General features: G+C 38.0%; 2 protein-coding genes across 2 annotated transcripts; both read left to right on the plus strand.

The window, feature by feature from the left end:
- The first annotated feature begins 8,945 nt into the window (after positions 1-8,945).
- LOC131989719 (zinc finger protein 883-like) lies at positions 8,946-11,040 on the plus strand. The gene is made up of 3 exons (XM_059355020.1): positions 8,946-9,003; positions 9,313-9,392; positions 9,853-11,040. The coding sequence occupies exons 2-3, from the start codon at positions 9,375-9,377 to the stop codon at positions 10,444-10,446; spliced, it is 612 nt and encodes a 203-aa protein (XP_059211003.1). The 5' UTR covers positions 8,946-9,003; positions 9,313-9,374; the 3' UTR covers positions 10,447-11,040.
- A 4,644-nt stretch (positions 11,041-15,684) lies between these two features.
- Positions 15,685-36,777, plus strand: LOC131989050 (cysteinyl leukotriene receptor 2-like). The gene is made up of 5 exons (XM_059354219.1): positions 15,685-16,064; positions 19,444-19,636; positions 25,758-25,925; positions 26,015-26,182; positions 34,041-36,777. The coding sequence occupies exons 1-5, from the start codon at positions 16,058-16,060 to the stop codon at positions 34,561-34,563; spliced, it is 1,059 nt and encodes a 352-aa protein (XP_059210202.1). The 5' UTR covers positions 15,685-16,057; the 3' UTR covers positions 34,564-36,777.
- The last annotated feature ends 28,704 nt before the right edge of the window (positions 36,778-65,481 follow it).

Genomic DNA, 65,481 nt, shown 5'->3' on the forward strand with positions numbered 1-65,481 from the left:
CAGGAAGTTATTCAAAACAGTTAATCACAGTTTAGTGTAATCAAAACAGCTTTTAAAGCTTAAAAGCTGCTAGAGGAATGTGTTGAAGATTATTACAATTACACAATATTAAACACATAACAGTAAGAGTATACTTTCACAACCCTCTTGGGTCTGAGCCTATTTTTTTAATACTTTTTATTTTGCCCTTTATATACCAAATAAAATGTTTAATATACGTTTTTTCAGCACACCTTCACCTTTATGATCTGACACTTATTCTTTCACTTTAACCTACTTTATTAACACTTTGAGCCCAAAAATCATGAAATCCGAGTTAAAAAAATGTAATTATTTATTGCAATAAAACCCACAAACAGGCTCAATTAACTGTTTTGGAACGTGGAAATGTAAACATAGGTTGCAATTATGAACATTTAAAAGTTGGATTATATACAACCAATTCCCATAAATACATATATTTATTTATATATTTATATGCGTTTTTTTTTTTTTTTCATTTTTAGCTGCAATTTTTCAAAACAAACTGTAATAAAATGACACAGAGAGCGCCACCAGTGCTTTGTGTTCCCAGAGTTCTGAGAGAGTGCAAATGTTACTTATAAAATGTAATCACATGATATACAAATATTTCAATCTGTATATGATAGGGCACGGTTCTTTATTTGTAGAGATCTGGACCTGATCTGGGCCTGATCTGGACCTGAACATTCCACCCAAATTCCAAATAACAATATTTTCATTTAGAGCGTTTATTAACAGAAAACTAGTCAAAATAACAAAAAAAGGTGCAGTGTTTTCTGTCCACAAAAAAAGTTCATAATCATTTTTAAGCAAAACAGTACTAATGTTTTAACTTAGGAAGAGTTCAGAAATCAGTGTTTAGGGGAATAACCCTGATTTCCAATCACAGCCTTTATGTGTCTTGGCATGCTCTCCACCAGTCCTTCACACTGCTGTTGGGTAACCTTATTCCACTCCTGGTGCAAAAATTGGTGCGCGGATATTGTGAGGGTCTTTGTGAAGGGCGAGAGTTTTTTGAGGCAGACAAAAGCCGTTAGAAACCTTGTTAATGTCGCCAAACAGAGCAGTGCAGTGACAGTAGAGTTACTGTGTGTAACGTAGCTGCAGCTATAGTCACCAGCTGTTCAAACTGGAACATTGAGGGTTGTTGTATGGTTGTATGTAGGGTATGTTGTACAAACAGCTTGCTCCACCATGGCATCTCACTGACCCTCTCTCTCTTTCTTGTCTGTCTGTTGCTATAGAAACAGGGAGAAAGAGAGGGACTCAAACATCACCGCTGTCAGCTCTGTGACAAATCCTGATCATTTAAAGGTTCATCTACGAGTTCACATTGGAGAGAAACCGTACAGCTGTGACCAGTCTGGGAACACCTGAGACGACATCGAGGCATTCACACTGGAGAAAAACTATACAGCTGTGACCAGTGTGGAGAAACCTTTTCACAAATTGGTCACCTTAATTCTCATCAATGTGTTCACACTAGAGAGAAACTGTACAGCTGTGACCAATGTGAGAAAACCTGTGTCACCAAAGGTGGCCTAGAAAGCCAAAGACGTGTTCACACTGGAGAGAAACACTACTGGAGTGAACAATGTGGGAAAAGGTTTTCTCATAGTAGTGGCCTTAAATCTCACCAACGTGTTCACGCAACGTCTTGTTAAGCGTTTTAAAGCAGTAACTGTGTCTGACTGTGGCGATTTGATCCAGTGAGGAGGAAGAGGCCATGAATAAACAGAGATACAAAAACAATCTCAGACTGAACAAACCTTTATTCTTGAGCATGCAGCAATCTGTTTCAGTGACTCGTTTATTTGCAATAAAATATTTGCAATGTTTGTCAGCTGATCCTTTATCTCATTTATGGAATTGGTGGTGTCTTGTTGATTTTGTAGCACTGCCTCCATCAGCCTGATCCCGTTTGTGATGTTTAATGATTTTGATAAATGATTTTGGCAGCATTACACACTGGCTGTTCTATCGATTCTGGAAAACGTAAACAACAGTAGAGTTCGGAGGAAGCATGTTGAGGGACCCTTCTGTCATGGTGCAGGTCTCTGATCCGGCTGCGTTAACAGCCACAGTGACATCTTGTTTCAACACTAACTGGTTGCCGTACTCGTGTGTGCAGCTGTTTATTGCCTCAGTTAGCAGATTCTTTACATTTTTAATAAACATATAGCTGCTGATTTCCAGGTCGCATCTCCTATCTACTGTGGATAATATTGTTGTATAAGTGAACACTTCATCACAGCCACCTATAAATAAAAACGAAAGCATGAAAATATAATGTTTGCAAGATCGGTTACAGCTGGATTCGAATTCACTACAGCAAAACTGATTGCTCATAAGCCATCACCTCTACCTCATGAGCTACTCAAGCTCAGTGCTACACTTTGCGGCAAGAATTACATTGCATAAGGAGCCTACTTCAGCGTCCAGGGCAACATTTTGTTTTGGACTGATCTAAAACAACTGGTTACATTGAGCTGCACATCAAAAAATTCCCGAACATATTTATCAAGTTTCTCCCTTTTTCTCTCTCCCACCGCCTCTCTCTCGACTGAGGCTACCGTCATATTTACCTCCTCATTAGCCCGATATGAAACACATTGTGACAAATAAATATGTTTAAACAGTGACCATCTTACTTACACTTTACTGTCAGCACTACCTATCGCCTCTTGTGAAAAAACTTTATATTTCAGCAATGTCATACTCCAGATGGACCAATTAAATTGCTAATCACTAACATTTAGCACAGGAAAGTGAGTATAAAAGCTGGCTTCGAACTTGCCACAGCAAAAATAAAAAGTTGGTGATTGAACTGAATTGACTATATATATATATATATATATATATATATATATATACACAAGATATATATATATATACACACAAGATATATATATATATATATATATATATATATATATATATATATATATATATATATAGGTGCATCTCAATACATTAGAATATGATAGAAAAGTCCATTTCCAGTAGTTCAAGTCAAACAGCACCAACCAAGTATTGAGTCATATAGATGGACATACTTTTCAGTGGCCAACATTTACATATCAAACATACTTTTAAAATGTGTCTTTTGTTATATTAAAACATTTTTGAGACATTAAATTATTGTAGTTTGAAAACATTAATAATGAATTAATTAAGACATAAAATGTTTAATTCTGTGTGTATTGGACCTATATAATTAGTTTTTCCACTTTTTGAACTGAATTACTGACATTAATAAACTTTCTATGATATTCTAATTTATTGAGATGTGCCTGTATAGGAATGATGAAGTCGCTGAAAATTGCAAATGATAATAGTCTTTAAGAGTTTTATGCTAATAAAGTGAAGCAAAGAAACATGAGAGAAGTTTCAGTTCAGGGTATTAATCATCATTTACCAAACTATATATTTCACTTCATGTCGCCATGGTTACTCATTGCATCTAAATAAAACAAGAGGTAAACATTTTTCTCTCCATTCTGTGTTGTGAGGCGAGCTGTTTGTCCCGCCCTCTGGAATCTGGATTGGTTGATTTGGATGATTGACACCTCAATCGAGCCATTAGAGCCAAAAGAACCGAGGGGCGGCAAACCAAAGCTCGGCGAGCAACACCATTGGCTCATCACGATGACGCATATGTAAGCGAGCCAATAGAAGCTTCCTGGAATTATTTTAAAGTGACACAAAGACGTCGGACGAACGGAAGCAGCGTTAAACAGCCACGGTAAGACACTAAATATGATTGTAACGGTACTGTGGTGAGCTGTTGGTGTGCAGCAGGACCTCTGGTTTATCGGGACACGGCTGGGACCGCTGCCAGCGGCTTCATCTCAACTTTTATATGAGCTAATGTTTGTTAGCATGAAGCTAACGGCATGAACTGCGACATGAATCTGTTTCTGTTTATGCACATGTTGATGTTTATCTCACATCTTGTTTATCTTACATGTTGTTGATCTCACATGTTTCTATTTATCTAACATGTTGATGTTTATCTCACATGATGGTGTTTATCTCACATGTTGATGTTTATCTCACATGTTGATGTTTATCTAACATGTTGATGTTTATCTCACATGTTGGTGTTTATCTCACATGTTGGTGTTTATCTCACATGTTGGTGTTTATCTAACATGTTGGTGTTCATCTCACATGTTAATGTTTATCTAACATGTTGATGTTTATCTCACATGTTGGTGTTTATCTCACATGTTGGTGTTTATCTCACATGTTGGTGTTTATCTCACATGTTGATGTTTATCTCACATGTTGATTTTTATCTCACATGTTGATGTTTCAGAGCTTCTCTCTGGACAGTTATTAGTTTGTTCTTTAAAGGGTTTAAGGTGAGCTTAGCTCTGCCAGACTTTAATTTATTAAGCAAGAATACTGTTCAATGGCTCTTTCTGAAGATTTTTGCCTTCCATAACTGATATTCGCAAAGCACCTCCCCCAAACCCTCCTCGTCCAATCATAGCCTTAGCAACCATTACTAAGAGAACAAGGTCCATCCTGCTTTGAGCTCTGAGCAACAAGATGAAACGGTGCGATTACAGGATTTGTAAATCTGACACCAGTTACCTCAGCTCAGAGTTTAGCAGGAGGAGTTGTTTTTTCACCTTTTTCAAAACCATAGACTGTATATAAATAATGGATGTAGTCACCGTAATGTCACCCATTGGTTTGTGGCCCGTTGGAAGCATCGAGTTCATTGTTACACTCGTCGCCATCTTGTGTCGCCATCTTGTTTCACCATCTTGTTTCTGATACGGGGAGCAGACCATATTTGGACTGTGGAGGAGCGAGAGGGATCTGATCACTGACTACAGCCTCTCTACACCTCAGCCTGACTGAGAGAAGCTGCTGCTAATACATGTTAGCATTAACTGGGATGTTAGGTTTGGCTAGCAAAAACAAAATGTATGTTACTTACCTCAGAAAACTGAGCAGCGACTCCTTGGAGTGTCTGTAAGTCCAACCAAACGCTGGACAAGACATTTAATGAACAAAATGTTCAAATAAACTGTCATTAAGTGAAAATACAGTGAAAGGGTCAAAGTTATGAGATCAAACCGCTAAACGTCCTTTTTTATATCTATATAACTTTATTGACACGTTGCCATGGATACGCATTGTTCTGCTTCTCTCCAGATGACGGCTTGCCTTGTTAGTGACCTGTCAATCAAAGGTAGCCACGCCCCAAATCATATGATTCTTTGTCTTCTATTTTCTTCTAAATGGGGCCATTATTTACACTATTAACATCAAATTGTCTTGAAGAAGATTTTTTAGTAGTGATTGAGACTATAGTTAGTGATGGCTGATCGAGGCTTTGTTGAAGCTTCGACACTTTATACAAAACATGGTTCATTACTCGAAGCTTCAATGACACACAGTGCTCCAGTAGGACATCTAGTGGTCAATAAAATTAAGTGCAATCGAGACGTGTCATTGATTGGTTCATGGATTTGTTTTCAACTACACTAGTTGACTGTATGTTTCGAGCTGATACAACAACAATATTGCTGGTAACGGGGCGTCCCGGTGGCTCACACTGGTAGAGCGCGCACCATTAAGGCAGAGTCCTTGCTGCGGTGGACCCGGTTTCGAATCCGGCCTGAGGTCCTTTTTGCCGCATGTCCTCCCCTCTGTCTCCCCCTTTCTATCTATTACTTTCAATAAAGCATGAAAAATGCCAAAAAAATAAGCTTAAAAAACATAATAATATTGCCAGTAATAATAAAGACATTAACTATTGAAGACCATGTTTCTTATTTGACATGTCTGTTACCCTATATAGACTTCACTTTTGTGTTATGAAACATTTAAATAGTGCTGCTACATTCATACATTTTCACATGGGGCTGGTGCAAATACAGATTATATTATGGATTTTGGCAAAGAATGTTTTGGGGTTCATTTGTAAAGAGGTTCATGGGTGGGTGGGGAAAGAGATCAGCGAGGTAGCGGTTCACTTCCACAATAGTGTTGGTGATTCGGTGACGTTCGAAGCACTTTGCTGCTTCGAACGTCACGAGTCACGTGACCAAACCATGCCTCGGCACAGTGCTTCGGGACGTTTGCTTCATGAGCTACCGCGCATGTGTCGGAGCTTCAAGTGTCAGCGGACCATCACTAACTATAGTGTTGTCTTAAAAAAAATTCTGAGGTAATAAATCAAGTGAGAAGTTTTCTCATTTTGCACTGAAATGAATGGACAGAATTTTTTTGCAGCCAAACTTAGCCCCCCTGTTGGAATTTTCGGTAGAATGCAGCTTAAGGCACTTCCTGGTTTGCCTCCCTGCTCAGACCCGGAGGTTTCCGCCTGTCCAAAACTCATAAAACGAGGAGAGTTAATGGCTGTGGATTTAACAGTGTGGGAGAGTCCACTCCAACTTAATATCACAAAGATCAATAGACTCATACATGTCTGCTCCAAGTTAAGCTGCTAGCTAGCTAACATGAGCTAACTAACGATGCTAGCTGTTAGATGAGATAACCCAAACCAGATTTAACAGTTATGGTTCCTGTCGACTATTATTCTTACCACTACTAGATCAGAACTAGTCCAATAAACTGATGTTAATGACACCGTCTGTAAAATTAGCACGCTAAGGTAACTAGTAATGTTGCTAGGAGCTTAAAATAATACAGGGCTATACAGTGATAATAGTTAATTAATAGTTAATAGTGATAATAGTCACTGAATCCCACATCGGCCAGCAATTGGCTAACATTCTATCAAAATTTCAACTGCTAATATAAATGATCACGTTGTTTCCAATTAATGAAGTGGTGAAGTGTTAAACTAAAGTCTAACTTCTTATCTTTCAAACCGTATATTGATTTGACCGTGTACATTTGCCTCAGGTTTACCAGAGTCAGCAAAAGGACGCTAATGCCGGTGAATTAGCCTATCGCTATCGTTTACATGGATCGGTCACTTTCATCTCCTCGTTATAAAACAATGGGGGCTGCTGATTTTTTCAGGGCAAATGTCACCGTTATCAACCATCGTTATCAACACACCCGGTCCGGTTCTGTATTTATTCAGTCCTTCACAATAAGTCACAGAACAGTAAAATACAGATGTAGCTTATAGCACATGCTAACGCTACCTCAGTCTGTGCTATGGATGATTTACCATCTTGGGACCAGTGACATCTTATTTTACATGTTTTCTAGAGTGTAGCCTACAGATGAGGTGTTTTTAACTATAGTTACTTAACAGTGCTAGAGATTTTGTGGATTGTGCTACAAAACTATCAACCTCTGTAGCACCAGTGCGAAAAGCAAAAGAGTTAATGTACAGCCCTGTACTGTATCAGTGTTTACATAACGTCCCAACAGGCCATTATGAACCTATTTTAATCTTTGTAGCATTTTGTGAATGGGCAGTCTACCTCGCAGAGGTATTACTTTAAAAACACAAATCGCCGCCTGTCCGCTACATGGCTGCTGACGGTCCTGGAAGCTTATCAGGGATAGCAACAGTAACTTAGGGGGCGGATCTTTTGCGAAAGGTCAATTTCAAATTTTTACAGTAATAGTAGTTTCCTGTCATGTCAGGAGTACCTGGTTACCTGGTATTCAATAATCTCAAGGAGTTTGCAGATAGCAATTTACTGTTATGATTTTCAAGAAAGGCGATATAATTAGTTTACACCACATAATGGACTTTGCTATCCAATAAACCTTAGCAGGATGTATAAGACAGATTGTTTTACGTGCTTTAGACCTGACCACATTATGTTCAATAAACTTATATAACCCAATTGTTTTGATTTTTAAATATCTTGCATTGAACGTGCAAACAGAATTTCTTTCAACCCGTGCAGCTGTGTGACAAACTGACTAGCATAAACTGCAGTGTAGATGCGCACTAAAATTTGAAGTGCAGATGGTGTGACTGCAGTCTTCGGTGCTAGTTACTATTATTAGCTGGACGCTTGGTTGAAGGATCAGATCTCACAGATCTGATGGTGCAGTTCTACCCTGACAGAATGGGTCGAGCAGAGGTTCCCGAGTGGTGCGCAGCCACTTGGGTTGAAAAATTCCAGGAATTTACGGGAATATTAGCAGTTAATTCAACATTCAAGTTTTTGTTTTTCAGTAAAATAATTGATTATTCATTCATTCATTATCCTTAACCGCTTATCCACACACGGTTAGCGGGGGGCTGGCAGAATTGATTATTGAATAATATAATTAAAACTTGATAAAGTTCTTAGAAATAAATCTGCTTTTAATTGTATTGCTTATGACAAAACAGTGTCTATATGTATGTTTGGATATGAAACAGTTTATTTAAATTACCCCCATTTTCCAGTGACTTCCCATAAAATTCCACAATTCCAATTTTTCAATATTTCGGACATTTCCCTCCGCTTTGCAACCCGAGCATCAACACACCGGTGTGATAATCATACACTATTAATGCAGAATACAACTCTACAAAAAGTCATGAATCCATTTTTCATTTATTATATTTGTATTTTGTGAGCACTAATTTCCCAATATAGAGGCAAATTACCCAAAAAATAACTTTTTAAAAAAACTATCTCACTAACACTGCTTTTTGACCAAAGCAGTTTGAGGGCCGGTTCGGAGCCAGTGCGCGTGCTGGTTCACAGTTAGTTCAACTTGCGAACCAGATCTGAACCTGTTTGCTTTTCCACAGAGAGCCACATCATTACGTCACTGTTTACGTCTCCGCCCTCCCGGCAAGTATAATAACAACGGCAGACTACATCGTCTCTTTGCAAGTGTTGCTCCTGGCTTTGAGCCAACACTGAGTCCAAACGTGACGTGTGAGTTGGTCTTGTTGGTCAGATAGCTCCGCCCCCAGCCTCTGATGTATCGGTTCATGGTTCAAGACCAGCAGAGAGTTGGTGCCACTCTGGAATCAGTTTTTCTGGCTGAGAGCCGGTTCTTTGGCAGTCGGAAAGCAGAAAACTGGTTTGTAATTGGGCACCTCCACTCTCCTGCAGAATATTATGTGTTCTACATACTATTGTTGTTGCTATGAATGTATCTTGATTGATGTGTTCAATAAATGCATGAAATATCAATATCAATGTATCAACCTGTATGTTTCAGGTTTAACACATTGTTTTTGTCTTTATTGGGAATCACATACAGATCAGGTCATATTTTATGACAAATTAATGCAGAAAATTACTTCAAAGGATTCACATATACACTTTCCACTGTGTATATTTATTTATTGATATCCTCATTATGTGTTTCTGTTTGTTGACTTCACAGCTCATCTGTGTCACAAGACACTTCTGACTTCAGAATGTCTGTCTGAAAGAAGAAGAAAAAGAATGAGTCCGCCAAAAAAGGTCAGATATTTTGAATTTTCTCTATTCTGAGGACAGAGGGATTGACGAATTAACTCGAAACAAATAATACTAATGTTTTATATGATGACTGAGGATTGGCTCTTCCAGCTGTCAGTCTTTCTGCTCAATCAGGTTAATCTTCTGTTGTGATAATATAATTATTGTTATTAAATGGCAGTAGCTACTGTGAACGAAACACTCGTTAGGGTCTTGAAGCCACAGATATACAGACAGATGTTTTTGGCTCTGATTGGACGACCAGCGTTTCATGGCTCAGCCAATGAGGGACAGAGGAGGGCGGGTCATAGCATCACTGTTTATTTTTATTCCCACTTTGGAATAAAAGGTCACACTGGAACATTGAGGTTAGACATGCTCTAAATATTATTGATATTTTTAGATAGCTTGCTACACCATGGCATCCCACTAACCCTCTCTCTCTTTCTATCTGTTGCTATAGAAACATCACCACTGTCTGCTCTGTGAGAAATCCTTCACAACAGCTGGAAATTTAAGGGTTCATGTACGAGCTCACACTGGAGAGAAACCGTACAGCTGTGACCAATGCGGGAAGGCTTTCAACACAGCAGAGAGCCTGAGACGACATCAACGCATTCATACTGGAGAAAAACCGTACGGCTGTAAACAATGTGGGATCGCGTTTGCCACGGCACAGAGCCTGAGACGACATGAACGCATTCACACTGGAGAGAAACCATACAGCTGTAAACAATGTGGGAATGCTTTCACAACGGTACATTACCTGAGAGAACATCAACGCATTCACACTGGTGAGAAACCGTACAGCTGCGACCAATGTGAGAAAACCTTTGTCACCAAAAGTGCCCTACAATGCCATCGACGCGTTCACACTGGAGAGAAACCGTACTGGTGTGAACTATGTGGGAATATGTTTTCTCATAGTAGTGCCCTTAAATCTCACCAGCGAGTTCACACTGGAGAGAAACCGTACTGGTGTGATCAATGTGGGAAAATGTTTTCTCGGAGTGATTCCCTTAAATCTCACCAACGTGTTCACACAACGTCTTCTTAAGCATTTTAAAGCCGAGCCAGCTGTTTCTTCATGCCTCCTCTCCATGTGCTGTGTTGTTATATTCTCTCTGAAACTAAAGACTGACCAACAGTAACTGTCTGACTGCGGCGGTTTGATCCAGTAAGGAGGAAGAGGCCATGAATAGAGATACAAAAACAAATTCAGACTGAACAAACCTTTATCTGTCATTCTCAGCATCAATAGGTCAGGTCAGTCAGATATCTACCTCAAGTGACAAGGATTCCTGCAGCCTACTCCTCAGACTGTTCTGTGCATCAAAAGTTGGATTAGTGAACACAAAGCTCACTGCACAGACGTACAGCTTATTAGGAAAATCCCAGGCCTATACATCTTCCTTGTCCTCCAAGGCAATAAGGGGCCATTCTTCCCCCAACAACCATCTTTATGGTTGTATAACTCTTTCTATTAAGCCACGTGGTTTTGGCCTTCTTGACTCTCTCCCACACACACATACACACTTTTCCTCTCTCACACCCTTACACTGTAGACAATCTAACATTAGACTATGTAGATCTCTATACTCCATACATTATGCATTTTGTTTATTTAGAATAAATACATTTTTGGAATATACATGCTGTCCATTTAATTTTGTACACTACGAATAATATGTCAACCTCTTCTATGAAAAGAACTCCAAATTCCTTCAGCTGCTGCTAAATATGATAATGGTAATTTAATTATAATTAGTCTTTAGCCTCTCATAGATAATCTAGTGCATATTTGAGCAGTCTAGTTGCTATTCTTTCTGGAGCTGGTATAACCTGATCCAGTTGTAAAAAAAATAAATAAATAAAAATCAGCCAGATCTGTCTTTTATTGCATTTTCACAAATATAATAAAGCTTTCACGAATCAGAAACTGCCTTTTAAAGTCTTTATCCTTTCTGGAATAATGTAGTCCAGGTTTGAGCAGTACAGGTGCACACGTTTAGATGTTGGTCTAACATAGTCCACATAAGAAAGAAACTGTGAAGTCTGCATTTACTGTTTTAAAAATAAAATAGAACATAGCTTTCACAAATCAAAAAACATTTTTAAAGAGTAATTAGTCTCTCTGTGATAATCTTGTTCAGATTTGAGCAGTCTAGGTACTCTGGTTTTTCTTTCTGGACCTGGTCTAACATGGTTCAGGTATGGAAAAAGCATATTAATCTGCCTTTATTGCATTTCCACAAATAGAATATAACTTTGACAAATCAGAAACTGTGTTTTAAGTTAATCATTATTCAGTGTTCCAGATTGATGGTTTAGTAACTTTATGAGACTGATTTAGGTGGATTGGCTATATTTTTCTCTGTTTTACAGAGTGGTGCACCAACTCGAGGTGACTCAGAGTAAATCAAGTTATATTATTTATTGTAATTAATTATTTATGATAATTATGTATTATTCTGATAACACCTTTTACAACATAAATGATGCCCCATGTGAGGCATCCATACACTTGAATATTAACTTTGAAGCGCGCAGATGTTTTTTGTAACTTTATTACACCTGAGAGGAAACATGACTCATGTAAAATGATGTTTCTGTAACTTCATCAGCACTCTATTTAAAGAAAGGTGTGTGTGTGTGTGTGTGTGTGTGTGTGTGTGTGTGTGTGTGTATATGTGTGTATCTCTGTGGGTGTGTGTGTCTGTGTGTGTCTCAGTGTGTGTATCTGTGTGTGTGTGTGTGTGTCTCAGTGTGTGTGTGTGTCTGTGTGTGTATGTGTGTGTTCATATGGGATTGTTTATCAGAAAGCAGAAGGGAGAGGTGCCCAGCCACCATGGCATGCGTAAAAACACATAACATGAGGTGATGGTACTACATCACCACATTACATTCATTTCTACCCGCGGGATGTCTCTTCTTCTCCATCACTCACTCTGTTTTGGATGTTTTATCAGAGTGATTGTTAATGAGTGATCCGACTGACACTCCCCTCCGGCCTGTCGGCACACGGAGCATGTCATTTCCACCCTCCTCTGCTCCTTGTTGACAGTTAAAGTGTGTAATTTTAGTCTAAACTGTTTTCACAGCAGCAGGTTTATTGTTCTCAGCCTTCATTCCTCACTTCATTCTCATGTGATGCGTCTTTACGCTGCCATGGTGGCTGGTTTATGGAATCTTTATTCATCTTTGAAGTGTGTGTGTGTCTGTCTTTGTGTGCTTGCACTTGTGGCACCGGACGGACCCAGTGAGGCATGGACCAGTATTACCCCCCTCCCCCGGGTCCGTATTTTTTTCATACTTGGCCCTAATACGCTGTCCTAATATATACAGAAGCAAATAGTAATAAATAAACTAGAAAATTTCCTCTGGGGGAAATTTTGAAAGGGCCACGGGGGCTACTGCCGGTGTGTGTACACTATGATGAGATTCTTCAGAGATTTCAAACAATTAATACTAGTAATGTTATGATACTATTCCTCTTCAAGTATTTATTTATACAGCAACCTATGCCCTTTAACCTCAAAATGTGTGTGTGTGAAACATTTGTATCTGGAGGAGTGTGCGCGCTTACGCGCGCATATGTGTGTGTGTGTGTGTGTGTGCGTGCGTGTATCTTTAACTGTTATTACATTAAATGACCAGTGTGTGTGTGTGCGTGCTTGGAACTTTAACTGTTATTACATTAAATGACCAGTGTGTGTGTGTGTGTGTGTGTGTGTGCGTGCGTGCGTGTATCTGTAACTGTAATCACATCAAAACATCAAAGCGTGGGGTCGACCAATCAGAGCAGAGCAATCAACGGAATTAACAGCTGTGGAATCTTCTGGCAGAGTGAAAGCAGCCAGAGGTGGGCAGAGTGAAATTTCTGGCCTCGAACAGAAAGCATTTTTGGCAAAACCATAATACCTATCATTGATCCGACTTCACTTTGAGCGTCCTGAGTTCTTCCTGAACCTCTACATATGTTTTTTTTTTAAGAAAAATGAAAAAATAGCTTTGTTAGAGCGATCTAAAAAAACAGTTAAATCTCACTTTTTCCGAAATCTTCCTGCGTTTTTAATATGGGACCCAATGAGGCTGTTGGTGGTTTTGGTGGCGCATCTTTGCGTCGTACGCCCAAATTATAACTCTGACAGCTTTACCAGAGGATTGTGAGTGAGAAGACAAATTTTCCTACATTTCTATGTATAAATTATTTCTGTAGAGCGGAATTTGCGGCCTGGAGTGCAGTTTTCAAATTTATTTTTTGACAGTTTTACCTCTCCCTCTACACTCTGAGCGATGACATCACACACTCTGACACGAACATTCCGTGCAATACACACCCATTATAATCTCAGAATTTCTCCAAAAATGATCATGGTCATTGAACAGGGATTGATAAAAAACTATATGACCTATCGAAACGCAAAGTAATACACCAATACACAAGACTTGTGTCTACTGTTTAAAGTTTAAATGGAGTCTCTAGGTGAAATTATGCCGGAGAAGTAGACGTCTGAAAATCTTCAATTAATGTTCTTTTTTGCTCATTTTCTTTCGGCCGTCCCATTCATTTCAATGCAAAATTTTGGGCAGTTTTTCGTGACTTACGTCGCGAAAAATTCATATTCCGTAGAGAAAAGTAATAGCACACCGATCCCGATCAAACCGCACGTTTTGATATATAATTTGTCGAAATTATATAGCGGGACGAAATTGCGTCCGGAAGAGGAATAAGAAGAAATCCACAGTATAACAGTAGTGCTCGGTGCGATTGCCCCGAGGCCCTAATAATATAAAGGCATTCCCGTGCCCCTGAGCTGGACACAGTTCACAGTATAAATACACAATGCAGGTTGGTATTCATGTGCAGGTGTTTGTTAAACAGAGAAAACACTTATTATTACTATTATTATTATTATTATTAGTTCATGTCTCCAGCTGTTAAAGCGACTGACAGCTGATTATTATTATTATTATTATTATTAGTGCATGTCTCTAGCTGTTAAAGCGACTGACAGCTGATTATTATTATTATTAGTGCATGTCTCCAGCTGTTAAAGCGACTGACAGCTGATTATTATTATTATTTTTATCATTATTATTATTATTATTATTATTAGTGCACATCTCCAGCTGTGATCTGATGCCGCCGTCATTAGAAACGGACGCCGCTTCACGTGACGCTTCTGGAGGGAAGGACGTCCCATGTCTCTTAAATCGTTTCCTCTCACCTCGCTTCGTTTCCTTGCATCTCTCCATGCATCCCGGTGGGCGGGACTAAGACGCAAGGAAACGACGCAAGTGCAGAAAGCAGGGATGCAAAACAAGGGACATGAGACGGAGCCATGGTCTGCTCTGCGTATCGGAAACAAAATGGCGACACAAGATGGCGACAAGTGTAACGGTGACTACGTCCATTATTTATATACAGTCTAGAGCAGTGGTTCTCAACCTTTTTGGGTCGCAACCCCACAATTTGACATGCATGTTGTCTGTGATCCCCCCTTGTCTCTTCACTTTTACTGGTTTCAAGCTTTCGTTTGCCAGCACTTCAGAGCAAATGACACACTCTGGATATTCTGTGTTGTTTTTTGTCATGCATGAAAAGCCATGCTTCGAGAAGTTGGGCTGATATTTAAGGGGCCTAGCCGGTGTCGGCCCCACTGCCATCCTTTCTCAGGTTTCTCAGGTGGAGGTCCCGTTAGTTTTTCTGCTGCTAGACCTTTGACCCCTGCTGCTGCTGCTGCTACAGCCATCGCTCCATTTTTCCAGCATCAGGTATAGCTAGCTGCTAGCAAACTGCAGCTGCGGTAAGGCAACAACACGGCAGTTTTTTTTTCTTTTGTTTGTTTATTTTTTTCCGCTGTGCTCACTGAACAGAATGTCACAGTTCAGATCATACAAACTCAGTTGATATGACAAATTTTGGACAAATAATGAAGCAGACAACAACTAAAACATCTCCCTGTCTGAAATTATGTCATTTAATATTAATTTTATGCATTTATATTTTTTCCAAAATGATTTGGCGACTCCCAGAAATCATCTCGCAACCCCAATTAGGGTCGGGACACCAAGGTTGAGAATGGCTGATCTAAAAACTCTTTGTCTGAAAAAAAATTCTTAAATTTACAAGAAAAAAAAAAAATTGAATTTTTGATGAAAACATCACCAATTCAAGGGGGAAAAAAATCACAAATTTAAGAGGAAAAATTAAAAAATTATGAGAAAAAAATCACAAATAAAAAATTATCTCTACAAACACTACACAGGTGTGAGCCTGTACCGTCATGTAGAATTGTACTTGTTGTAACAGTCATGATGTTCTTTATGCACACACACTATGAGGAAATGTTTTAAAGGGACATTCCCAGTGACATTCTGGCAGGGTGTGAACGTCCAGCTGCTGCACAAAGGACTGTGTGTGTGTGTGTGTCTGTGTGCGCGCGCGTCCGTCCGTCCGTCCGTGTCTCTCTCTCTTTCTGTGTGTGTGTGTGTGTGTGTGTGTGTGCGTGCGCGTGTGTGCGCGCACGCGCGCACGCGCGCGCGCGTTCCCTGGAACTCCTGCACTGAACACGCCCACAAACTGTCTCACAGGAGGATTTGAATACTGACAGACGCAGAGAGAGGGAGTGAGGGACGCTGTGGAGACATGAAGCTGTGACAGGATGAGCGGTGAGTCCAAACATCTGCTGTTTTAGATCTAAACTTTTAGAGGAAACCTTTTGTTTTGTTTAGGGCTGGGCAATACGGACCAAAAGTCATATCCCGATATATTTAGGCTGAATATCCATATACGATGTCCTGATATTTTTATCTCGAAGTGAGAGCAAATGTTCAGTCAAAGTCAAATATGACATGTCACATGTAGTTTATTGAAGATGTGCATTTAAGTGAACATAAATACTGTATAACAACAGGAGAACCTTTTTCTTTTTTTATATCAAAGCTCCATAAAGTGCACATTTAAATAAAAAATATCTTAAATAAAAATAACCTATGAAACAAAATAGGCCAATCTTTTTCTGAAATAAATATATTTATATAAGAAAAGAATAACGAACATTACAAAATAACTTCATATGACAAACCCTAGTAAGGGCAGCATTTATATATAAAGAAAGAAAAATGATTGAACTATATCGATATATGCGATATGGTCTAATTCCATATCACATTCAAAAATATATCAATATATCGCCCAGCCCTAGGTTGGTTCTGTATTTCATTGTCAAAATGTTTTAACTCTATGGAGTCTTGAGCTATTCTTCCCATTTTTGAATCCTTTTCATCCTGTCTGTATACACCACTTAAACAATGTTTAAATGCCATGTTGGTATATATTTTTCACCTATATGACCTAATAATAAATTATTTTTTTATTCTGACTTACTTGATCAACATTTAGAACCAAAAAGAAACAAAGAAAAACCAACATAAATGTGATCTTGTGATTGTGTGTGATCCTGTCATCCAACTCTGGTTTTTATTTTAGTGGGACTCGATTTTATTTGTGTCTTGTGTGTTTAGTGTAACAATTTTGGTCATTTTGTGTATTTTTTTGTCATTTTGTGTATTTTTTTGTGTCTTTTTTTTAGTTAATTTGTGCCTTTTTTGGTCATTTTGTGTCTTTGTGTGTCTCATTTTGGTTATTTTGTCTTTTTTAGTCATTAAGTCCAGCATAAAATGTGATTTTAAATATTTTTTTTTACTTTCAAAACACTATCATGCTCAATGAAGAATTTTAAATGTTGCAAATGTGAACAAAGGTTGCACATACAACATATTAGAGGGTTCCATCCAGTTCTATCATTTTATACTAAATATATTTGAGCTTGTCTCCAGTTTTACTTGGTATATCGTCATCAAACTGAAACTGGCCTCATGGAGTTTACAGCCAGAACTTTAGAGGTAAATTTACAGTAGGGCTCCACGCTGCTTTGTTTTCCAGTATGGATGTCATGAAGAAGTCATGCTTTGGTGCTTTTGGTGACTCCAGAGGGTTAAACTCAGAAAGTCAGAAAATACTCAAACAGCTTAACTACTCTTTGATAAACACAGTGGATAATATGTGATAAAAGTCAGAAAAATAGCTACAAAGAAACGCAAACTGCCAACAAAAGTTCAAAAACAGACGACAGAGAAACTGAATGACACGTCCACTTTATAAGGACACTAAATAACCACTATCATGGTGTTGACTTTATTCTCTGTGTGTCAAAGTTGATTATAAACATTATAAACACTGTACACTGTTTACGTAAACAGAGCGGAGGAAACTGTGACCGTTGACTTTTATGTCAGTCAACACAAGAATAATAAATACATAAATAATATATGTAAATGTGTCAGACACGCTCCTTCTCACTGTAAATGCACCAAAAGTAATTAATTAATTAATTAATTGGTAAAATTGCTATTGATGTTTCTTCTTTTTGTATTTACTTCTGCATTTATTCCCCTATTTTTATCCTTTATTATTTTCCTTATATATTTTATTAATGCATTTTTATTCATTTTAAATGTACTGATTTATTCTCACTTTTAATGTATATTTATCTGTAATTAAGTCATAACTTTACTCCATTACTCACTCTGAATGAAAAAGAAAAAAATAGATCAAGAAATTAAAAAAAATAAAAAAAATTACAGATATGAATACATTTAAATAGAGTAAAGAAATATATTTAAAAATTGAAAATGAATGCAAAAGGAAAATAATGACATGAACAAATAAATACATTTTAAAATTAGTTTATATTTTTTTATTATTTAAAAAATGCAGTTTTAAAAAAAGAAATGGAAATAAATTAATGGAAATAAAAGGTCAGATCATAAATAAGGTAAAATAAATTATGATCAAATCCAAAAGGAAAATAATGAAATAAAAAAGATAAATTCATTTTAAAATGAGTATATGAATGTAAAAAAATGTGATTTAAAAAAATGTGTAATTAATAACTTGAATAAAAACAGAAAAGTAAAACATATATGGTAATAAATAAGGTAAAATAAATGCCAAGAATAATTAAACGCAAAGGGAAAATAATAAACAAATAAATACATTTTAAAATGAGTATATTCATGTAAAAAATATAAAATGTGATTTTTAAAAATACATATAAATACATATATGGAATAAAAAACAGATGGGAAAAATAGGGCAATTTATGAACATTTTTATCAGAAAATGAATGGCTTTTTTCAGTTTTATGTTATTTTTGGTGCATTAAATTGCATAATAACTTATTTATGAAGAGCTCAGACACACACACACACACACTCACACACACTTTCACACACAGGTGCGGCTGTTTAAATTTCACAGCGGCTTTTGTTTAAACTTGTCGAGCCTGGTTAACATACTGTGTGTATGTGTGCGTGTGTGTGTGTGTGTGGTATGTGGTGTGTAAACACACACAGTTTCCTTGTCTTGTGGTTTTCTCGTTGGTTTAGATTCCAGTTGCATAGTTTCAGTTTGTTTAACAGTTACACTGTAAAAAAACATAAGTTCTTTAAAACACTGTAAAAAATCAGTAAAAAGTGGCCAAACAACCATAAAATACAGATAATAAACATTAAATATCTATTAATTTCACTTTAAAATGACAGTGTGTCTTTTAACCTTTCGTTTTCTGTTTCTTTTTTATTTTAAAGTTTTTACATTAAATTTAAAGTTTTACTGTCAGAAAACAGAAATTTTCCCTATTTATACATTCAGCAATATGACTTTTTATTTCTTATGTTTTTACAGAGAATTCACTGTAACTTAACATCTATAATGTCACATATTAATTTACAGATTCCAGCTTTTATGTTATGGTTAATATTTGTAATAAAAGTAATTTCCTTGTTATGGCATTCGCACTTAATGTAGAAAAAAACAAGAAAATCTCAAAATAACTTTTTTTTTTTGCGTCATAGACTCAGATCAAATATTATTATGTATTCTTTCTTGTGGTAAAGTACGTTACTGTTGAAAAGTCTCCCATGATGCAACGTTGTGGGGACGTTGAGCATTAATAAATGATATGTATTTATTTGTGTTTTGTAGAAAATTTGTCAACAACTGTCGCTGCCCTCAGCAGCAACAGCTCGGGCACCATGGAGCTGCTGGCGGCCTGTTTCCACGTGGACGACGCCTTCAAGTACCGAGCCTACACCTTCACCTACCTGCTGCTGTTCCCCGTGGCCTTCCTCTGCAACATTGCAGCACTCGCAGTCTTTTTCCTGCAGAGCAGCCGCAGGTAACGAGCCGCTCCGCTGACCTGTCCTGTCCTGTTAGTAGACTGACGATAATCCCTGCAGTGTCTGTACTGTCTGCAGCGTCTCAAATCAATCAAATCAATCAAAATCAAATCAAAATGACTTCATTTATCCCTGAGGGTAAATTCAGTTAGTCTGGTAGAATCTCTTTTAGAATGAGACAGCCTGATGGCTGTAGGAGAGAAGGATCTTTTGTATCTCTCCGTCCTGCAACGGAGAGAGAGGAGCCGTCCACTGCTGTTTTTTTGGTCCATAAAGGTTTTGTGTAGCAGATGATCTGGGTATTTCAGGATGGACTGGAACATGTTGACAGGTCATCTCTCCACCACCTCCTCCAGTGTGTCCAACCTGGCTCCAACCCCAGAACCAGCTCTCTAGACCAGTCTGTCCAACCGCCTTCATCTCTGTGTGTGATGCTGCCTCCCCAGCAGACTGCAGCATAAAACAACACACTACCACCACAGACTGATAAAACATCTGCAGCATCTTACTACAGATGTCAAGAGGTCTGAGCTTCCTTAAGAAAGGAGGCGGCTCTGCCCCTTTTTGTAGAGAGCGTCTGTGTTTAGGGACCAGTCCAACTTATTATCCAGGTATATACCTAGATACTTAGAACTTGGCACCACCTCCATGTCCACCCAACAGGTGTTCACTGGCTGAAGAGGGAGCTTGAACCTGTGGAAATCTATGATCATTTCCTTAGTCTTTGAGGTGTTCAGTAGGAGATAGTTCTTGTGACTCCAGTCACTGAAGGCTTTTATCAGATCCCTATATTCTGATTCCTGTCCATTCCTGATACAAGCCACAATAGCAGTGTCGTCGGAGTACTTCTGGATGTGGCAGGACTCAGAGTTGTATTTGAAGTCCCCTGTTTACAGTGTGAACAGGAACGGAGCCAGAACAGTCCCTTGTGGAGCCCCTGTGCTGCTCATTAATGTCCCACAAACACAGTTCCCCAACCTGACATACTGTGGTCTTCCTGTCAGGTAATCTGTGATCCAGGAGATGAAGGAAAGATCCACTCCCATCTCTGTCAGCTTGTTTTTGAGTATGTTGGGTTGGATGGTGTTGAATGCCCTTGAAAAATCAAAGAACATGATTCTCACATAAGCACCAGTTTCCTCCAGATGAGCAAGGGCACGATGAAGCATGTAGAGGACAGCATTTTTCACTCCCATGTGTTGTTTGTATGCAAACTGCAGGGGGTCGAGTTTGTCTTTGACTTCAGCTCTCAGTAGGCGTAGAATCAGCCGCTCCAAGGTCTTCATGATGTGAGAAGTGAGGGCTACTGATCTGTAGTCATTAAGTTCAGCTGGACATTTTATTTTTGGTACCGGCACAACACAGGAAATCTTCCACAGTGCCGGAACACGCCCCAACTGTAGACTGAGGTTGAAGATCTTGTGGAGAGGTTGACACAGTTGGGCAGCACAGTCTTTGAGCAGCCTTGGACACACAGCATCTGGACCAGCAGCCTTCCCAGAGCAAAGTCTTCCCAGTTCCAACTTCACCCCCATCTCTGTGACAGACAAGGGTGTAGGCTCAGGTGTAAGAGGAGGTGTTGATGCTGCTTTGGAGATGTACACATGTTTAAGAGGAGGAGGAGGAGGAGGAGGAGGAGGAGCAGGAGCAGCAGGAGCAGCATTGGCATTGGGTGAGGCCGCTGTATTGAATCTATTGAAGAACTGGTTGAGTTCATCAGCTCTTTCTACATCAGCCGCCACTGGCTGCCTTTTCTTGTTGTTGTAACCAGAGATGGTGTTGATTCCTCTCCACATTTCACGGATGTTGCTATTCTGTAGATTTCTCTCCAGGTTCTTCTTGTATTCCACCTTTGCCATCTTTAATCTCTTCTTCAACTTATGTTGTACTTCTTTGAGCCGTGCTTTGTCACCATCTCTAAAAGCTACCTTCTTCTCATTGAGGATTGCCTTTAAATCACTAGTAATCCAAGGTTTGTTATTGTGGAAAATAGCGTACAGTCCTAGTGGGTTTGACCGTGTATCTACAGAAGTTGATGTTGTCTCCTGATACGATCAAGAATGCATCTGGGTGTTTAGTCTGTATCTTAGCAACGAGGTCATCATTCGAACTTCACATGGAACTTCAGCAGTTGCCTTGGGTGGAATGTACACAAGTATTGTTATGATATGACTGAACTCTCTTGGTACATAATATGGTCTCATACTAACTGCCAATAATTCAATGTCTGGACAGCACATCTTCTCCTTGACAGTAACATGTGAAGGACTACACCATCTCTGGTTCACAAATAAAGCCAAGCCCCCACCTTTCTTCTTGCCACTAGCTTTAGCATCTCTGTCTGATCTTATGAGAGTGAAGCCAGGTAGATCCACATTGGAGTCTGAGATGTTTTGATTCAACCACGTTTCAGTAAAACACAAGAGATTACACTCACGGTATACTTTCTGAGTCTTCACCAGTATCTCCAGTTCATCAGTCTTGTTGGGCAGAGAGTTGACATTCCCCATGATGACTGATGGCAGAAAAGGCTTATATCTCCATTTCTGAGCCTTCACTTTTGCACCAGCACGGAAACCACGAAAACACCCCTTCAACCCAGCAATTAAAAATATCAATGTCCTAATTCATAAATTATTACCTATATATATTTTAAATAATATTTTTGTAACATTTAAGGCATCTTAATGTATTATGTCTATTTATTTATTTATTTAGTAGCTTTATAGAACTTCCCCTTCAGATGAGACTGACTTTATGACCCCAAACGGCTGTTTGGCTCATTTGTTTATCTGCTGCAGAAACATCAGACTCACCCACAGAACAATAAGCTGCTTATGATCTATGCAAACATGGTTTCATAACGTGAGCACAAGCAGCTCACTGTGAAGAGTCATACAAGCTGAAATACTTTTCAGTTTTATTTATAAACACAGACTGCAAGAACAAGTAATAATAATAATAATAATAATAATGATATTAATAATAGATCATTTATTTAAAAAATAATATTATGAAAATAAAGTAGGTCATCACAATTTTATGAAAAGAGTAGAAGAATAAATAATAATAATAATAATAATAATAATAATAATAATAATAATAATAATATAAAACAGTAATAATAAGTAAAGTCTTTTTTTTTTTTTACAAAATATTGATATTTTTTTTATTTAATAAGAAGTTACTGTAAATAAAACAACAGAAAGTTTCCTTGATTTTACATTTTTAGTATTTTTACAGCGAATCACTGTAATTTAACCTTCAGACCATCAAACAATTAAAAAATACTGTAAAATGTCCCATTATATAAATTTACAGATTTCAGCTAAAAGTTTTTTACTTGGATCCCTAAAACAGGGCTAAGAAACGGCCCTGGTTGCCAGACTGGATGGAGGTTCGAAATGAAATTCGAGCGTGCAAGGCAGTATGGGTATACCCAGGCGAGGTCATTAAATCTAAAGTTTTACATTTAGAAAAAGAAAGTTTCGCAAATAATGTGTATTTTTTGTATTTTTACACAGAATGCAATTAATGTGTGTGTGTGTGTGTGTGTGTGTGTGTGTATATATATATATATATATATATTTATATATGTTTCCATTTGACTATTTTACAGATTTCAACTTTTATTTTATGGTTTTTATTTTGTAATAAAAATAATCAACAATTGTTTTTGTTTTTTTCCTTTGCACTTAATTTAGAAAAAAGTTAATTTATTTTTTACAGTGTAGATGATAAACTATGTAAGTGGAAAATACTGAAAAAAATAGACCATTAGAAATATAAAAATGAGAAAAAAATAATAAATACATTTAAATAAAATGAAAAACAATACATTAATTAGTTTCAGTTGTCATTAAAATGTCTTCAAGTTTTTGAGATAATGGATATTTGGATTATATGGATAATTATATCTTTTTAACATGCTGCCTATTTTTCTTAAGCATAGATTTGATTTGATTTAATTTAATTTAATTTAATTTAATTTAATTTAATTTAATTTAATTTAATTTAATTTAATTTAATTTATCAAACAATTAAACTGTGATTGTTTCAGCGCAATGGCTCAGATTCAGATTACATTATGAGTCCCAAAAGGACAATTCATTTTTATAGTCAGCCTGTCCATAGTGCAAAAATATATATTAAAAAACAGTAGAAGAAATAAATAATACATTGATATCAACAACAATCATCAATGATGCCATTCAGACACTTCTTGTCTTTCACAGAAAGACAACCAAACCAGCATATAAAAGAGCAAGTTAAAAGACTCTCAATAAAACTTTGATAAAAGGTACATAAAAAAGCAGGGATGGGCAACTGGAGGCCCGGGGGCCGCATATTGCCCTCACCCTCACTTGAAGTGGCCCTCAGTACAACTACATGCATTTGAGCATGAAATCTTAAAAGTGCAGTGTAAAAATGCACAAAATTACTTCTTGCAATTAATGTTGGTCTGCTGTTATTGCAATAAAAAAAGGAAATCACAGTTAGTGTTTATTTTTTATTTGCTTCAAACCTTTTGTATTCCTATTTATACTGTTAAACATGCATTTGAGCATGAAATACGTTAAGTTACTGCACTGTTAACAAATTTAAAATTGCAGTTTCATCATATCTGGTTAAGTGCATAGTCCTATATGTGGCCCTGTGGTAGTGTTGATGAAACTTTGTGGCTCCCTCCAGCATTTAAGTTGCCCATCCCTGGTGTAAAGGATAAAAAGCAGTGGAGAGAGGACACAGCCCTGGGGAGCACCTGTGTTAGAGGATATGACATAGGACTTGTGCCCATTCACAAAAACCTGCTGTAGTCTGTCTGTTAAAAAGTTTAAGATCATCAATAAAATCTGGTTGGGAAGCATAAATAAGAGGCTAGCCTTTCAATGAAAATATGCGGCTGCATCTTATTAAAAGCAGAGCTAAAATCGGCAGATAAATGTCTTTCATGGGATTTGGGGATTGTTTCCATACAGACGGTATCTGACCACTGTCTGCACACATTTGAAAAAGAGTTGTGAAGATTTCCCTAAGCTGATTAGCGCAATAGCGCAGTGTGCATCCACGTATAGCATCAGGGCCAGCAGCCTTTCCTAATTTTTTGTTTTTTTTAAATGTTTGTGACCTGTTTCTTCGATATATCCATGTCATTTTGGGGTGTCAGTGACTCTCTTAAATTAGAGACGTCGTCTGACACGGGCCTTTCAAATCTGGAGAAGAACAGGTTGAAAGCATCTGGCAAGTCAGCATCGTCCACACTAGTCACCCTGGTGAGTTGTCTGTTGACTGGTGGGCGTGTTAATAGCTGCCAGAGATTTTATTCCTTGCCAGGCTGCCTTTAGGTTCCAACCATTGTATTGATTTTCAATTTTTACTTCTGTACTGTATTTTTGCCTTCCTGATTTCATTTTTTAACTGCTTTCTTGCACTATGCACTATAAAAAAAAGTCTGTGGATTCTATAGTGAAAAACTGCTAAACCATGACTGTAAAAGACGTAAAATGATAAATGAGTTAACAATGAAACACTGTAAATGTATATATCAGCCAAAACAGTATTTTTTACAGTTTTGTTTTTTGAAAAAAAAATCCTTTTTCTAACCGTTAAATGTACTAAACACCATATCTCTAACAAAAATATACTGTAATATTTAATGGTAAAATCTCTAATTTATGCAGCATTTATAAAGTATTTTCTTGTCAATTATATGAAAGAACAGAGTTTCTTTTGATGGAAAAACCTTTTATTTATATGGTAAAATATGGAATAAAATGGCAATCTTGAACGTGAAATCAACAGTGCCAATATATTTTTACTGTAATGTTTTTTAAAAATTCTACCATATTTATTACGGTAAAGTTCTGGCAACAATAGCTGCCAGGTTTTTAACATAAAAAAAACAACAGATTTTTTTACAGTGTGGCTTGTTGTTTGGGTAAATAACCACTTTTTTTGTTGGGATGAGTTCAACACAGAAAGAAATCTAAGCAGACACTGTGTTCGTTAGTTCATTGATGTCATCACAAGCATTGTAAAAACATTGCCAGTCCATGCTTTTATTTAGAACAAAAAAAATGTGACGTATTTATTTCATAAAGGCCATCTTTGACCCTGCAGAAGCTCCGCCTCTTGTGTCGTCATGATGAACCTCGCCCTGTCAGACAGCAGCTTCTCCCTCACCCTCCCACTGCGATTGGCTTATTACTTCAGGGGCGGGGTTTGGGACTTCCCTGATTGGCTGTGCCGCCTTTGTGTCTTTGGCTTCTACGTCAACCTGTACACCAGGTAACACACACAGAGACACAAAAAACACATACACACACAGACACACACACACTGACTCACGTTTCCATGACGACCCTCCTCCTCCTTAGCATCCTCTTCCTGACTCTACTAAGCGTGCTCCGTTGGCTCGCCGTGGCCCAGCCGCTGCGTCACCGCACTCTGGCTACGCCCACTCGCACCCTATTGGCTTGTCTGGGGGTGTGGCTGTTTGTGGGCGCGTCCTCCGGCCCCTTCCTGTCCAATGGGGTGACCAACAGGTGAGACACTTTAACCCTTTATTGTTATTGCATTTTATGTAACAACTTATTTATTATATGTTAAAAAAGTTTAAAATGTACAAGAAAAGGCCAAAATTATCCAAAAACACCTTTTTCCTTTTCCCCTTTTCTTTTTTTCCCATTTAAAAAAAATATTTATTAAATTATTTTCAAATGTTTCAAATCTTTTCGGCTGTGGATCAGTTGGTAGAGCAGTCACACACTAATTGGAAGGTTGGTGGTTCGATCCCTGACCATGGCAGCCTACTTGTCGAAGTATCCTTAGTGTATCCCTCGGTGTGTGAATGAATTCCCAATGGTGGCAGGTGGCACCAGTGGGTGATTCTCCTGAATATGGTACAGCTCAGAGCAAAAATCCAAGAGCATTGAATACATATTTTCTTTCACCCTTTATAACATATACAATCTAAAGTCACTGTTTAATATGAATGTATAATCTATTTTACATTTTTTAATGTATTTTCGGACATTTTTAGAGACACTGGCCCTCATTTATCAAACGAGCGTAGAAACGAGCGCAGATCTGAGCGTATATTTCATCTTACAACAGGGTTCACGTGTGATTAATCAAACGATCGTATCTCTCCAATCACAGCGTGAGGATGATCGGCTGTTGATAAATGTGGCGGCTCGAAACAAGCGTCATTTAAATACCACGCCCTAATATATATATAATATATAAATATGATATGTACCTGATTCAGAAGGCTCGCCTCCAGAGTTTATGACACTGAAGTTCAGTGAATTTTATTTTACATTTGGAGCACGGGCTTAGAAGTTTTCAAAGCTTTTTGGTTGAAGGAGGTAAACAATGTTTTAAAGTAAGTTTTAATCCAAAAGAAGAGGAATTTCTCAGAGGCAGAAAGTGAAACGCTGACGTCCAACAGCTGCAACACAACAAACTGGTTTTGTTTGGCAGCATAAAAAGTGAAAAGGAAGGAAATCAATGGTGCTGTCAGCAGAGTAGCAGACTATTAAACTCCTGGTGAGGTTGGAATATTTCATTTATACATTGTGATATATAAAGCCTAATAGCCTATATAATATCCAAATATTGTTATTATTATGATGGAGAGATATTATTCACCTCTTTACATTTAGTAATAACTCTGTGTCCCAGTCAGAGGAGCGTGTGGCAGCGCTGATTGGAAATGTTTCTAATGGGTCAGAACCGCTGGTGAAGGAGACGCTGATTCTCTGGTGTCCAGCAGGATAATAATAATAATAATAATAATAATAATAATGATAACGGTTAATAACAGAAGTCAACAACATTTAATATCCTCGGCTGGCATTCTGTTTAAAGAATTTCCCGGTCACAGGGTGTATTTATTTTAAATTATGTTTTAATGATTAATGATGTGCGCCTAAAATAAGGTTTTGCTTTGTCACCATTAAAAAAAAAAAACACCAGAGTTTTATCAGCTCCAGGCATCGATACAATAGTCTAAGATCAATTTTCAGACTCAGACGTGTCGACTTCACGCTGACTCAAACCTGCGTACACGAGCTGAGAGCAGACTGAGATCTGATCGTACCCTCCGCTCACCCTGCAACCCTGCCGAGGCTTGCGTAGCAATTATCGTACGCCCACTTTACACTCACTTTCTGTCGTACGCTCGTTTGATAAATGATAAATGAGGACCACCGTGAGCAAAATTCATTCAGGTTTGTTTTTGTGTTGTTTTTATTTGGCAAGCACTTAAATATGCTCAAGGGAAGCGGGTATCTTTTAATGTTTTATAAAAATGTACACATATTTTAATTCAAACAATTCTATCATTACAGTAACATCTAACCATTTTTTCTCATCAATTTTCATTCAGATTTTGTTCTTTATACATTGTTAAAAACCATTATATGTGATTATATTCTGTTAAATTATACATTTTTAAATAAATGTATATTTATTTTCATAAAGTTTGTTAAATATTTATTGTATATAAGTGTGGGGGAAACCATGACATTTTTATCTGGATGCATTATGGTTATGATTATGGCTTTATTGTTCATTCATATAAAAGTGAAATATATTTAGTTTAATAAAGTATGTGCTTATAATTTTGATAGACATAACTTAGACTGGCTTCATTAGAATCACCCCAGTGTGCCCTGGTAGCCACTAACACCAGTATGAATGTGTGTGTGAACGGGTGAATGAGCAGTCTGTGGTATACAGCGTTTTGGATAAAAGCGCAATATAAGTGCACTCCATTTACCATTTTCTTCATATTTTTAGGTCTGTAGTTATTATTTTGTATTTTTTATTACTTTTCTATTAATACACATACATATTATTTGCTGTTTTATTTTCTGTCTGCCTTATACTGTATATTTTAGACTCATATATTCATACTAATTTATGCAATTCATATAATATGATGATAATGTTTGGTGTCTTGTCTTATAAATAGTTTATATATAATTTTAAAACAATTATTTTTACTTTATCTTTTATTTTAATATATGATTTAAATAATAAATATGAATGATGAACTTTATAAATACATAAACAAAGTGCAGAATTCGTTATATATATATATATATAATTTTTTTAACATTTTTTTTTATTATTTTTTTTTTTTTTATTAATTCTTCTTTTCGAATGGAAAAAAATAAACAACATAAACTAAAACGGCGTAGGCTAGATGCTGAAACCAGAAGTTCACATACACTATATAAAAAGACACATATGCTTTTTTTTTCTCACTGTCTGACATGAAATCAGACAATCACTTTTCCTGTTTTAGGTCCGTTAGGATTACCAAAATTAATTGTATTTGCCAAATGCCAGAATAATGAGAGAAGGATTTTTTTAGACAATTTTTTATTACTTTCTTCAAAGTCAGAAGTTTACATACACTAACATTATTATGCCTTGAAACAATTTGGGAAAGCCCAGATGATGCTGCCATGTCTTTGGAAGCTTCTGATAGGTTTATTGACAACATTAGAGTTAATTCGAGACACACCTGTGGATGTATTTTAAGGCACACCTAAAACACACTGCTTTTTTGTGTAACCTTATTGGAAAATTCGAAAGAAACCAACAAAAATATCAGGGAGATAATTGTGGGTGTAATCAGGCTTTTTTGTTTCTTTTGGAGTAATGGCTTCTTCCTGGCAGAGTGGCCAGGAAGAAGCCATTACTCCAAAAGAAACATAAAAATGACAGATTACAGTTTGCAAATGCACACAGGGACAAAGACCTTAATTTTTGGTCTGACAAAACTGTAATCTGTCTTTTTTATGTTTCTTTTGGAGTAATGTCTTCTTCCTGGCAGAGTGGCCTTTCAGCCCATGTTGGTACAGTACTCGTTTCACTCTGGATAATGACACACTCTTACCAGCTACCAGCAATCTGATAAAGAGTTGGTTTGTTGGCTGCCAGTAGTCAGCGTTACAAACTATTCTAATAGCTCTTTTCTGCACAATATATATAGGCTCTGTGTTTGTTTTGTAAGTGCTTCCCCATACCTCGACACAATAGGTCAAGTAGGGGAGTATAAAAGAGCAATACAATGTATATAATGAGACCAGACTGACCAGGTGCTTAGCTCTGAGTAGCACTGCAATTGATTTTGATACCTTTAACTTAATGTAGCTTATGTGTGCCTTCCAATTTAATTTATCATCAATTATAACTCCTAGAAATGTAATAGTAGTTACTTGTTCAATTTCTGTGTTATTTATCCTCAGTTTCTTATTTGTGTTGATTTGGCGATTACCAAAAATAATAAATTTAGTCTTACTTAGATTCAATGTTAATTTGTTCTCATCAAACCACGCCTTTAACATTGAAAGTTCTCTTTCCACTGTATCCAGGAGTTGCTGCAAGTTTTCCCCACAACAAAATAAATTTGTGTCATCTGCAAATATAATGGACTTCAAATTTTTGCAGACTTCACCTTTATTATTTATATACAAAATAAACAGAAAAGGGCCTAACACTGACCCCTGGGGGACCCCACAAGTAATGTTCTGTATTTTTTATCTTGTTCCTTGTAGTTCTACATATTGCTTTCTGTCCTGTAAATAGCTCAATATCCAATCGTATGCTGTTCCTCTAATTCCATATCTTGTCAACTTTCTCATCAACAATTCATGGTCTACGGTATCAAAAGCTTTCTTCAGATCAAGAAACACACCTATTGCATATTCTTTCTTTTCTATTGCTGATGTTATCTTGTCTACAAAATCTACCAATGCATGTGTAGTTGTCCTGTTGGTTCTGAATCCGTATTGCTGTTCATACAGTATGTCATGTTTTGTTATAAAATCCTCTAATCTTTTAATGAATATTTTTTCTAATATTTTTGACAGTTGTGGTAGCAATGAGACAGGTCTATAGTTTGATAATACATTTTTTTCTCCTGTCTTGTAAATAGGCACAACTTTCGCTAATTTAATTTTTTAGGAAATTCACCAGTTACACCGGTTACAGATGTGTGTGAGGGGTTTTGCTATACATTCAATTATATCTTTTACCAGGGACATACTGAGTCCATCACAATCTACTGATTTCTTACTTCTTAGTTTTTTAACAATATCAATAATCTCGATTTCATCTGTTCCCTTTATAAATATAGCTTCTTTAATATTTATGCATTTACTCTCTACATTCTGTCTGTTTCCAGTGTTAACTATATCTTTAGCTAGATCAGGACCTACATTTACAAAAAAATTATTGAATTCATCTGCAGCCATATTCATATCATTAATCTCTATATTATTTCCATTTAAAAATTTGTTTGGATAGTCTGACTTCCCTTTCCTTTTCTTAATGATATTATTAAGCAGATTCCATGTAGTTTTTATATTGTTTTTATTAGCCTCTAATAGTCTACTATAATACTCTTTTTTACAATTCCTCATAATTATAGTCAATTTATTTTTGTATTTCTTATAGTTATATTCTGTTTCCATAGATCTTTTCCTTAAGAATTTTTTGTACAGAGTATTTTTCTTCTTGCATGCATTCAGTATTCCTTTGGTCATCCATGGTTTATGTACTTCATTTTGTTTTATAACTTTTTTAACAAGAGGGCAATGTTTTTCATACATGGGTATTAGGATGGTCTGAAATGCTTCATAAGCTTCATTTGTATTTTCCACATAAACAGATTTCCATTCCTGTTTCCATAGTTCTTCTTTTAGACTATTCATTGACTTCTGTGTTATTTGTCTTGTTATTTGAAAAGTTTTACCATCTTTATTGTTCATATTACTGCAGCTGTGGATTATTGCAAACACAGGAAGATGGTCACTAATATCACTAATTAAAAGTCCACTTTCTATTTTCCTATCAATCACATTGGTTAATATGTTGTCAATGAGTGTAGCACTATGAGTAGTTATTCTGCTTGGGCGTGTAATAGCAGGATATAAGTCTGAACTATAGATGGAATTAATGTACTCTTTAGTTGTGTTATGCTCTCCTGGATTTAACAAATCGATGTTAAAATCCCCACAAATAAAGAACAACTTTGTATTATTAAAGTTAGACAGTTCAGATAACCTTTCTCTAAAGATGTCGATACAGGAACCAGGTTTTCTATGAATACAACTTACTACTATATTTTTCGAGTTACCCATATTTATTTCTACTGTGACACACTCCATTATATTATCTATGGCAAATGACATATTACTGACCACATGACTCCTGTACGATTTATTTATATATAAAGCAACCCTCCACCTCTTGTTGCTGGTCTGTTTATAAAGTAACCATCATATCCCTTAATCTGCACCATATCAGTCAGACCCTCGTTCAACCAGGTTTCTGATACAGCTACGTATAATAGTGAACTTGTTGCCCAACTGCTCGAAACAAAATACGATCTTTGAGAGATTTGTATCCAAGCTCCTGCTGTTGAAGTGGATCATTGATATTGTTCCAATTGTCTTTACATGTCGTTTCATGAATTGCTCTTCTGTGTAATATTTACAGTCATGGTGGTTATTGCTGTAGAAATTATTTTCTGGGTCAATGTCGTTTTCAATGTCCTGTGATTTGTAGTCGGTATAACTATAAGTTTTTTAATTAAATTGTTCGTAATCTGGTAAATAGTCCGTCATGGAGGTTAATCGGTTTGGTCTTTAATTGTCTTCCGTGATTCACTCATTGTGGGATTCCCCTCAGCTGGTCTCGAAACGATCCAGTTCTCTGACGTCACGGATGACGTGTACTTTCGCTTCCTCTGGTGTTGATCCATTCTGTTTTATGTAAATCATACAATTTGTTGTCCATGTTGCTTGAATCATTTTGAGTTTTTTCAGGACACGAGCTTTTCTAGCGATGTCTGCATTCGTTTTAGTTAAGTGTTCATTGATATACACATCCGTTCCTCTAAGTTTCCTTCCTTGTTTTAGGAGTGCTTGTTTTTTCTTTCGGTTTGTAAAGCAGAGGACAATCGCCGGCGGTGTAGTTTTGTTCTTACTGGATAATGTGTAGCAAGCTTCAATATCGTCGCAGTCGAGAGTAAGTCCTGTACTGCCCAGAAAGTTTACTACCTGTTGCTCCAGTGATTCCCTTTCGGCTTCAGTCTCCTCCGTTCCCCGGCTGTCAGGCCTTCCCTCAGCTGGAGCCGCCACACCGGCATATGATCTGTGCTTTGTTCTCAGACCACTGATGATTCGGTCGTTCTTCCGGGAATACTGCTCAAGATCGTCCACTCGTTTTTCCAGAAAAGTAATTCTTCTGTCCTTTTCCGTGTTCAGCTGCTTTAATGCCTGGATTTCGGCTTCAAGGTTCATAATTGACCTTTGTTGCACTGCAGTCGTAGTCATCTCTGCCGAGAGAAAGTCAAGAGACTTTTTTTATCTCCTCAAGCTCCTCAGGGGATACGTGACTCTTCTTAGGCGCCATGATGCGCCATGATTACTTTATCTTCCTTATGAAATACCTTTTTTTCATGCGCTTCCTGAATTTCTTCACCTTCTCATTTCTACTTATGATTTAGATAATTTATGTAGATATTTTAAACTTTACTTTACTTTTTTATTATTATTATTTTATATCTTCCATTTGAATTACCTTTTCCATTTGTTTGATGCATTTTTTATTTATTTATTTTCAAAATTATTTATATACATTTAAAACATTATAGGAACCAAAAGATAAGATGATGATGATGTGCAGAATTATTTTTAAATTAATTAAATTACATTAAATGTACATTTTTACTCTCAGAAAAAGAAAGTTTAGTGTATTATTAGTGTATTTTTTGTATTGTATTTTTAACTGTAATTTACCATTTATACATACTATTTACAGATTTCCACTTTTATTTTATGGTTAATATTTTTTTACAAAAATCATTAACAATATTTTTATACATTTGCACTTAATGTAGGAAAAAAACAATTTTTAATAAAGTAAATTGATTTTTTTTACAGTGTAGATGATAAACTATATATAAGTGAAGAATACAGAAAAAAATAGACCATAACAAATAATAAAAATGTGGAGAAAAAAAATCATTTTAATAAAAATTTATAAAATTACAAATTAATTTTAAACTACTTACATGTATATATTTCAAACTTTACAGGAACTTTAAAGATAAATACATGAGCGTGCTGAAGTGTTTATTTTTCCTTTTTAAAACACTTTATATTTATTATTATTTTATTGTTATTTTTATTTTAATTTATCTTCCATTTAATATACCTTTTCATGTGTTTGATGCATTTTTATATGCTTTTTAATTATTTATGTACATTTAAAACATTAAACATTAAAGGAAATAAAAGATAAATAAAATGATGTGCTGAATTATTTTTGAATGAATTGAATAATTTAAACTTTTCCTAATCTTTTCCTCCCGGTCAGGAAGGGGTTACCTCGCTGCTTCGAGCCGTCTAGCCCCTCCTCTTGGGGGCGTGTCCTGATCCTGAACTATGTGGCATTGGCGCTCGGCTTCCTGCTTCCGTTCCTCACCCTCATCTTCTGCTACAGCCGCATCATCCGCCACCTGACCACCGGCTTTGGGGGTGACTGCAGCAGTCCGGCCGGCCGAGCGCGCCTTCGCAACCGACGGCGCTCGGTGTACCTGGTCACCATGGTGACGGTGACCTTCCTGATCTGCTTCCTGCCCTACCACGTGATCCGCTCGCTGCACCTGCACGCCGTGTGTGACCGCTGGCGGTGCGCCATCACGGTGGCGCTGCAGAGGGCCGTTGTGGTGACGCTGTGTCTGGCGGCGTGCAACAGCGTGGTCAACCCGCTGCTGTACTACTACGCCACCAGGACGTTCAGAGACAACATGAGGGACGCTCAGTCATCTCTGATGCACAGCAGAGGGGGGTCCATCAGGCTCGGACTGGCTCTGCTGATGAGAAGGAACACCACCTGAGATCCGGATCAGACTTCGGGCAAAAACTCTGATCGCACTTTCAAAAGTCTTCATGTTGATAGAAAACAAGCATCATTTCATTGGCGTCCCAGCGCATTTTATTAATTCATGTTAAAATAAATATTTAAAGCATTCTTCAGGAAAAAGGGACTCCCTTTTTGAATGACCCCCTGAAAGGCCGTCGTTCAGGGGGTCCATTTAGGGCATTTTGGAGCCTCAAACCTTATTTTGAGCCTTAAAATTAAAATTAAACAGTTGCTGAGTTTACATTAGCCTGCCAGCATTATGAATAGGTAATAATGAGCATTTCTTAATATGATCTTGTCAGAATACAGTGAGGAGCCAAGTGCAAACGAGAGGCTGGACACCAAAGAAATATCTTATGAGGTATGGAATCCAAAGCTAGCCTATCTAGAAAAAACTCAAAACTAGACTTAACACTAGCAAAAATTAGAGGTTAAGTTGCCGCGCCGGAGACTTTCATAAGCTATGATGCATATTTTAGTTGACTAAAATGTCCAAACGTTTGTTTTATGCTGTAAATAAGCTAAACAAAATTACAATTAAAGAATACAAATTGTTTTTTGGCCTACACCATTGATAAACGAAAATTGAAATGTAAAGAAATAACCGTTCAATTTCGTATAAATGTTTTGGTCACAGTTACAGGGAGCCACTGGAGACGGTCTGAAGAGCCCCATGGCTCCAGAGCCGCAGGTTGCCTACCCTGATCTAGGGGAGTCAAGGGATGGTTTGGTAGTCCAGGGGTTGTTGGGGAGTCTAGAGATTGTTGGCTGGTCTAGAGATTGTTGGAGAGTCCTGAGATTGTTGGGGAATCTAGAGATTGTTGGGGTGTCTAGAGATTGTTGGGGTGTCTAGAGATTGTTGGGGTGTCTAGAGATTGTTGGGGAGTCTAGAAATTGTTGGTGAGTTTAGAGATTGTTGGCGAGTCCAGAGATTGTTGGCGAGTCCAGAGAGTAGGGATTGTTGGCGAGTTTAGAGATTGCTGGCAAGTCTAGAGATTGTTGGCGAGTTTACAGATTGTTGGGGAGTCTAGAGATTGTTATCAAGTTTAGAGATTGTTGTGGAGTCCTGAGATTGTTGGGGAGTCCAGAGATTGTTGGGGTGTCTAGAGATTGTTGGCGAGTCTAGAGATTGTTGGGGTGTCTAGAGATTGTTGGGGTGTCTAGAGATTGTTGGTGAGTCTAGAGATTATTGAGGAGTCTAGAGATTGTTGGAGAGTCCTGAGATTGTTGGGGTGTCTAGAGATTGTTGGCGAGTCTAGAGATTGTTGGGGAGTCCAGAGATTGTTGGGCAGTCTAGAGATTATTGGGGAGTCTAGAGATTGTTGGGGAGTCCTGAGATTGTTAAGGGTATTGCTTGGTTTCAATTGATTGTTGTGAGGAGTCCAGGGTTGTCAGGCAGTACAAAAATTGTCATGGGGTCTAGTGGTTTCTGAGGAGTTCAGGAATGGTTGGGGATTCTGGGGTTGTTGAGAAGAGTCCATGGATTTCTGAGGATGGTCCAGTGGTTGTTAAGGATTCCAGGCATTTTTGTTGAGTCAAGTGGTTGTTTAGGATTGTTGAGGTCCATCTAGGGGACACATGCAGGCTGACTTTAAGTGAGCTTTCAATCTGGTCACATTCTCTTTTTTCTGTTCATGTTCAGACTCAAATTGACAGTGAATGTAGGTATTAGCACCACGTGTATCTCTGTTGTTAAAATGTTAATTTGTCCGCCACTGACGAAAAATGCACTATATCCTCCTGTTTGTTTAAATCTTTACAGTGAGCAGCTAATTAAACTATATTTGTGGGGGGTTTTTAAGGATTGTTATCAGACTAACATGTTGTTGGTTTGTGAATCTGTAAGTTATTGTTTTACTGAGTGTAAACATGTTTCAAGTGAAGAATCTGAAGTGTTTCTGTTTATTTCGTTACAAATGTGATGACAAGTTTCCATCACGTAGACAGGAAACATCTCCTTGTGTTTCTTGAGAAGTTTATAATCCCACGGGTGCTTTTCTTTCGGCTGAAGAGGAGGCGTATTTATCAAAACGTTGCCCTCTGACTCACAGGAAACCAGCTGCCAAATATTTACCCTTTAGTTAACAATTTAACTTAAGGGAACATTCGTTAAACTAGGAATAAGCATAAACTAACCTTGGATTAATAAGTAGTAAACATTTACAGATAATGTCCTGGATATGTTGTAAAACCAAACGGCCTCAAGGCTGGTTTAATAATAATCTGATCCTTCTGCAGGAGCTGTGCCTGGCGGACTGATATAAAGAGATTTATCTGTGATTTAATGTGAATAAATGGATCTATAAGAACCCACACCCATTTATCCTTGAAAGAAAATGATGGGGGATATACCACAGACCAAGTGACCACATAGAACACATTTATGATAAACGTCAAAGATCTGTAATGTGACATATATGCAACATTGGGCGTTTATGATATTTATTTTTAGGATATTTCTTATTTTAATATAAATAAATAATAAACACCTTTTCTGCTTACAGAAACACAAATTTGCCTTTTTCTCTGCATCTCCACAACGTATATTAAAATTGCGACATTAATATTGCTGTTTAACAACAAATTATTTTTCAGATTTGTTTTTAAGTAACAAAATAATGATAAATCAATAATAAATAAAAACAATAGGGTTCGATGCAATACAGGACACCCTATTAACGTATTATAATTGTTAAATGGGTTTAAACTTAGGCTAGTAACAAAAAAAAAGCTTTTTGAAATTAGCTACTTTTTTTAGATTTCTGTTTCCAGTCACACCCACATTTTGGAGAAGTCACTTCTTGTCAAGACTCACATGACCACCACACCAGGGTGTTGAGTATACGTCGCTTAGGGATTTAATGAGTTAAGGTCAAGCATAAAGCTGAATATGGGAGATTCTAGAAGATTTAAAGTGTTTGTTACACCCGTGTCACCGTGGGTTCTTATGATGGTTTTCTCCATGGAGTCTGGTGGAGTTACAGGTTGGATTTAATTCATTAGGATTTTTTAAGGATTGTGGAAGAGTTTAAGGAGTTTTAAGAAGCTGAAACACAAAACAAATAACACAAAAAGTTCAACATTTAGATCATTTAACGATAATGTGGCGGCACTAGGGGTTATTTACTAAGTTATGTATCAGAAGAACTTCTTGTCTTTTATACTACCGACAACGCCACCTTGGATTAGGGCCCAAGGACCCGTACTAAAGGTCAATTACCAACTTTTACAAAAGCACACAGGTTCGTTCAATCAGGGAGGGCAGGAAACAGAGTTCAATGATCATGTAAAAAATCTTTAATTATTTAAAATAGATTGACAGGTCACTTACAAGGCAAGCCGTTATCAGGAGAGAAGCAGAACAATGCGTATCCCTGGCAATGTGTCAATAAAGTTATATATAACGTTATAGAGATATAAAAAAGGACGTTTAGCGGTTTGGTCTCATAACTCTGAGCCTGATGTGTAGAGAGGCTGTAGTCAGTGATCAGATCCCTCTCTCTCCTCCACAGTACAGATATGGTCTGCTCCCCGTTTCCGGAAACAAGATGGCAACGAGTGTAACGCGGAACTCAATGCCTCAAACGGGCCACAAACCAACAAGACATCACTACGTCCACTATTAATACAGACTATGGGCTTGCCTCAAGATTTTACGACATCGGAGGACGCAATATGGCCAAAAATAGGATTTTTTTTTCCTTTTTCTTTTTTTTTAAACTCAACTTTATTAGCAAAGTGCACCGTCACAAATACCAACAGGAGGAAATAGACATTTTACAGAACAGGACAGAAGTTTATGAAATAAAAGTACTTATAGTTATAAACTCAAACAAGTTCAGTGAATATTTTACATTTGGAGCACAGACTTAAAGTTTTCACAGCTTTTTGGTTGCAGCCAGGAGGTAAACAATGTTTTAAAGTAAGTTTTCTGTTTTTTATTTTTTTATTGATGTGTTTACAAAAACAATGAGGGACATACCCATATCAGGGTACATTGGTGTCCACATTAAACATGTTTGTATAAACATTTGTATACTTTTAAGAACAAACAACGGTAACATAAATTGAAACCAAATAAACTATACAATATTTAGATATTTAGATATTTAGATATAGTGTGTGTGTGCATTGTGTGCTGCATTCCAATTCAGAAGGAGGTGGCATTTAGCAATTACTGAGGTAAAAGCTATCACTTCCAATTTTTTAGTAGAATATAGGGTATAGTCTTCCAGAAGACCGAAAATGCCAATGTGTGGTGAAGTGTGAATAGTTCTTGAGAATACTGCCCTACAAAACCTAACTGCAGAAACAACATTTTTGGACAAAATTGAGTTATAACTAAAAAATGAACTCCCTTTATCTTGTTTTAGATTTCATATTTGCTTTATTTCAGAGAAATAATGATATAAAAAAACACAAAATCCAGTAGTAGAAGCAGTAATTGCACTTACCACGGTCTGCTTTGGATATATATATACTAATTTAAACATAAAAATAATAGAAATTATACGTTTATTTGAAAGGGAAATTATTATCTAGATAGTGATCAAGTAAAAAAGTGAGATAAAATGATTAAAATATAGCATTTCTTTATAACTTCTTTAAGTTTAAAATATGCAAATCTTTGAATGGAGCTGTTAAACACTTTTAAATACACTTATAAAAATCAATTTGAAAATGTTTATTCACTACAAACAAAATATAAAAGCTGAAAGAAGACAACAGCATTAAAGTTGCACTCTGGTTTTGCACTATTAGAATATTTTACAGCAAGACTTTTACAGCAACTTTTTCTCGTAACTTCAACTTTTTTCTTGTTATTTTGACTTTTTTTCCGTGACTTCAACTTTTTTCTCGTTATTTTGACTATTTTCTCATTATTTTGATTTTTTCTCGTTATTTTGACTTTTTTTCGTGACTTAGATTTTTTTCTTCTCATTTTGACTTTTTTCTCGTTACTTCGACTTTTTTTTCTCATTTTGACTTTTTTGTGATATAAATTTTTTTTCCATTTTGAATTATGTCTCGCGACTTTGACTTTTTTTTTTTCATTTTGCCTTTTTTCTCTTGACTTCAACTTTTTTATTATGATGTTATTTTGACTATTTTCTCGTTATTTTGACTTTTTTTGTGCAGTAACTACGTTTTTGGGGTTAACGGTCAAATAAATCATCATGATTTTTGAACAGTGCATGTAGAAATAGGTGTCATATCACTAACTTTACCTGTAACAGAACAGAAAACTTACTTTAAACCATTTTGCTGGCCAGTTAAAACACGTTAAAAAACGTTAAAGCAGTTTTTCTCAGTTGGACCTTTTGGATAGCATGCAGTTAGACTTTATAGGGCAGTATACCTGAGACATGGTGTTGAAGTAAATTTGCCAAAAGTTTGTCAGAGCTGGACAAAAGAAAACATATGGGTAAGATTACAGGGTGAGCCTCCACATCTGTCACAGACATCGACCATATTTGGGAAAATCTGTGCTAACCTTGTCTTCAAATAATGGCATCTAAATACAACTCTAAACTGTATCAGGTCAGACGGGCAAAAATAGAGATTTTGTGAGTGATTTTCTGTGCGGATTCCCACCAATTTTCATCAAAGACCAGTCCCAGCTCACGCTCCCAAGTCTCCCTTGTGTTGGTGGGTGTTTAAAAGTATGTTTTAATCCCTAAGGAAGAGGAATTTCTCAAAGGGCTGTTGATAAATGTGGCGGCTCGAAACAATCATCATTTAACCCTTGGGACCACTCGGGACATTTTCAGCCATATTTGTCATTTTTCACTTTTGTTTTGTCAATAATTTTGGCTGTGAAACTGCAAATAGCATGGTTTTTGGAAGCCATTTTGATTTGTATGGCCATTTTTCAACATTTCAAAGAAGCTCATTCAGTAGTCAGCTCTCCATAGACCAATCATAGTCAAGGCAAGCCAGCTAGATTTAAAATCTAAATATAAGAACATATGACTTATTAAGGAAAAGCATTAAAAAATGGGACTGCTGCATGATTTAACACTCCTGTTATGTTTGTTTTTTCAGGAACAGCAATAACCCAGGGCGTGTTTTATTATCCAAAAGTGTCAGAAACAAAAAAATCCTGATACCCATTGTTTATATTTTATTAATAACTCCATTACTAACCATTAAAATCAATATTTAGTGCAATGGTGTTCTTTACCTCACACAGATCATGGTTCAATGAGGACAATTCAGTCTTTTTTCATAAAAAAAAAAGCATGTTAAACCTTTTTTTATGTACATTGGAAATACCTACACAAAAACATACAATGGTTTTACATGACATTGAATAATTTACTATTTATTTTAGATTTTTTTAAACTTTGAAATGTTTCAATTTGACCCAGAACATAAGAGGAGGGTTAGGGGGACTGATCACACATGATTTATATTAAATGTGTAAATTTCAGATGCAGATGAATCCCAGGATGCCACCTCAAGTCACATGGTCGACCAGAATGAAGCTCAACGTAGTGAATTCTCCTCTCTTCTCCACTGTAAGCAAATATCCTGCTCATTAAATATCATTATTCCCTCCCTTAATGATTTATTATTTTTTTAGTCTCATGATGTTTAATGAGGATAATACATTCAAAGTGGTTAACTTGACCTCGACTGTATTCTCACTGCTCTGTAGGGGATGCTTCTGTCTATGAAACAATCAAAGGCTCTGAAGACTATGAAAATGGTAAAGTATTTACACTGACAAGATTTATTTTTAAAAAGTCAGTGGACTGCTCACGAATGATTGACATAAAATGTGTATATTTCAGATGCAGGTGAATCCAAGGATGCCAACTAAAAAAGATTGTAAAGGAAAGTAAATATTCACAATACATACAGTAATGAGATTAAATAATTAAATATTCATCTAATACGTCCTGTGTGCTTATTCAAGGTTTCTAGATGGAAGTAGTTTCCAAGTTAAAGAGTAACTAAACCTCCAAACCATCTTTTGTTTGCTGAAAATCAATATTTATGGGTATTTAGTGTTGTTGATTGATTGATTCAGGACCAAATCTTGACATTTTATGTCAAACTATTTGAATTCTGCATGTTGTGTTATAAACATACAAAGTGACTGCCCTCTATTGGTTGAAATCCGGCTATTGCAATTGAATTTACCTTTTGGCTGATCTGGAGGAAGGTGACGTTTACTGAGATAGCTTCGTCACCAACAGCTCATTTAGCACATCAATGGATATTCCCATTGTATGTTAGCATTGAGCTAACAGACTAGTTGTTGATTGTAACATTGCTAATTAAGAGTTATTTCAGTATCATGTTATGCTCTAAAGATTTAATATGCTTATGTAACGTATAGAATGTAATTTAAATGCTGTGTGTGTGGAGGAATACTTGTACTTGTAACATAGTGAGGACCAGGGTATGTTTATAACATTGTGAGGACATGTTTGCAAAGTGAGGACCTTTTGGCACTCCTCACATCTTCAAACCCAGTTGAGGGTTAAGAGTTACTATTAGGTTTAGGCTAGGTTTAGGGTTAGGGTTGGCATTTAGTTGTGATTGTTTGGTGGTTAGAGTACGGGGCTGCAGGATGTATTATGTCAAGGGTGAAGGGTCCTCACAAAGACAGAAGTACAAGGATGTGTGTGTGGCATTTTCTGAATTTCCAGAGTAGAGGCCCTTAAGTCAGAACACTGGGGTTTAGTTACTCCTTAAATTTAGCATTGAATAAGAATAAGATTTGGATCCAGTGTGCTTTCTGTTGGTTATTTACATATCATATCGGCCTGTAAAATAATATTACTAAAGCAGATTTTAAAAGATCAAATACGTCACAGACAGTCCTAGATTTGCATAAGTTCTCTCAGTATGTGTATGTGAACAAGACATAACAGAAGTATAATTAATGATAAAGATATTTTCCACAAAATAAATGAAAAAGTTTTATGATGTTTTGGCCATAAGTGACTAAAAATCATTCATTTATTTTTGCCCTTTATCTTGTTATTCTAAGAGGGAAGCAGCATGCACCAGAGTAGGGCGCTATTTAGATCTGTTGTGATCTGATGTGAAGATCTGAACTACAAGTACGGAAACATACAACAGTCATGTTTAATGTTTGTACTGAAATGCGATGAATTATTACACTGGAGGTAATTATGGGCCAGCTTGCAGTTCAGTAAAACTCGATTAGTCACCTTGGGTAGATATTTTAAATGGCCACTAGGTGTCACCAAAGCTACAAATTGTAATTTCTTGCATATATTTTGGGTCTTTGGTAGCCTGGGTATACCCATACTGCCTTGCGCGCTCAAATTTAATTTCGAACCTCCAGGCAGTCTGGCAACCAGGGCCGTTTCTTAGCCCTGTTTTAGGGATCCAATCACAGAACGGGGAGGGACGGCAAGACGATGTAGTTTTGTAGTTTTCTTACGGATCCAACATGGCTGCAGCAGAGGCGAAACTCTCTTTAGCTGTAGATGGTATTTTAAATAGTTTAGAATGAGGTCACCGGCGTTACGGTAGCGCCGCTAGTAGCGGCGCTACTAGCCCCGCTACTAGCCCCGCTACTAGCCCCGCTACCGTAACTCCGATGATCTCGGTACAAGCCGCGGGACAGCGGAGCCACAGAGAGACCTGCAGCAGCTTGTTTATTGCCCATAAAATCAGTGGATGTGTGTGGCTGAATGACATGAGGGGGAATAAGGCGTGAAAATAAATAATCTTGCAGAAAGCGAGAACTGGAGAAGCAAAGCAGCAAGCAACACTCTCTCACAGACACACACACAACAAACATCAATTTCTGTCGCTCTACATACGTCATCTGGTATAACTGATACGATTGGGTAAGAGCTTTTGATAGACATTCTAATTGCCCAATAAACGGCTCTGGAGGATCGTAAACCACGCCTCCTCTACAGAGAAATGAACGGCTGGTTTCCAGACTAATCTCATTTGTGATTAGTCTGGTGTTGGCCAGGCTAGGTCTTTGGGCCATTTGGGGTATTTTTTCTTTGTTTTTCAATTGCAATATGTGATTTTTGCATGTTATATGTCAAAAGTTTCCTATATATGTTAATCTCACATATTAAATTTTACATTTTTATATATATTTTTACTGCCAACTCAAATTATGGCTGTATATGAAGATGTGTTGTTTTTTTTACTGTGTAAAAAGTGTGTGTTACATAGTAAAATAAAAAAACAACATTTATTTTGTTTTATTCCGTTTTACAGAATAGATCTTTCTTGAGGTCTCAGAGCTATTTTGACAAAGAAAAGTTGTTGACAGCATTTTTATAAAATTATTATTAATATTACTGTTGCACCTGTTGTCCAAATGTCCAACAAACTCCATCCATTTAAAACAACTAGTCTCATTATAGAAGTAAACAGAGTCTATATCTTTTTCAATATTAAATTAGAACGATCCAGGGTGATCATTAACTGTAAAATATGTTAAAGAATGTGCTATCTAATATGTCGTATCACTGCAGATGTACATGCTTTGCTCTGTTTTAAAAATATATATTGATAGCTATGGTATGAAGTTTTGATTTTATGTTTTGGGTTTTTATATTGTATTTTTATTTAGCATTTTATCCATCAATAAACTTTTTTTCAGCAATAAGGCGTCGTTGTTTTTAATTGCTTTTGTGGCAAATTAAAACTGTCAATTGGTTTGTTGATTATGTAGAGTAACTGAGACATTTGCTATTGAATGACATGTTGCTGTTCCATTTATTAAAATTTAATTAATCATTATTGTTGTTAAGGGAGAAATCTCAGAGACAGAACAAGCACCATGGGCTCTCTTCTGTTATAGTTTCCTAGACAAACTCACTTGTGTGTAATTCACATTCACTTCAAATACGTGATTTTTTAAATAAAAAACAAGAAAATATTGCTGTTATATTAAGTCAACTTTTTAATGATACATTTTGAATACAAACCAACGAATTATAAACAGTTGTTGCTCACACAAGTGTACATGAGCTTTTTCCGAACCCTTTTCATGCGTTTCTATAAAAGAGCCATGAAGAGCTCTGCCGTCATTACGCCTTAGGACATTCACAATATTCAACGGCATTCAAAACAATGATGGTGGAAGAACTTCAAGTTGTGTTGTTTCTGTTTGAAATAATTCCTATAGTACTTGGACCTGCAGTGCTAAAAAAAAAAAGAGTAAAGATAGCAACTGAACAGAGTCAATTTTTAAAAAATCCAACCTCCTGGCTTTGCCTTCAATCATCTTATGAAGCTTCCTATTGAGAAATATACACTGGTCGACTTTGTATTCTATAACAAAAATTGTGCTTTAATTACTTCATGTGATGTTGTACTTTTATTTTGTAATGGTTTGCTTGTCTTGTTTGTGCACTTCCTGTTTTATTTTGTAGTTTTGGTTTTGTATGTTGTGTCTGGTTTCCTGCTTTTCCCCACACACACCTGTGTCTCATTTCTGATCAGGCTTCCCCTTGTTCTATTTCATTCTTACTGACCGCCAGAGGCGGTGCTTTAAGACCTGGATATTCCATCTCACGCATGCGCAGGTCGAGTAGTTATACCAACAAAGTCACCTGTGACCCCTGGATGGAACATCTATAAGTTCCGGTGTCACCAGAGGATCTGTTCCTTCTATCTTCTCACAATTGCGGATTGTATGATTGCAGGTCATACACAATTCTAATAATCTATAATCGGCTCGTCGCTGGTAGCTTCGTAACCCAAAGGGTTGGTGCTTCGGACGTTATTCATCCACCAGAGGCTGCGACTTGCTGTTTTGGAACGTCAACAGCTCCACGCTGTAGCCGGCGGCAATGCCGCTGTGCCAACTTGCATGTCCACTTACTGTCAGCACTCGGCTAGGTGTGGTGAGTGCTGCATGTTTGATCATTGCTCTGCCGACGGGTGTTTTCGCCTCGTTGTGGGTGTGCGTGGGCAAGTAAGTACGTGCGATCATAGCCTGTTTGCTATCCTTCGGGTGCACGGTTGCTAGCGCTACTCTCCCCACTGTGTGCGGTTCTCTGTCGCACCGTGGCTTTGAGGCTCTCACCTTAGTCTGGTTGCGGAGTTATCCATTTCTGAACCTTGTCTAGTGTCTTCGCCAGACTGCTTTGTGTTACATTTTTGTCATACAGTGCCGGTTGTACGGCAGCTATGTGCTGTTCTCTCTCGCACCATAGCTTGTTGCTCTCGCTTTAGCCCGGTTGCGTATTTATTCATTTCTGAACCTTATCAAGTGTTTTTGCCAGACAGCTTTGTGTTACATTTTTTGCTGTACAGCGCCAGTTGTATGGCAGCTGTGAGCATCATATCACTGGTGCTCCTGTAAGCACAATGTACTCGCTGTTGTTCTTAATAGTGTGTGGTTAACAGTATGTTGAGCCCCCATCACCTTGTGTCCTGTATGGCCCCCTCCAAGCAGAGGATGGCCAGCACCTGAGGGGTGTCGGATAACCCCTGCATGAATTGCGGGTTTATGCCTCATGCACTGAGGCTTGCTAGGCTAGCCAAAGTGAAAGGCAGTCAGGAGCTGCTCCCTTCAGGTTTACGCCCTTGTGGCATCAGACGTCATGGCCCCCCACCTACGAAGGCACGTAAAGTTGACAGCTTAACGCAGCTGAGCTCCCTTTATCTGGAGGAAGATACGTTGTCCACGGCTGCATCTTGTAACCTGTTCACCGAGGGGGATGAATGAGGTGTGGATGAGGTTGCTTCCCATACCTCTCAGGCTTTCTCACAGGACTCTGTGCACAGGACTCTAGAAACATAGCAAGAGTAAGTGCCGTGGGTTAAGTTCGAGTCCATTAGGACACAAGTGCTTCATAGGTCGCAAGAGCGGTCAGTGTGATACTTGTCATAGTCGTCAGTGTAGATCAAGAGTGAAGGCAGTAAAGAGTAGGGTCTTCAGTCTCTAGATCAGCTGTCAGCGCGAGGCAGGAGAAGAGAGAGAAGAGACCTTTTTTTTTCAAGGTTCTCCCTTTCCACAGGCGTGGTCCTGCAGTCTGTAGCACAGGCAACTGGTTTGTGACAACGGACTTGAAAGACACGTGTTTTCATGTTTCCATTGCCATGCATCACAGGCGGTTCCTCTGCTTCGCTTGTGTCCCAGCTCAGGGTTCTTCTGTTTAGGCTTTCCCGGGCCCCATGTATATTCACACGATGTGTGGCAGCAGCCTTGTCACCGTTGCAGGCCAGTGGAATGAACATCATGCCATACTTGGACGACTGGTTGTTATTTTCCCAACTCAGGAGCAGGCAGTCAGAGACATGGCTGTTCTCCTCAGTCATGTGAACCGGCTTGGCCTCACCATCAACTACGCCAAGAGCAACCTTACCCCAGGCCAGGTCGTGTGGTACCTGGGGCTGATACTCGACTCTTGAGCAATGCTAGCCTGCCTCTCCACGAAGCGTGTGGCTACCATTCTGTAGCTTCTAAGGCATTTCCGACGTGACACGTTCCTGAAATACAGCCTCTTCCTTTGACTGATAGGTATGCTGACTTAAGCATCCATGGTGGTTCCGTGGTTCCGTGGTTCCGTGGTGCCTGGCGGAGACTGGAGCATATGAATGATCTGGAACTCCTTGCAGTGTTCCTGACACTGGCATTTTCTCCCAGTGTTGAGAGACCGGCACATTCTCATTTGGACAGGCAACACCTCTACAGTTTACCAGATAAACCACCAGGGCGGCACCAGATCAAGGCAGTGCCTGCGTTTGTTGCAAAGATTCCTCACATGGGGGTTCCCCCACTTTCTGAGTCTCAGGGCTCTCTATGTTCCTGGTGTAAGGAACAATGCAGCAGACCTGTCGCCGGAGGCTGCCCTCAGGAGAGTGGAGACTTCATCTGGAGGTGGTAGGCATGATTTGGGACAGGTATGGCAGGGCAGCGGTGGATCTCTTTGCCTCCAAAGAGACGACCCACTGTTGCCTTTGGTTCTCCTTGATGGAGAGGACCAGCCCCCTAGGTCTAGGCATTTAAGTAGACAAATGTTTTTACAATGTGTTTGGCTTCACTTTTGAGCGAATACAGCAGAGTACACACTTGCACTTCTTTGTCCTCTTTGTCGAGTTTGGTCGCTTTTCTGTACCTGTGGAACCTCAATGGAAACTTTGCCATGGTTAGCTTCTGACACCATGTAACAGTCATCGAACAGTCCGAGTTCTTGTTTTAATGCTTTTAATGGCGGCTCCACCAGCATCACATACACAGATCCAGAAACCTTGCTACTTGCCGTGCACACTCTCGCTGCGCATGCTCACGCTGCAGTCTTCTTTTTAACTGGGCATTACAATAACAGTATGAAATGTATATGATGTACCTGTTATTGGAGTTCCTGTGTTATGTAACAGAGTACATTAAATGATTACTAATAGTGGGGCGGATTAGCTGAACAATCGTTCACTTTGTGATAAAAGCATGAAATTTGGTAGATGTGTTGGTGAATATGTTTCAAACAAATCTGGATATTGGGCCACCTCAAAAGCGCCCCCTAGTGGCCGTGGCAGGCATTTGTTATACAAATAAATCAATGATGAATAAAAACTGCCCTTTTAATAATACCAACTGGTGATGAATTGTATATTGTTGGAAAGCCTGATTAGTCACCTTTACAACGAGGTACAGCTTGTAAGGATCGTGCATTCATGGAATGAGCAACGGGGCTAAACGTGTGGGTAGCACCCCCCAAAAATGTGCATCCCCTGTGGGGCGGATTAGCTTAATAAATCACAAGAATTGTTTATTTTGTGATAGAAGCACACAATTTGGTGGATGTGTTGGTGGATATGTTTCAAACAAATCTGTATATTAGGCCATCGCAAATTCGCCCCCTAGTGGCCATAGCAGTCATTTTCTTCGTTAAAATTACTAAAAATATTGGCGGTCCGTAGCGTAGTGGGTTACACGGGCGCCCCATGTATAGAGGCTACAGTCCTCGCTGCGGTGGAGCCGGGTTCGAATCCGGCCTGAGCTCCCTTTACCGCATGTCCTCCCCTCTGTCACCCCCTTTCTATCTGTCTCTCTCTTTCAATAAAGCATGTAAAATGCCAAAAAAATTATCTTTAAAATTACTAAAAATATTTAAATTATTTCTTAAAATATTAAAAAAATTTAAACTAAATATACAAACGTAAATTAAAAAATGTAAATACACATATTAAATTAACAAAAATCCAGTTAGACACTCTTTCAGTTATTTTTCCTGCCCCACCACAATCGGGCTAGCCATCGAGCTAGCTAGCAAATGAGCTAGCTAGCATTTGCTTCCTGGGACAAGCAGTGCAGTGGACTGTCCATCAAGGTATGTCTAAATATTTTATTTCACCTGTTATAATTATGAATAAAATATGCTATGAACATCATAAAGGCTAAAGAGAAAAACAATCATCATGGGCCTTGGCGGAAAAGTAAACTAGCAAGATAGCAAAAATAGGTACTTAAGCTAGCTAGTTAGCTTGGAACATGTATCAGTGGCTGTTGGGTGTGAAAGCTTAATAAGACACTGTTAAATTATGTCCTGTGGAATGTGGACATCCCTCTCTGCACACACACACACACACACACACAGGCACACACACACTATATGTCATATGTCTCCTTTGCCCATGTGGTTCTTTTTTTCTTTTTTTAAATATATTTTATAACTCCATCACAGTTAGTCAGGCGGCTTAGGACCAGATTTGAGAAGAAAGGGGACACGCCGGACAAAAGCACCAAAATGTTTCCACATGCTCTCTATCACCAAAGGTTTCAACTTTTGGTAGGAGCCACTTCATCAAGATTGCTGATCGGAGATGGCAGCCATATAAAGTCTATGAGAACCAATATATCTTCCAAGCCACTTAGAAGGTCAATCTTGGTGTCAAAATCTACATTTTCTGGGTCAAAGAATCATTTAAAGCTATTGAGAATATCACTAGATGACTCACTGTAAATAATTTGTTGATCAAGATCTGACATGAGATGAAAGCATACCCTTGATTTTTTTGAGCAGTGTACATGGCAGCTAATCCGTACTCTCCCATGAACATTGATTCCAAACATTTTCAACTCAGGATTCCCTGCTGCAGCACTTGAAGCGAGTTGCCCAGTCTGAGTGAAAATGAACATATCTATTTGATCAAATAATCATCTAGTGATATTCTCAATAGCTTTAAATGATTCTTTGACCCAGAAAATGTATATTTTGACACCAAGATTGACCTTCTAAGTGGATTGGAAGATATAGCATTTCTCATAGACTTTATATGGCTGCCATCACCGCAATCTTGATGAAGTGGCTCCTACTTAAAATTTAAACCTATAATGATAGAGAGTATGTGGAAAAAATGTGGTGCTCTTGTCCGGCGTGTCCCCTTTATTTGGCTAAGCCGCCTGACTAAGTCACACACCTCAGTACAAGGATTTTGCCAGAAAGAGTAACCTGCTACAAGTAACCCTAGTAGAATTTTTAAAATGTATGATTTTTTTCTCTGTCTAAATGTGTTTTGTTTTTATTGTTGCAGGTCATACAATATTGAAAATTATTTTTTCTTTTTAAGGAGCAACAGAAGAATACAAGCCAAAGAGGAGGCCGTAGCCTGTGAATGGGAATATCAAGACCTAATAAAATGTTATACAAAGTTAATGTTCTTTTCTATGAGACTGTAATAAAGCTTTTGTCACTTTAACATGTCTCTAAATTATATTTGTGGTGCTGAAAACATGAAACAGCAGCTGTAGGGTAGGCAAAGCATTCCTCGCCAGTAACCACCGGCGGCCATTTTTAAAAATGGCCGCTTTTAAATGGCCATTTTTTAAAATGGCCGCCACAGCCATCAGAATTTTTTTTGCAATGGCCCAATATCCAGATTCATTAAACATGTATTCAGCAATGAGTGTACCAAATTTGATGCTTTTATCACAAAATGAACGATTGTTCAGCTAATCCGCCCCACTACACAGGGGATGCACATTTTTGGGGGGTGCTACCCACACGTTTAGCCCCGTTGCTCATTCCATGAATGCACGATCCTTACAAGCTGTACCTCGTTGTAAAGGTGACTAATCAGGCTTTCCAACAATATACAATTCATCACCAGTTGGTATTATTAAAAGGGCAGTTTTTATTCATCATTGATTTATTTTTATAACAAATGCCTGTCACGGCCACTAGGGGGCGCTTTTGAGGTGGCCCAATATCCAGATTTGTTTGAAACATATTCACCAACACATCTACCAAATTTCATGCTTTTATCACAAAGTGAACGATTGTTGTAAAATATTGAGCTAATCCGCCCCACTATAAGTGAATATATTACCTCTAGATATCTTTATTTGTTATGTTTAATACAAGTTGCTTTGAAGAATTTGTGTATTTTGTGTGTTTGTAGTTTTTTAGTAAGTAAGTGTGTTGTAGGCTATGTGTTTTAGGTTGGTAACATACTTCAGTACGTTAGTATGGGTATATTAAAGTGTAAAGTGGAAGATGATGGGAGTAGAAATAATGTGAGTCAATGTTTGATAAGTAGGCTAGCTTAGTTGTATTGCATGAAATGATGCGTGATGAAGTTATTAGGAGGTGGATAAACAGTGAGACATGTAATCAAGTTAGTTTTACATGTATATGATCAGATGGATAGAGTCGACAACCAATTGTCCCTCATCACAAATATTACCGCTACCACCAGATCCTGCAGATTCTTGCTGCATAACATCAGGAGAATCTCACTCAGAAGGCATCTCAGGTCCTGGTCCAGGTCCTGGTCATCTCACGCCTGGACTATTGCAACTCCCTCATGACAGGTCTGTCTGCCAAAGCCATCCGACCTCTGCAACTCATCCAGAATGCAGCTGCTTGATTGGTCTTCAATCAACACCCCTCCTCCCTCCCTCCACTGGTTACCAGTGGCTGATACACTTCAAGACTCTAGTTCTGGCGTACTTCACTGCTAATGGTTCAGGTCCAGCTTACATCCAAGTCCTAGTCAAACTCTACACCCCTGCTCGTCCTCTCCGCTCTGCATCAGCCAAACAGCTGGAGACCCCCACCCTGCGTGGGACGACTCGCCTCAAAACCGCTTCCAGTCTTTTCTCTGTCCTCGCACCCAAATGGTTGAACTAGCTCCCCACCGACATCAGGACCTCAGACAGCTTAGACATCTTCTGCCACAGGCTGAAGACCTACCTCTTCAACAATACCTCAGTTAAGTCATGGTCACCTAAAAAACCTAAAAAAAGAAAATAAAAATGCTCTTCTTCTTTAACGTATATCACTCCTGTAGCGATTAAAGTTGTCTCTTAAAGATCTGTACTTACTATATCCCTGTGTTCTGAGGCTAGAACCATCAGGTTTAATGCACTTATTGTAAGTCGCTTTGGACAAAAGCGTCAGCTAAATGACATGTAATGTAATATAATGTAATTTTAGGCTTTAAATAATTTTATTTACTTGATCACTATCTAGATAATAATTCCCCTATCAAATAAACTTATAGTTTAAAAGTTTATAAGTTTAGCTTTAGTTTTGAGTTGGATTTTGTAGTTACTGCAATTTTTAAATTATTTTTTCTCTGAAACAAAGCAAAATTGAAATCTAAAACTTTGTCACAAGATAAAACAGACATCAAGGAGTTCATTTTTTAGTTATAACTCAATTTCAGCCTAAAAATGCAGTTGATGCCAAGCCTTGGAGAAATGATCATACAGCCACTTTGCACTCACTTTCTATCGCACGCTTGTTTGATAAATGAGGGCCATTATATGTAATTTTCTGCAGCTTTGGGTCACTCAGTTTGGTCATGTCATGGAGAAGCTCGGCTTCATTGGAGATAAAGCAGGTAAACAATTCGACAACACGTGTTTGGTCGTTTTTAGATATTTTTACCCCTTGGAGTTTGGGGCTATTTTGTTGTTTTTGACTCCTTTTTATTCTGCCTGTATAAACCACTTAAAAATCTTTAGCACGACGTGTTGGTATCATTGTTTTCAGCACAACCTCACCCATATGACCTGATTATTATTTTTTTCATTTGACTAACTGGATCAACATTTTGAACACACATAAAAACACACGAAAAACAAAAAAATGACAAAAAACACACGAAAAACAAAAAAATGACAAAAAACACAAAAACACATAAAAACACAAAAATGTTTTTAAAAAACCCACATAATAACACATAAAAATACACCAAAAACACACACACAAAACACACATAAAAATACATCAAATATGCAAAAAAAAAAAAAAACACACAAAATAAATAAAAAAAACACCAAAAACATAGATTTTTTTACAAAAAACACACAAAAAAATATACAAAAATCACACACAAAATCAGATTGCATTAAAAATGCTGAATGCACACGACAAAATTAGACAAATATCTGCAAAAAAAAAAGTAAAATCATGTTACTGCACTTTGTCGAGGTGTTTTTGTTACCTTTGCTGGAAAAGGGTTGATGCATTAAATTGGACATGGAGACTTGTGGAAAAGCCAAAAATTTAGAGAAAAGCTAACAGCAGGGCTCCATGCTGCTGAAGTTTTTTTGTTGTGACGTCATGAAGAAGTTGTGCTCCTGCACTTTCGTGGACTCCAGAGGGTTGAAAAGGAAAAGTTACTTTTAACAGAAGAGCCAGAGATCTGAGTGCAGTTCCTCTCTGCGGCCTGTAGGGGTTGCACAAGTACTACAGTTTATACTTTATACTCAGTTATTAAAGTTCAGGACTTTAATGTCAAATTGTTATATCAGTTATTTATAATACATGTATGCTCATGGACGGAAGCTGCCAAAGTAAAATAAATAAAAATAAAATTTACTTTATTACACACATGAACAGACACTGAACGTACCAAAAATAATGTTCAACAATATTTAGGACTTATTTTATCAAATGTGACCTTAATGTTTATATTTTTAATTAAATTCGCTTTTTTTTGCCCATTTATCCATCAGCTTAAATAAAAATAACTTGACATATAAATTATATTTATTATATATTGAAATATATGCCATTGAATGTACCAACATTATAAAAGTGAAAATGGGAATTCATTGTTAAAATATTACATTGAAATTTAAATTAATGAATTAATTTCCACATACGTCCTATCAAATCAAATCAATTTTATTTATATAGCCCAAAATCACAAATCACAGATTTGCCTCAAAGGGCTTCACAGACTGTACATGGTACGTCACCCTCTGTCCTTAGACCCTCACATTGGCCAGGGAAAAACTCCTTAAAAAACCCTTTTAGCAGGGGAAAAAGAAGAAGAAACCTCAGGGAGAGCGACAGAGGAGGGATCCATCTCCCAGGACGCACAGATGTGCAATAGATGTCGTTGTACAGGGCAGATCAGCAGTGAGTGTAGAGTGGACCAGGAGAGGAGCATTCCCATCTGGGGCCAAACCAGATCCACGGTAGTGAGACCAGCAGGAGTGATGCCGAGCAGGACCACAGCTCAACTCCCTGTGGAAGAGAGAGCAGAGAAAAGTGCGAGTACACTGGGAAAATAAAAGCTTGTGTCATGTATTATTTGGACATCACAGAGAGAGAAAGAGGGCCCCGGTGTATCGTGTCCCCCGACACATTGGGCCTATAGCGGCATAACTAGGTGCTGGTCCAAGGCAGGCCTCAGCCAGCCCTAACTATAGGCTTTGTCAAAGAGTAAAGTTTTAAGTTTTCTCTTGAATAAAGAGAGGGTGTCTGCCTCCCGTACTGAGACTAGGAGATGATTCCACAAGAGAGGAGCTTGATAACTGAACTGCTTGTTCAGTTATGTGCAGTGCACTGCTTGATAACTTTAGGAACCACAAGTAACATAGAATTTTGGGAACGTAGTGCTCTAGAAGGATAATATGGCACTATGAGGTCTTTAAGATATGATGGTGCCTGACCATTTAGAGCTTTGTAAGTGAGAAGAAGGATTTTAAACTCAATTCTGGATTTTACAGGGAGCCAGTGCAGCGAAGCTAGAACAGGAGAAATATGATCTCTTTTCTTGGTCCGTGTTAGTACACGAGCCGCAGCATTTTGGACTAACTGAAGAGTTTTAAGGGATTTATTGGAGCAGCCTGACAGTAAGGAATTACGGTAATCTAACCTTGAAGTAACAAAAGCATGAACTAATTTTTCTGCATCCTTTTGAGACAGGATGTGTCAAATTTTTGTAATATTACGTAGGTGAAAAAATGCAGTCCTTGAAGTTTGTTTTATATGGGAGTTAAATGACAGATCCTGATCAAAGATAACTCCAAGATTCCTTATGGTGGTATTGGAGGCCAGGGTAATGCCATCGATGCTAATTAAGTCTTTACATAATGAGTTTCGGAGGTGTTCGGGTCCCAGCACAATCACTTCCGTTTTTTCAGAGTTTAACATTAGGAAGTTGTGGACCATCCAGGTTTTTATGTCTTGAAGGCATGCATTAAGTTTGGCTAGCTGATCAGTTTCACCTGGCTTGATTGATATATATAACTGAGTGTCATCAGCATAACAATGAAAGTTAATTGAATGTTTTCTAATTATATTACCTAGAGGGAGCATATAAAGGGTGAATAAAATTGGTCCAAGCACAGAACCCTGTGGAACACCGTGGTTAACATCAGTGCGCACGGAGGATTCATTGTTCACATGAACAAACTGGAAACGGTCTAATAAGTATGATTTAAACCAGCCCAGTGCTATTCCTCTAATGCCAATTACATGTTCCAGTCTCTGTAATAGGATACGATGGTCAATTGTATCAAATGCAGCACTCAGATCTAGTAAGACAAGGACAGAGACAAGTCCTTTGTCCCAAGAAATTAAAAGGTAATTTGTAATTTTTACCAATGCTGTTTCTGTGCTATGATGAGTTCTAAATCCTGACTGGAAGTCCTCATATAAACTATTGTGTTGTAGAAAATCACAAAGCTGATTTGCGACTGCTTTCTCCAGGATCTTAGAGAGGAAGGGGAGGTTAGATTTTGGTCTATAGTTTGCTAAAATGCCAGGATCTAAATTAACCTTTTTGAGAAGAGGTTTAATTATAGCTACTTTAAATGATTGTGGCACATAGCCTGTTAATAATGACAGGTTGATTGCATCTAAGACAGAAGTGCCCGTTAAAGGTAGAACCTCTTAAAGCAGCCTTGTTGGTATGGGGTCTAAGAGACAGGTTGACGGTCTAGATGAAGAAATCATTGAGGTTAGTTGTTGGAAAGTGATGGGAACGAAGTGATCTAAATATTTATCAGGGTTTGTACCCGTTTCTAAGGCTCCAGGGTTTAAAGATGCCTCAGTACCAGTTAATGGCAGGAGGTAGTGAATTTTATTTCTAATTGTTATAATTTTCTCATTGAAAAAGCTCATAAAATCATTACTAGTGAGGGTTATAGGAATACATGGTTCAATAGAGCTGTGACTCTCTGTCAGCCTGGCTACAGTGCTGAAAAGAAATCTTGGGTTGATCTTATTCTTATATTTGCAGTGAATCTGCAGTACTGTCGACAAAATTATCAATTAGGGAGGGACTGAAGATAACATAGTCCTCTATTATGTTGGAGAACGACAAAGAGTTAAAGACAGGTGGAATCACTTCCTTGAACTTAGCTACAGCACTATCAGATAGACATCTAGTGTAGAAACTCTTGCTTATTAGCGAGTAGTCCAGTAACAGGACTTCAAAAGTTATTAAGTAATGGGGCGTCCCGGTGGCTCACACTGGTAGAGCGATTACCATGTCGGCTGAGTCCTTGCTGCGGCAGAGCCGGGTTCGAATCCGGCCTGAGCTCCCTTTGCCGCATGTCTTCCCCTCTATCACCCCCTTTCAACCTATCACTTTCAATAAAGCAAAAAAAAAATGCCCAAAAAAATAATCTTTAAAAAAAAAAAAAAGTTATTAAATAATGGTCTGATAACACAGGATTCTCTGGGAAAACTATTAAATGTTCAATTTCAATCCCATACGTCAGCGCAAGATCGAGGGTGTGGTTAAAAGAGTTAGTGGCTTCATGAACTTTCTGATTAAAGCCAATCGAATCTAGTAAAGAGATAAAAGCAGTCCTATGTTGGCTTCATTTTCTTTATATGTTTTTTTAAAGCATAAAATAAAAACGTTCGTGGAAATAAACGGGAGGAAAATGCAGAGAATCCTTAAATCCTTTGCTCCTGTGACTTGTGGAGCCGTGTGACCGCCGGGGGGTGCTGCAGCCATCAACTGACAATAAATAAATAAAGAATAAAAGAATAAATGAATAAACGACTCGGTGAATAAATAAATATGCCATAAAATGTATTTACTTACATAATTTTATTTTTTATAAATTCTACTAAAGCTATTTATTTACTTTGGCAGTCACTGTTACACTATTTAAATTGTAATAATAATAAATATATTGCATTTTAATAATAAAATAAACATATTAAAATAAATTAAATAAATAAAATCATAATCAGCTAAAAAATCTTTTGAAAATCAATTACATCATACAACTAAATTAAGACCTAAATAAATCAATAAAACTATTTTTAAAATGTATTCATGTATTATTTTCCTAAAAACATATTTAATTGTTATAATATTTTGTATATATAAAGTAAATAATAGAGAAAACTGGAAAAAATTTCCTCTGGGGAAATTCTGAAAGGGCCACGGGGACTACTGCTGGTGTGTGTACACTATGATGAGATTCTTCAGAAATTTCAAACAATTTGTACTAGTAATGTTAAAATACCATATAATAAATAAACAAGGAGCACACCCACAAAAAAAAAACATTCCTTTGCAAGTATTTATTTATACAGCAACCTATGCCCTTTAACCTCAAAATGTGTCTGTGTGTGTGTGTGTGTGTGTGTGTGTGTGTGTGTGTGTGTGTTACGTGTATCTGGAGGAGTGTGCGCGCTTACGTGCGCAGTTGTGTGTGTATCGAAATTTGTGCTGCTGATTAATGTCCCAGAAACACAGTTCCCCAACCTGATTTACTGTGGTCTTCCTGTCAGGTAATCTGTGATCCAGGAGATGAAGGAAATATCCACTCCCATCTCTGTCAGCTTGTTTTTGAGTATGTTGGGTTGGATGGCGTTGAATGTGCTTGAAAAATCAAAGAACATGATTCTCACATAAGCAACAGTTTCCTCCAGATGAGCAAGGGCACGGTGAAGCATGTAGAGGACAGCATTGGACAGCATTGTTCACTCCCATGTGTTGTTTGTATGCAAACTTCAGGGGGTCGAGTTTGTCTTTGACTTCAGCTCTCAGTAGGCGTAGAATCAGCCGCTCCAAGGTCTTCATGATGTGAGAAGTGAGGGCTATTGGTCTGTAGTCATTAAGTTCAGCTGGACATTTTATTTTTTGTACAACACAGGAAATCTTCCACAGTGCCGGAACACGCCCCAACTGTAGACTGAGGTTGAAGATCTTGTGGAGAGGTTGACACAGTTGGGCAGCACAGTCCTTGAGCAGCATTGGACACACAACATCTGGACCAGCAGCCTTCCCAGAGCAAAGTCTTCCCAGTTCCAACTTCACCCCCATCTCTGTGACAGACAAGGGTGTAGGCTCAGGTGTAAGAGGAGGTGTTGATGCTGCTTTGGAGATGTACACATGTTTAAGAGGAGGAGGAGGAGGAGGAGCAGCATTGGCATTGGGTGAGGCCGCTGTATTGAATCTATTGAAGAACTGGTTGAGTTCATCAGCTCTTTCTACATCACCCGCCACTGGCTGTCTTTTCTTGTTGTTATAGCCAGAGATGGTGTTGATTCCTCTCCACATTTCACGGATGTTGCTGTTCTATAGATTTCTCTCCAGGTTCTTCTTGTATTCCACCTTTGCCATCTTTAATCTCTTCTTCAACTTATATTGTACTAATTTGAGCCGTGCTTTGTCACCATCTCTAAAAGCTACCTTCTTCTCATTGAGGATTGCCTTTAAATCACTAGTAATCCAAGGTTTGTTATTGTGGAAATAGCGTACAGTCCTAGTGGGTTTGACCGTGTATCTACAGAAGTTGATGTAATCAGTAAAGCAGTCAACCTGTCTGTCAATGTCCATACTGTTCTCCTCTGTTTCCAGCAACACATTCCAGTCTGTACATTCAAAGCAGTCCTTTAGAGCCTCAGTTGCCTGTGGTGTCCATTTCCTGCTTGTGAGTTAAGTTGGAGGCTGCCTCCACACACAGGGTTTGTAACAAGTCTCCAGAAGAACTAAGTTGTGGTCCGATCGTCCTATTGGGGGCATGGCAGTAGCACTGTAAGCTTGTTTGACATTGGCATACAGCAGATCAAGGTTTTTTTTTTCTCTGATGGGACAATTAACGAACTGTGTATATACAGTCAGGTGAGAGGTGAGGGAAACATGATTGAAGTCCCCTGATATGATCAAGAATGCATCTGGGTGTTTAGTCTGTATCCTAGCAACGAGGTCATGTAGAACTTCACATGGAACTTCAGCAGTTGCCTTGGGTGGAATGTACACAAGTATTGTTATAATATGACTGAACTCTCTTGGTACATAATATGGTCTCATACTAACTGCCAATAATTCAATGTCTGGACAGCACATCTTCTCCTTGACAGTAACATGTGAAGGACTACACCATCTCTGGTTCACAAATAAAGCCAAGCCCCCACCTTTCTTCTTGCCACTAGCTTTAGCATCTCTGTCTGATCTTATGAGAGTGAAGCCAGGTAGATCCACATTGGAGTCTGAGATGTTTTGATTCAACCACGTTTCAGTAAAACACAAGAGACTACACTCACTGTATACTTTCTTTTTTTTTTTTTTAAGATAATTTTTTGGGCATTTTGTAGCTTTATTGATAGGAGAGATATTGAGAGTGAAAGGGGGAGACAGAGGGGAAGACATGCGGGAAAGGGCTCCGAGCCGGATTCGAACCTGGGCCGCCCGCGTACGAGGACTGGGCCTCTGTGGTACGCGCTCTACCAGGTGTGCCACCGGGAACGCCTGCATACTTTCTGAGTCTTCACCAATATCTCCAGTTCATCAGTCTTGTTGGGCAGAGAGTTGACATTCCCCATGATGACTGACGGCAGAAAAGGCTTATATCTCCATATCTTAACTTATATCTCCAGAGCCTTAACTTTTGCACCAGTACGGCAACCACGAAAAGACCTCTTCAACTCAGCTGGAATAGGGTGATAGTGTCCTCCAGACTTGCTCCGTTTCAGTGAAAGAAGCTCCTCTCTTGAAGGATATATATATATATATATATATATATATATATATATATATATGTATGTGGGCCAATTACAATGAGGTCAAAAGTAAAAAAAACAACAGAAAACTAAAAAGTGTTTTGTTTAATGGATCTTCTTTTACTGCTGTTTAAATACAATATACAGTGTTTTCTTTTGTGTGTGTGTGTGTGTGTGTGTGTGTGTGTGTGTGTGTGTGTTTCCTGACTCCAGGTGTTTCCTGTCAGTGAGGCTCTCGTGATGTTTGCCGTGTGTCTGAACACACAGATGTAAAGTTTTCTGTTTTCTTAGACAAACAGCCTGAAGGTGAAGATGTTTTATTTCACTGTGTTGTTGCTGCAAGAGGAAACGGAGAGATTATTATTAATATTACATATATAAAAATTTTTTTGATGTCTTGTTTTATTCATGTCAAGAAAATAACATAGAAATAAAATATAGACAGAAGTAATGAAAAATAAAATAAAAAGGAAAATAGATAAATAAGATAAACATTCAGATAAGATATTATTGTCTCATTTTAAAAGTTATTAAGAGATCAGAAATGTTAATTATTCATTTTCAGTTGCTGTTAGAACTGAAAATTTCACTGGATCAAACTTCAAAACACAAAGATACTTAACAGAATTCTGCAGCCATGAGGAGCGTCTCTCTGTCAGATTTATTAATATTTATTGATATTGTGACATAAAAACAATAACGATATTAATAACAATCATAATATAATAACAATATAATAATATATAACAATTTACATAACTTCTCCAACAGATTTAATCCCATTGACTTCAAACTTGGTCAGTACCATCACAAGGCTTTGGGGAACACAACTTATCAACACCTTTACTGACCTTCACAATATGTGGGCATGGCATGGCGGCAAAATATGGCGTCTCGCCATAAAACACGAGATCGTTATAACTTTTCCATTCTTTGTCTGATCTGATCCAAACTTGTCATGCTTCATCAGAGTCCAGCCCTTAACACTTGTAAATAACAATATTTCATAAAGCCCCGCCCCTTATGCTTTATCCACGCCCCCTTTCATCAAATGACCACGTTGCATACTTTACATAACTTCTCCAACAGATTTAATCCCATTGACTTCAAACTTGGTCGGTACCATCACAAGGCTTTGGGGAACACAACTTATCAACACCTTTACTGACCTTCACAATATGTGGGCATGGCATGGCGGCAAAATATGGCGTCTCGCCATAAAACACGAGATGGTTATAACTTTTCCATTCTTTGTCCCATCTGCTCCAAACTTCTCATGCTTCATCAGAGTACAGCCCTTAACACTTGTACATAACAATTTTTTCATAAAGCCCCGCCCCTTATGCTTTATCCACGCCCCCTTTCATAAAATGACCACGTTGCATACTTTAAATAACTTCTCCAACAGATTTAATCCCATTGACTTCAAACTTTGTCGGTACCATCACAAGGCTTTGAGGAACACAATTTATCAACACCTTTACTGACCTTCACAATATGTGGGCGTGGCATGGCGGCAAAATATGGTGTCTCGCCATAAAACACAAGATCGTTATAACTTTTCCATTCTTTGTCTGATCTGATCCAAATTTGTCATGCTTCATCAGAGTCCAGCCCTTAACATTTGTAAATAACAATATTTCATAAAGCCCCGCCCCTTATGCTTTATCCACGCCCCCTTTCATCAAATGACCACGTTGCATACTTTACATAACTTCTCCAACAGATTTAATCCCATTGACTTCAAACTTGGTCGGTACCATCACAAGGCTTTGGGGAACACAACTTATCAACACCTTTACTGACCTTCACAATATGTGGACATGGCATGGCGGCAAAATATGGCGTCTCGCCATAAAACACGAGATGGTTATAACTTTTCCATTCTTTGTCCCATCTGCTCCAAACTTCTCATGCTTCAGAGTACAGCCCTTAACACTTCTACATAACAATTTTTTCATAAAGCCCCGCCCCTTATGCTTTATCCACGCCCCCTTTCATAAAATGCCAATGTTGCATACTTTAGATAACTTCTCCAACAGATTTAATCCCATTGACTTCAAACTTGGTCGGTACCATCAGAAGGCTTTGAGGAACACAACTTATCAACACCTTTACTGACCTTCACAATATGTGGGTGTGGCATGGCGGCAAAATATGGCGTCTCGCCATAAAACACAAGATCATTATAACTTTTCCATTCTTTGTCTGATCTGATCCAAACTTGTCATGCTTCATCAGAGTCCAGCCCTTAACACTTGTAAATAACAATATTTCATAAAGCCCCGCCCCTTATGCTTTATCCATGCCCCCGTTCATCAAATGAACACCTTGCATACTTTACATAACTCCTTCAAGAGAGTTAATCCCATTGCTGTCAAACTTGGTCAGTACCATCAAAGGGCCTTGGGGAACACAATTTATCAACACCTTTACTTACCTTCACAATATGTGGGCGTGGCATGGCGGCAAAATATGGAGTTTGCCATCTAACACCAGACTGGATAACTTCACCATACATTGTCCAATCTGTCCCAAATTTCACACAAGTGATTAGGGTCCAGTCCAGAACGCACCCACGTGTCAATAGTGACACACAGTCATAGCGCCCCCTGCTGGCAACAGGAAATTACATGTTTTACACCTACCCCGAGCAGAGTAGTAGGAGACACGCAATTTGGCACGCATAGGGACTGAGCACACAGCGTCACGCCCGACTTGGCCTCTCCTGGCGGCTCCACTCTGCTCTGTCCCGTTCAGTCCTGCTTGCAGGCCTAGTTAGGGACCGAGCAATGGTGCGAGGACCCTATTGTAATTGGTCCGTCTATTAATATTATTTTTCTTCAGAAAAAGTAATCGCCTTTTTGGGGGCTTATCATATTCAAAAACTCCTCATTTTTGGAATATACATTCATCTCCGCGAGAAGTATACTCAACATCCTGGTGTGGTGGTCATGTGACTGTGACAAGAAGTGACTTCTCCAAAATGTGGCTGTTACTGGAAACAGAAATTTGAAAAAGTGGCTAGTTTCAAAAAGCTTATTTTTTGTGACGAGGCTAAGTTTAAACCCATTTAACAATTCTAATCTGTTAATAGGGAACTGAACTTATTAAAGTCATAATTTTAATATATGTTATGGAGATGCAAACAAAAAGGCAAATTGTTTGTTTTTATTTGTTTTTTATTCATTCCTATTTTGTTACTTAAAAACAAATCTGTAAAATAATTTATTGTTAAACAGCACTATTAGTGTCGCAATTTTTATATATGTGGTGGAGATCCACAGAAAAAGGCACATTTGTGTCTCTGTAAGCAGAAAATGTGTCTAGTTTTTAAAAAATTTAAAATAAGAAATATCATAAACATAAATACAACAAGCAGTACTGAACGGGCCCTCGCAGTACACGCGTGTCGGGGCATACTGCTGTCGGGCTGTGTGCATTACAGGGGCCAGTCTATACCACCCCTATGAATGTCATTGCCTTAAGTCTTATGGTCTGGGCACAGTGGCACTTATTAAATTAAACTCCCGCCAGAGCGCCACCTAGGGGCCGATCAATAATACCTTCAATTGTTATCCTCAGGAGGGCATTGACAATAAGTATACAAAGTTTGGTGTTAATCTGACCAACCAATTTGGAGATATAAAATACTTAAAGAGCGCCACCTAGTCGTCATCGCCCAAAATTTTGCACAGAGCCTCAGGGGCTCATGGGGAAGTAGTAACCTGAGTTTCATGTCATTCAGATACACCAATGTGGAGATATGCAACACTTTGTGTTTTGTGTTGATAATAGCGCCACCTGCAGGAAGTTGATATGTAATAACTTGAGTATTCTTTGGGTTATCAAAATTATTTTAATAACTTTTTGTCATGAGGGTCCATAGATGCTGTGTGCAAAGTTTGGTGCAAAACAATGAAATTGCTTAGGAGTTTGAAAAAGTAGGTTTGCGACATTTCGCAAACACAACTCAGTGAATGTCAGTGAATGTGTGGATATAAGGTTTTTCAATGTGCGATGAAGTATGTGGGAGTTATAAGCCAAAACGCACTGTTCTTTATTATAGCGCCACCTAGTGGTGGAAATTCAGGATGACAATAGATTATAAAATGTTTCGCCAGGTGTGACTTATATTTAGAGTTTCATGAGTTTTGGGGTATGTTCAGGCAGTGAAAAATGCGATCATTTGGGAAGAAGAATAAAAAAATTTAAAAAAAGAATAATCATTCGAAATACAATAAGGACCTCGCAGGTCGTTGCCTGCTCGGGCCCTTAAAAGAATAATCATTCGAAATACAATAGGGACCTCGCAGGTCGTTGCCTGCTCGGGCCCTAATAAATAATCATTTGAAATACAATAGGGACCTCGCAGGTCGTTGCCTGCTCAGGCCCTAATAATAACGGTATCTACGGGAGGTTCAACTCTCACTAAATCTGTGAACGTGTGTTTCATGTGTGTGTGTTCACGTTTCACTGAGTGACGGAAGCCGAACGGCCGCGAAGTTCTGGAAGAAGTTTTCAGCTGTTTTCAGTGTGTGTGTGTGTGTGTGTGTGTGTGTGTGTGTGTGTGCGTCTGTGTGACTGCTCCTTTAACATCCTGTTGCGCGTGCCTTTGAACCACGTCACGGGGGGAGAGGGGGTGGAGGGGGAGGCGACAAGGCGACACAAAGATCGTATGTGTTTGAGAAGATTCACTCCACCACAGGAAGAATGAATACGAAATAAGGACTCATTCATTAACACAAATCTATGAATATTGTTAGAGAAATGCATTGAGGAAACCTGTAAAATTAAATTATCTGACACCAACAGTAAATCGTTTGATGGAGAATGATGAGCAGGAGACGTCCAAGTTCTTAGTTTTTACATTTTATTACAATACATCAAGAAATGTGCAGTTACAGAGATCTGTGGGTTCAATCTACATGTCCCTGACATGACATAGGCTGGTCAGTTCATGGAGGTTGGACCCCCCCTTCTGTCCCTCAAACCAACACGTAAGAAAGGGAAGAGCAAGAAAATTTCTAAAGAAATTTCGATTGTGTGCGGGGATTAAACAGGGACTCTGTCTTGAGTACACAGACACCTTATACAAGTTTCTAGGACAAACGGTTCATGAGTTAGTGAAGAGGAGCATGGCTAATCAAAAGGGGCGGAACTTTATGAAATATTGTTATGTAGAACTGTTCAGTGATGAACCACCATCATGCATGACAAGTTTGAGGCAGATTGGACAATGGATGGTGGTGGATGTGTCTGTGTGTGTGTGTGTGTGTGTGTCTGTCTGTCTTTCTGTCTGTCTGTGAGAGAGAAGGATCAAATGGCACTCATTCGAACTGTATTATTGACAGTCATTGTTACTATACCGAGAGTTCAATAAAGTTAATCACAGTCCAATTCGTGGGGGGGGCAGGCTCGTAGCTAAGCGACCATTGGCAGGTGGGGTCGACCAATCAGAGCAGAGCAATCAACGGAAATTAACAGTGACAGCAGCCAGAGGTGGACAGACTGGAATATCTGGCCTTGAACAGAAAGCATTTTTGGTAAAAGCCATAATACCTATCATTGATCCGACTTCACTTCACCAGAAAGAAATAGCTTTGTAAGCGCGATCTGAAAAACTGTTAAATATGCTTTTCTACCGAAATCTTTCTGCGTTTTTAATATGGGAGCCAATTAGGCTGTTGGTGCGTGTTGGTGGATCATCT

The sequence above is a fragment of the Centropristis striata genome, chromosome 17 (genome assembly GCF_030273125.1).
Source record: "Centropristis striata isolate RG_2023a ecotype Rhode Island chromosome 17, C.striata_1.0, whole genome shotgun sequence".
Taxonomy (NCBI): Eukaryota; Metazoa; Chordata; class Actinopteri; order Perciformes; family Serranidae; genus Centropristis; species Centropristis striata.

Coding starts and splice junctions, on each gene's coding strand:
- LOC131989050 (XM_059354219.1), top strand. Junction 25,926..26,014: donor TACGTCAACCTGTACACCAG/GTAACACACACA, acceptor CCTCCTCCTTAG/CATCCTCTTCCTGACTCTAC. Junction 26,183..34,040: donor TCCAATGGGGTGACCAACAG/GTGAGACACTTT, acceptor CCTCCCGGTCAG/GAAGGGGTTACCTCGCTGCT.